The 72,089-nt window shown below is 29.2% G+C and overlaps 5 protein-coding genes and 1 long non-coding RNA gene across 15 annotated transcripts; all 6 read right to left on the reverse strand.

Annotated features, from left to right (window-relative positions):
- Positions 1-2,992: 2,992 nt before the first annotated feature.
- Positions 2,993-7,873, reverse strand: LOC149890661 (uncharacterized). 3 transcript variants are annotated; one of them, XR_016450504.1, is made up of 3 exons: positions 7,855-7,873; positions 3,990-4,100; positions 2,993-3,206 (listed from the first exon to the last, which is right to left on the reverse strand). It is a non-coding gene; the product is annotated as an uncharacterized LOC149890661 (long non-coding RNA). The 3 variants fall into 3 exon arrangements; XR_016450503.1 differs by lacking the exon at positions 7,855-7,873 and adding an exon at positions 7,390-7,522; XR_016450502.1 differs by lacking the exon at positions 7,855-7,873 and adding an exon at positions 4,213-4,343.
- A 715-nt stretch (positions 7,874-8,588) lies between these two features.
- Positions 8,589-12,353, reverse strand: LOC145180770 (uncharacterized). Of its 6 annotated transcripts, none has more exons than XR_016450500.1 (4): positions 12,213-12,353; positions 11,965-12,131; positions 9,883-11,681; positions 8,589-9,786 (listed from the first exon to the last, which is right to left on the reverse strand). XR_016450500.1 is itself a non-coding variant. In XM_090080985.1 (3 exons), exons 1-3 carry the CDS (start codon positions 12,350-12,352, stop codon positions 9,988-9,990), a joined length of 2,001 nt encoding a protein of 666 aa, XP_089937111.1. In that variant the 5' UTR covers position 12,353; the 3' UTR covers positions 8,589-9,987. The 6 variants fall into 6 exon arrangements, 2 of the variants coding, with proteins under 2 accessions (XP_089937111.1, XP_089937110.1); XR_016450498.1 differs by having other exon boundaries at positions 9,883-11,684; XR_016450501.1 differs by having other exon boundaries at positions 9,669-9,803; positions 12,213-12,352.
- Positions 12,231-25,896, reverse strand: LOC145202085 (WD repeat-containing protein 11-like). 3 transcript variants are annotated; one of them, XM_090080983.1, is made up of 27 exons: positions 25,769-25,896; positions 25,346-25,415; positions 25,181-25,222; positions 24,538-24,865; positions 24,020-24,224; positions 23,192-23,931; positions 22,706-22,888; positions 22,518-22,593; positions 21,911-22,019; positions 19,807-19,989; positions 19,541-19,645; positions 19,335-19,441; positions 19,033-19,147; positions 18,225-18,393; positions 17,896-17,995; positions 15,989-16,045; positions 15,725-15,790; positions 15,472-15,565; positions 15,040-15,231; positions 14,802-14,897; positions 14,524-14,594; positions 14,328-14,422; positions 14,058-14,155; positions 13,822-13,902; positions 13,126-13,273; positions 12,846-12,997; positions 12,231-12,359 (listed from the first exon to the last, which is right to left on the reverse strand). In XM_090080983.1, exons 1-27 carry the CDS (start codon positions 25,840-25,842, stop codon positions 12,354-12,356), a joined length of 3,762 nt encoding a protein of 1,253 aa, XP_089937109.1. In that variant the 5' UTR covers positions 25,843-25,896; the 3' UTR covers positions 12,231-12,353. The 3 variants fall into 3 exon arrangements, 2 of the variants coding, with proteins under 2 accessions (XP_089937109.1, XP_089937108.1); XM_090080982.1 differs by lacking the exon at positions 12,231-12,359 and having other exon boundaries at positions 12,705-12,997; XR_016450497.1 differs by lacking the exons at positions 12,231-12,359; positions 12,846-12,997; positions 13,126-13,273; positions 17,896-17,995.
- A 397-nt stretch (positions 25,897-26,293) lies between these two features.
- On the reverse strand, positions 26,294-32,147 carry LOC149890662 (trafficking protein particle complex subunit 3-like). Its single transcript, XM_090080987.1, has 5 exons — positions 31,972-32,147; positions 31,748-31,845; positions 31,468-31,567; positions 30,898-31,080; positions 26,294-26,621 (listed from the first exon to the last, which is right to left on the reverse strand). Exons 1-5 carry the CDS (start codon positions 32,008-32,010, stop codon positions 26,502-26,504), a joined length of 540 nt encoding a protein of 179 aa, XP_089937113.1. The 5' UTR covers positions 32,011-32,147; the 3' UTR covers positions 26,294-26,501.
- Positions 32,148-32,375: 228 nt separating this feature from the next.
- On the reverse strand, positions 32,376-33,454 carry LOC149890663 (transmembrane protein 230-like). The gene is made up of 3 exons (XM_090080988.1): positions 33,285-33,454; positions 32,999-33,121; positions 32,376-32,685 (listed from the first exon to the last, which is right to left on the reverse strand). Exons 1-3 carry the CDS (start codon positions 33,360-33,362, stop codon positions 32,548-32,550), a joined length of 339 nt encoding a protein of 112 aa, XP_089937114.1. The 5' UTR covers positions 33,363-33,454; the 3' UTR covers positions 32,376-32,547.
- A 15,983-nt stretch (positions 33,455-49,437) lies between these two features.
- LOC149890664 (uncharacterized) lies at positions 49,438-62,885 on the reverse strand. Its single transcript, XM_090081186.1, has 10 exons — positions 62,749-62,885; positions 57,744-59,078; positions 57,384-57,583; positions 54,085-54,292; positions 53,505-53,864; positions 53,205-53,361; positions 52,762-52,901; positions 50,736-51,112; positions 50,039-50,092; positions 49,438-49,894 (listed from the first exon to the last, which is right to left on the reverse strand). The coding sequence occupies exons 1-10, from the start codon at positions 62,855-62,857 to the stop codon at positions 49,589-49,591; spliced, it is 3,246 nt and encodes a 1,081-aa protein (XP_089937312.1). The 5' UTR covers positions 62,858-62,885; the 3' UTR covers positions 49,438-49,588.
- Between the last annotated feature and the right edge of the window lie 9,204 nt (positions 62,886-72,089).

Here is a 72,089-nt window from a genome sequence, read left to right on the forward strand (position 1 = left end):
TAGTTTTTTATTTTTGAAAAACATTTTAAATGGATTTCATCCAATTTCACTATTGCACAATATCTTGAAGGGTAGAAACAAAATAACTTAAAGAATGGAAGGTATCGCAATTATTTTTCTGGAAACTTATAACTTTGTTTGTCTAGATGTATAATTTTTTAAAAACTAGATTTATATCAAATGACCAATATAAAAATTTTAACTTTATTAACGAAAAATAGAATTCCGATGCTTGCAATAAAAGACAAAAACTTCCAAATTTCAGAAAATAAAAAGATAAAGTAAAAAAAATAAAAGAGATAAACTATTAAATTTGTTAACACATTGAGCTTTTTTTAAACTTATTTTAAAAAACCTTGGCATTTGTTAGATAAAATTTTGGTGAGTATCCAACAAACCACTGCTCTCTCAATAGCTACGCTCCGAGCGTACAAACCTCTACTCTCTCAACAGCAACGCTTTGAACTTGTCGTCAAAGAGAGAGCCTTTTTTTTAAACAATCAAATAGTTTTTTATTCACCAATTGTCACTTTAAGAGAAAATACAACCATTTTTATTCCATGCTCACATACCTAAATGGTAGTATGTAATTAGTATTTCTATTTTGAGATCTTTTGTAAGCATCATTAAAAATATTTCAGCATAAGATGCATGTTATTTGCTTTAGTTTCTTCTATTAATGGTGACGATGAACGCAATGTGCAAATAAAAATACTTTTAGAACATGAAACCGTTTTGTTCACTTTTAAACTATTTTTAAACTGTTCACTGTTTGTTGCTCAACGAAACCGTTAGCTTGAACTTGAGAGGAAAAAGTCATTTTTTTGCTCAATCCCTTTCATAGCAAGCAATAGATTTGAAACACCATTAACAAATTTACCCCCTCAGTCATTAATTTGAACAGAAAAACAATGTGACGATATTTTTATGTAAAAAAAAAGTTAAATACAGAATACGCACCCCCGTCTTTAAGAGGGTTTTTCATCTTTGAGAGGATTTTTCATTTTTGAGCTTTTTATAACTTAGAAAATATTTAAACAATAATTTAAAAATTGATATTTTTATACAATTTGATGTTTCAGTTACATGATAACTGAAAATTATCAAACTTGTTTCATGATGCTAGTTGGAGCGTCTACTGGTGTTTTTGTGATTAAAAGTGTCCATTTCTGGGATTGCAGTTCACCTCGTTACATTCTGGCATTGATTTATCTTTAGTTGAAAACGTTTCGTTCAAACTTTAAAATGAAAAAAATATCCCTGAAGTAAATGTTTTGAATATATTAAATAATTGAAAAAATAATTTCTGCATACCAATAAAAATGTAAAAAAAATCAGATGAACGCGTTTTCAAGCTTAGTCAAGCATATACCTTTACCCTATCAACCTATTTCCTTCTTTTCACGGTGATTTGGTATTTTTGTACAATATTATGACTTATCTGAATATATATCCAGAATTTTCAAATATTGTTTGCAAATTTTTAAATCAAGTTTTAAGATTCTGTTAGAACGATTGTAGAATTCTATTATAAAATCAATTAAACTCAATCTTGATCCGACCTCATTTGATTATAGAAATTAAAGATTGTTGAAGAAGAAAAACAACATCTTTTAACATCTTCATCTGGAATCTTTATTTATTAATATCTTCAATTGATATATAAAGTTATTTGAAGATTACTTTTTAATTGTTATTGCAGGTCAATCTTAAAACCCTTTTGATTGAATTGCTTTTTAGTGTTCCCCCGTCTATTTTTAATAATCTTATAAGTTGTTGCATTCCGTTTAATTGAAAACTTCCACGTGATCACCATTTACGCTTGTCAGCAACTTTAGCAGCAAAAATTAACTTTACTTCGCGGGGAGGTATTTTTAGAGCATTTAAAAATTGACTATCGTGGCAAAACATATCTGGGGAATTCATTTGACGCGAGTCTTTCAAATTATATTTGACGTCATCTTCCATGCATCTTTAACGAAAGCAAACAAGAACAAACCAAGGAGAAAAAGTATGGTGAAAAAAACTCATTTTAACATTTTACACAAATTGATGTAACTGTTAGCAATTACTCTCAATTACCATATCGATGCATAAGTCGAGATTTTAATTTTTATCGATGCTTAAGTCGAGATTTTAAACTGCTTAAGATGGAACAGAAATATTCTTTAATAGTGTAAAGAGACGAGAATAATAATTTATGGAAAATTCACCATGACATTAATTTTTTATAAAACATTAAACCACTCTTTTGAGTTAAAAATAGCAACTCAATTTAGAGAACGGGCCGACTAATACACCGATATATTTTTTTGAAGCTTTTTGTAACGGAGTTACTGCTCCAGACCTTTTTTTTTTTTTATAGACAAACAGAAGTGAAACTATTTTACAAAAAAAAACATTCTTTGCGTAGAAAAAAAATCATAAAACTTTTACAAAAACGTTTTTCACAAAAACTTCAAGAAGACATTTAAAGTTACATTTTGTAATCAATTTATTTCACATATTTATTTGACATATTTATTTGACATACTTATTTGACATATTTGTTTCAAATATTCAATCCAATAAAGCTAATAAGGAAACTTGAGCAATTTCTTATTTTTATATTAAAAGTTGAGTAACGATTTCTGACTTTATATTTTTTCCCTCTTGCCATTATTGATTTAACGTGCGAATCAAAAGCTCCAGAGTTAGAGGGAAGAAAAAAAAAAACAACAAAATAAAAAAAACAACAAAACATTGGCTTCAGTTTACGCCCCCTTATTAACGAACTAATCGAATTGTAATTTTGTGACGAAATTCACATCTTATTTTACATTATAGCAAGGTCTTTTTAAACCAAATCGGCTTATAAACTGTAATCAGCATCCGTTGATTACTGTAACTTCTATAAATTGATCACACCTCATATGGACAATTGAATATTCTTTATCTTCGAATGAAACATTCGCTGCATTTTAAGCATTTTTCTTTTGTTGTTTAAGTTTTTTTCACAAAAATTAGTAACGCAATCCTCGTATTGTTGCATACATCGGTTTAAAACTTGAAACAGTTTCCACGTAAGAGGTTCGATAACTGACGGTTGACATGTATTATAATGAGCACTACACGAGTGGCAGAGAAGTAATTTTTGCATCCTCTCTGACGAAACATAACCCATGATAACGATTAACAGAACAAGCTTCATTTTCTATCACTTTTATCTAAATTATAATTGACAAAATTATTTTTATAGATATACAAAACATTTAGACCGCAACTACGCATTTATGCTTTAGAGCGCATCAAAACTAAAAATTTTTTCAACATCTATGTATCCACATGTTAATTTTCGTTCAGCTTTTTGTCCACCTTCTACAGTTTTGAACTCAGTTTGCTTTGAAAAATAAAAAATCTTCATTCAAAATTCAAACAATTATATAACCTGTGTGGCATTCAAGCTATTTTTGGCGAATTTTTTATGTATAGCTTAGTATACTTCTCCCATTTTAAATACTTTCAAAAGCGATTCGCCGCTCTATAAATCGAAAGTCTCAAAATCCACCAATCGAAAATCTCAAAGAGCTTTTAAATGATTTAATAAAACAGACCGTAAATATATCCCACTTTGCTTAACGAGATATTTCTTCTAAATAACGTGATTAAGTTAAAGTAGCCTCGCCACACAAAATTAGTTGTTTTTTTAAATAATCGTCTGGGATTTTTTATTTTTTTATTTATCTTTTTTTCCATTTTGTAACTTATTCCTTCATTTCGCTTAAAAACTTAGAAACATCGTCAACAGCAGTCATTTTTTATCAAATTTTTTCGTTGCATAAGAATTCAAAGAATTTGTTTACAGAGAAAATAAGAAAAAAACATTCCAAAAATGTGTAGGAAGAACAATAACATTCATGCAAGTTTTACTCGGAAACTAAATCGCTAGATATTTTTTTACTATTATCAAGAAATAGTAGAAAGGTAAAGTTAAAAATCTGCAAAAATACCTTCAGCCGATTTGTAATTCTCTCTCCTTCAGCTGTATATACCTTCTCGATTTATAATTCTATGGCTCAGTTTCTGGACAGCTCTGTAAGTTAAACGAATATGTTCCCTATCTAGCAATAAAAACGCAACTTAAAGTATTCGCCCATTAATCCAATCTACACGGAAAAAGCATTGCTGTCATGGTTTGCCGTTAATTGGTATTTTGGTAAAGTAAATTGCTACCTAATATTGGGTCACTACGTGGATAGCTTCATTAAAATCCGTTCAATTGCAATGGAAATTTTACTGCCGCCAATTTTAATAATGACAAATCAATTAACACAATTATGAATCTCTAAACAAATTAGGAAAGCATTTTTATTTTGGTAAAGCTCGAAGTAAACATCCCTTTTTTTTATATTAAAAGGTTGTTATTTGGTAATTTTACAAAAATCTTCAATTATAAACTAAGAGCTATTTTAATAGCAGTTTGAATGCATCCCTGGTACTTATAAATATAACAAAAACAATAGAGTGAATGAGGAAAGATCCGTTCTTTACCAAATTATGACACGTATTTTGTATGTTTACGCACATCGTCCGTAGTGGATTACCGTAAATCCAGGATTTACCTTATTTCAACAAAAACCTCAAGAAAATTATGAAGTACGAAATAAGACAATAATAAAACATTCAAATGTTTTAAGAAATATGCAAATAAAAGTGTCTCTGTAAACAATACTAACTTAAAAACATCTTTGGAAGCGCATTTAGTTTTTCACCACACTTATTTTTTATTGATTTGAATTTTGATTTAAATTGGATTATTTTTCAATCATTTTGATTTCAAATTACTTGTATCGATATCAAATTTTATTGATTTCGAATTGAAATTGCATATAACATTCGCTGTATCGTGCAAAGCTTAATTTTTTGTCTTGTTTTTAAAACGTTAGCCGAACGTCTCAAACTCGCAAGTTCATAGAACGTTTACGCACGCGTGCATACGTTTCAACTTTTCTGTACTAAGTGCCGCCGTATGGCGTTGCGTACTTGCAAACCTTTTGCGTCAAAAATTGCTATTTATAGAACTTTAAATCGGATTAAGAATAACATTATTCCATTTTAAATTCACTTGGGAGATCAAATGAGTTGTCAGTGACCGTTGTTTTGATAAACTACCCCTTAAAAGAAAACAATTTGTGAATACAGTAATAGGATTTTATCTGATTATGAATCTTGAGCGATGCTATCTCATTCGACGTCAAGTGAAGTTTAAGTTGAATGGAATACTAAAAAAATCTATTCTTATGAAAAATGATATGAAGTGCTTCAAAAATGGCCAGTAAATTATGTCATAAAAGTGAAATGCATTCTCAGCTTAATTTTTAAATAGGTTTCTGTAAAATTCGCATGCGAATTAGCTAGTGAGTTATCTTTAATTGTGTCTGCAACAACCAACTCTTTTGCAATTCCGATTTTCAAAATAATTGCAGACGGTAAATACACTGTAATTAGAGAAATTGTAATGTTCATAGAAATTAATAACAACATCAATTATTATTAAAAAGATAAAGAAAAGAGCACGTGGACTTGAGCAATCTTTTATGTCAGAACTCTTTAAATTCTACCTACCGCATGCGCAATAAAATCAACGATCTATAAATCCTCGAACACAAGCGTAATGGATCAATACACTGTAATACTCACCTGCATGCTGATAAAAAAGACATTTTTATTTGTGGTTTAAGTAAATTCTTTAAGTCATTTTTTAAATGAAAACGTGACCTGTTTCATAGATACTGAAAATTCTTTAAAGACGACAAGAAAAACAGGAATTTAACTTAAAAAAGAGTTCCGCGACTTTTTTTTAGCAAATAGTTTTTGTTAAATATCTACATTAATGTAACATGAAAACCTGTTTTTATTATTAGCTTTCAAAATATTCAATATATTTAAGCAGTTGTAAGTGATCGCAAATCCGGTATAAACCATAAAAACGATTTCTACATCTGCAAAAACAGGAAAAAGGATTTACAACCATTTCGAATAAAGGTGCTAATATCATTCTTAATCAAAACGTTCTCAGTGAAAACACCCCGAAAAAAAAAAAAAAAGTGATAATTTAAATAAAAACGAATCAACAAAACCAAAGTCAAGATTTTATTGAGAGAAATAACTTCAAACTACACAGGCTAAATACAATAAAGTTATACACAGGCTAAATACAATAAAGTTATGCAATAAGAGTAAAATTAGTTTTATTGTAAGAGTGTAGCAAAAGGTCCGAACTTAAGATTGGATTCGATGTAAAGATTCTAACTTGTTTCTTGTTTTAACTTGTTTCATCGGAGACCCTTAGAAATTCTTTAAAAAATCTTTAAAAAATTATCGTTTTGTGTTTGTATTTATATATGTTTTAATATGCCTGAGGCTCGACATACAATTAAGCGTGTTTTACGAAAAACTTTTTGGACCATTTTGAAGTTGAATTGTGTTTCTATTTAAAATATCGTTCTTTTTATAGTGGTATTTATGACATCACCGTGACGACTAAGTAAACTGTTCACACTCAATGTTTATTACTAAAGAGATTCTTTATATTGTGAAGCATTTTAATTTTCAAGTGTGAAATGCTTTAGTGAAATTTATTTCATTTGTTTTTATGCCCTAAAATTTATTCAAAACTTTTAAGGGTTTTCTGACACCCGGGCATTACATTTTTCGCAACCTGGGTATTACATTTTCTCTAAAGTTATGTGAACATGCACTGTCCACCAAAACTAAAGGAACACATACTGAAATTTATAGAAACATAGCACGCCGCCTACTTATTTGATTTAAAAAAAAAAAATATTTATGTAGATAAAATGTAGTCCTTAAAGGGTGTTGCATATTTGGGCATTTTGTTATTTTCTTGAAGGCACCAGTCAATTATGTTGATATGCATGCAAAAACAAATACATGAAAACTTTAAACAAGTTCTTTAACATTTAGGGTTTGTTACCTAAAAAAAACGTTTTAGATTGTATGGCATTATAATGTATGTCACAAAAATAGTAATATTTCAAAACTAAGGGAACTTTAATCTTAATGTAATTAAATTTAAAAACAGCGTTGCAAATTAATTATAAATTGTTCATTTATATCAAATATCATCTATGTCGCTCACATGCTTAAAGAACATCACACACGAACAATGTCTATCACACAGTAATGGTCAAATATTTTTATAGATTCCTATTTTAAAAGCATGTAAAATAGTTTTTAAATCTGTAAAAAGTGTTGAATTAATCATAAAGTTAGACTGCGTGATAGATGCTCTTGCATCTAGCGATCCTCAAAAAGTTAGAAATTAAAATTTTAATCCTCTATGGGCTCTTGTTGCCATATGGCAACAAAAGAGAAATGAAAGTGTACCTCAAAACCTGGTCTTTAATAATTCCCCATGTAAGACTAATGCTGCCAGATGACAACAATTATTTTTACGAAATAATTGATTTTATGAATAAAAAAAGTTTAAACTCTTTTTCTTAGATCTTTAAGTTTTCTGAAAATATTAACAAGTCTTTTTTTTTTTTAAAAAAAGTGTATTTTTTAATTCCGCCAATAAAGGATTAAAGTTAGCAAGTGCAAGCAAATATTGATGACAGTTCACTGGAGCTTAGTTGAGATTTTTGATTTAACATGTAACACAACATCAACCATTTGATACATTTTAAAACCAATGGGAACACTATTATTAATTTTCTATTAACAAATTTTGACAAGCTGTGTAAATGACGAATTCATTTTATCATTCTGAAGCCAAATTAACAATCTCATCTTTTAAGATACTCCAAGATCAAGATCAAGATGCTTGGAAAGTAGAATAAAACGAATTACCTTAAGAGAAGTATCAAAGATGAACTCTATGCCCAAAAAAGCTGCCAAACTAATACGATGATGTGTTTGGATTCCATATACAAGACTTCGTAATATTTGTTATCATTGATTTTCTTGGATAACCAATGTTGACTATCAAACTGTAGCAACTTTTGTGAGCAAAAGTAGAACTATTTACTTTTGTGAGCAAAAGTAAAACTATTTAATCAACTTGATAAAGTCTTGAAGTAAAGACACACAACCTCTATATTTTACGACTGATTACTGTTAGGAAAAACATGCTTCTAACACCATTTTTGCTTAATAAACTTATAAGGTATAAATTTTCAAAAAATTTCTACCGAGATTTTTATTCTAAACAGGATAAAAAATTTCACTTAATATTGGAAAGCAAAACATATCAGCATGAGTATCAAATATGAAGTACATAATTGCAATTCCAAATTCTTTTTAAGGTTTTTTAATAATATTTAAAAATTCGCTTTCAAGGCTTTAAAGAACGTCAACATGCAGCATCGTTTTATTTCATTTCTATTGAATTTTTTTATTTATCGTTCGTTTCTACTGAGCTCTCAGTTTGTTTAATCAAACTATTTTACATTACCATTTTATGTTCAGAAAAGAAACGATCAAACCTTTTACCTGGATTTATCTAATTCCCGTATTGCAACAGAGTTCCTGTTAAAATTATGATAGAAAAATATTTTATTGATCTTCGAAAAAAAAGAAGCTCGGATGGGAAAAAATCTTTTTCCGCATATGCAACTCTAAATACACTACATAATCCATTGCTGCTCACTCGAGGTTTGCATCAAAGCGCACAAGACACCTCTGTAACAGAAATTTTCTGACATATGCCTTTAGGTCGAAACAGTAAAGCGCGTGACATGTTCCCTTTTACTTTTTTGTACTCAATGTACATTATGCGTGTATTTTTTCGCTGCAAATCCTTAAGTATGAACTGAGCTTTAAGGATTATACAGGTTTAAAGGTATGACTTGATTTCCTACTATTGGCTTGAAGCAAATTAATAATCTAGCAAGATTTCTTTGTAACTTGTAACCAATAATTTTTGGGCGAACCATATTTTCATTTATAAAGTTCTGGTAGGGGGTTGTATAAGATGAATTATACTTTTAGTTGTCATATTTTCGTAGTTCATAAAAAAATCATCCACCACTTGCCACGGCAATTTGCTGCTCCACTTTAAAATTGGTTTCGACAGACTTGAGTCAGAAGAACTTCGTGCTCGACCAGGACTCCTTCTTATAAAACTTACGCCTGCGTAACACAACGAAGTTCGTGAAAATGTAACTATTGCCATTCTTACAAAAATCTCTTCGTGATTTTAAAAGAAAATCATTAATTCTTAAAAGCGTGCGCACTTTTGGTTTTTAAACAACAAAAAGGTTTAACAACTTTACCATCAATGTTGACACTTTTTTTCTTGAAGTAGGAGAAAGTTTGCGTGAAAACTTTTTGTTTTATAACACCAATCTCAGGTGAACTGTAGATAAAAATTTAGGAGCTTCACTGTTAGATTTATCGATTTCAGCGATTTTAATCACCCGAACGACAACTAAATTTTTTTCAAAACATTTTTAGTAGCGATTAATCTCTGATGACATGCAAAGTTTTGTTTTGTTTTTTTCTTTTCACATTTACTATAATCCATTTATATAATGATCATAAGTCATAAGTGTATAATAGATTTATTATTAGCAGAGAATGTAACTTAGAAGTATTTAATCCACGCTAATAAAACTTTGAGGATCTTAAAAGTGCAGGATTCAGTTTGACGTAAAAGGAAGATGTGAGATTCCAACGGATTCTGACGAACAACTTAATTACATTAAAACTCATATTTTCATATTTTCATGTTAATTTTAATGCCGACTTTCTTCTTGCTAGATAAGTAGAATCTTTTTCTTGCTAAATTTTTAAACACACTATATCATTATATTAGATTCTAGTTTAAGTATTTTTTTATACTAGAAAATATTTAATGCGATTTTTAATACAACTTACAAATCGAATAACGCTGAGGAATCTAGCACTAGGATGGGACAGATTTCTAGCAGCTTCTGCTTGAGTCCATTAAATTAAGTTCATATTTACAAAAAAAAATAATTCTCATTTTTCATCAATCTTTTTAAATCGATCCCTCGCTTTGTTCCAACGTTCAGTTTTTTTATCTGTGTAAACCTGGTCTATGCTAGTCTTTGTTCCAGCTCCAATGCCTTTATTTTTCTCCTGAAGACTTACAAGGATTGGTTGAACAATACCTTTCCCATTTTTTCCCAGTCCATCCCCTGATTTCCAACCCATTTTGGCCAATAATTTATGACCGACATTTTCTTCCGATATCTGCTCATGTACAGAGGCTGATTTGACCGGTATATCAGAATTTTCATACGCTTCGATTCCATGTTCTTTTCGACGTTTTTCAGCTCGATCCGTGGAATTTATTAACTCTTTTGGAAGGTAACCAGGAGATATACCATACTTTTTGCGCAGCACCTTGTTCTGTAGCTTTCTTTGCGCGTCAAGCTCTTCTCTACTTACAAAGTTATTTGTTTTGGTTTGTGCGACAAGAGCTTGAATATTTCCAGGCTCACATTCTGTGCAAGTGTCATAGCCTGGGTGAACGTGAAAACATAAAGTTGTCTCCCCGATTTTAACATAGTCTTTGTGAGTCAACTCTACGGGATCAGAATCACATTTTGATTGTGCAACCCTTTCGTTATTTATAAATGTTCCGATATCAGTGCATAAGTCTTGTAAATAAAACAGTCTTTCAACCTCATGGTATATGATCTTTGCGTGAAATCGATCAACATTATCTTCTTCTATACAGACAGTATTATCAGCATCACTACCTATACGACCACCTTGTCGAGTTATGACAAACAATGAACCTATGTCCAGGCAACTAGATCGGACAACAATTATACGAATACAAGAATCAACCTGATTTTCAAATTCACATTCTTCGTCTGAGAGAATTTCCCCCTCTTCTTCTTCTTCACTGTCATTTTCGAGCTTTTGTTCGGCTACTTCTGCTTTTACGGCCACTTGCGAGTGAAACATAAAGCAGTTCTTATCTGTATCGAAGTAATAATATACTCCGTTCTCATGGTCATAATAGAGTTTTGTTGAAGAATCGTAATACATCTTCGAATTCCAGTCATAATAAAGACCAGACGCATCGTCATACATGTAACCAGATTTTGACACTACAGATTCAGCGGCATTTCGAAGCGTCTCTTCTATATTTTTCGCATTTAACTCTTGCTCTTCGGGGATTTTCTCTGCTTCAAGCAGCTGTTCATTCTCTTGATTTATTAAACATACACTAAGATTTCCAGCCAACTCGCTAGACTTTTTAAACTTCTCGTCAGGAATTTTATACGATACACCTACAGGTTCATTGCAGTTTATCTCATCCAAAACATTTTCTTTCTGTTCTTTCCTTAGCCGCCGTCTTTCAGACAATTTCTTCGAGAATGCCGAATCAACGTAGGTCACCGGTTGGGGTTCTCTAACGCAGGTTCTTTTGTTTTTCTTACGTTTTTTATTCTCGCTGTCGTAACTTTTCTGAATACCATAATAAGCAAGTTTATGGATTTCATTGTAAAGTGCTTGTTGCCACTGTTTAGCATAATGAACTTCAAGCGTAAGTTGAGACACGTTAGATTTAAGTTCAAGTATTTCAGCCTGATTTTGAGAATTAGTTTTTATCTGCTGATCAAGACTTTTTGCTAATAGACTTACAGTTTGCTGCAGAACACAAACAACTTCGTGCCAAGCAGACGGTGCTGAATCATCTGCTAATAAAATATAACAGTTAAATAAACAAAAGAAAAAATAGCAACTGCCAAACAGTTTTATAAAAACATAAGAACGAGATTTATAAAAGCATGAGAAAAAGAATAAGAGCATGGAAACGAGAATAAAAGCATGGAAACGAGAATAAAAGCAAGGAACTGAGAATAAAAATTACTCATAATAAAGTTTCAACAAAATATCAAAACAGAACTGTTGAAATATAATCTAAAAAAAAAAATTTAAAAAAGGAACAGGCATTAATTTAAAAAATTCATAATTTACCAGTCATTTTTTTAAATGCAGCAGCTACTGACTCCAGAATTGAAGAATCACTTTCTAACTGATTTGTTGAACTTGAGGTATCAAACGGCTCACTTTGCTGGGAACGAAAATTACATTCGTTTTTTCCAGTTGATAAGCACTGATTTCCGACATCTGTAGTTGAATGCCTTGAAAGAAAACAAAAAGTGATTAAAATTGAACGATAAAATGTCATTTATAATATCTAAAGGCATCAGAGAGTAACTAACCTCGTAAATTCTCTTTTATGACCTCGTTGTTTTTTCAGTGTAAACTTTATTTTTTCTTTATTATCGTTTACGTAGACGTCATCTTTTGAAGCGTGCTTCTTTGTACCATCGGTAACCGAGTCATCGTTTTGTGTTGACATTTTAAAGCTAGATAAAAATAGGACATCTTCTACTGTTATCAAATCTTATAACAATGGTTATTTTAGTGGGGAGCTTTTAAAAATCGGGACTGGGGGTATTAAATTACATTATGAAAGACAACCAAACTTGTTTGCAGTAGAAAAATATTACAATTTATGTACTTGTACTATTTTTTGTCCATTGAATTATAAACAACTATATTGCATTATATAATATAAATAATAGTATTACCTATTATAAAATATTTACAATAATGGGTTTAGGTACGTAGTATAAAAATTATATTGTATGAGTTATTCCCATTCTTCTCAACGTTACCTCGTCAATGTAAACATTTAAACTAAGGGTTTAAATTCCGGAAAGTTCTTTTTTTTTTTTTTTTTATATAATTTAATTACGAAAAGATAAATTTATGAAGGTGTAATTCCATTTCTAACAAAATAATTAAAAATTTTTTTTTTGAAAAAATAAAATTTGTAAATTTCAAACTACGCCTGGATTGCTTAAGAGTTCGTTCTGAAATTCCTCCCATAGCTTTCTTCCACGGCCGCCGGCCTTCAAGCAATAATACTTCCCTGCTTCATAGTTTTTTAACTTAACTTGTAGCCTGGCATAGTCCAAGAAAATGTTCTCAAACAGAGCACCTACCACAATGTTAAGTGCAATACATTAGAAACTCTTCAAAATTTAAATTTTGCATTTAACTCAAAATACAAACAAACTTTTCCTTCAGGACTTGTTAGGGACGTAAAAATATTGTGCGAAAAGATACAGTTAACTTCATCGCTATCTGAAATAAGGTCAAATTCAAAACATGCTTCAAGAAATAAAACTGCACGATCAATGCGACCAACACTAAACATTAGCTCTAAAGCCCGAACAAACTTTCCGACAGATAACAAAATTAATATTGCTTTGTTCTAAATAAAGAATAAGAGGTTTTTCAAAAAACAATCCAAAAAATAAAACCAGAGAGTAAATGCTTTTATTTCAAGAAATTTAACAATAAAGATAAAAACAAATAATAATGATGATAAAAATAAATAAATAAATAATAATAATAATAATAATAATAATAATAATAATAATAATAATAATAATAATAATAATAATAATAATAATAATAATAATAATAATAATAATAATAATATTAATAATAATAATAACAATAATAATAACAATAATAGTAATTAAAATAATAATAATAATAATAATAAAAATGTTAATAATAATAAAAATAATAATAATAATAATAATAATATTAATAATAATATTAGTGATGATAATAATGATAATGATAATAATTATAATAACAATAACAATAACAACAATACCAAAGATAAACACTTTAGTGATAAAAAGGCTAATAGGCTAAAAATAGAAAACAGCGACAAGCAAAAGGTAATGTGCATTTTATTAAATCCAAAAATTTCCACAAACTAAAATGTTTAATTTTAAAACATCTCACTTTACAGTTAACATGCGGCAACATTAGATTATCACACCATCTCATAATAACTTCGGTACTCTCACAATGATTCAGTCGAACCTGCAAAAAAAACAAATGTTTTTTCAAAAACTGAATTCTTTTCTCTTCTTGATAACAGGTTTATTTAAGTTGAATTTAAGTTTAAGTTGAAGCATTTTATGTGCTTGAATATTTTTGAAGGACATTACTTTAAAGTACTGAGTGAAAAATAATACCTTTGCTAACCAAGCAGCTAACTCCCATTCTCCATATGTTTGCAAGTACCTGCAGGCATCAATCCCCTTATCAACCAAACACAACAACTCTGCACCTTCTATTTATCAAATGTAATAATATATATTTCTATAAACAAATTAAATTTTTTCAAAATATAAGATTATTACTTATTACAAAACTACAAGAAAAATTATATTTAAAACTAGATCAATATTTCAAAATGTTACAAAAAAAAATCATTGAAAAAAATTTACATAAATATAAAATACCTTTAAGTTTTCCACTAGCAATTAAATTGGTAGCAACAAGTTTTATCGTACTTTGAGACACACCTGACAAACCAACGGTTGCAATTAAACATGCCCTAAAGCAAGAAAAACATTTTGATGACTGCAGCTAAAAAGAGCAAGAAGCTTTAAAAAATATCTAAAACTTCAAAGTATGCAGATGATGTATATCACTCACCTAAGTGCATCTGTGTAATAATTTGCTTCAGAAGGTTCACCTTCCAATAAAACATGTACAGCTCTGTCACTCTGCAAATATATATTATTAAAAAAATTAAATATAAATTTTTATTTTTAACTTAAAAATTTTTATTTCTAGTTTATTTGTGGAATCTTTCATGCAATTTAAGTTTTCATTTTTTTTACATTAAAGTCTCTAATTAAGCTATATATTAACTTAAGTATTCAGACTTAAAAATTAAGTGAACTGAGTTTTTTTAAATAATTTTATGTTACCTTTCCTGCAAGAATAAGCTTTTCTGCACACAATCTAGTATGTTCATAAGTTGCTCGATGGCTGTCAAAAAGAGCTATTCTATACAACTGAAGCTTCTGAAAAGGTAAACATATCTAGAAAACTATTGCGCCATAAATATGGGAGAGTTGCTTAGAAAAAGCTTAGAAAAGTGAAGGGAGACAAGATTATGGAATTTTCTTGCTAAAAAATTAACTAAACCATACATAATAATCTAACCTTGTAAAATGCACAATCACAAAGAACATCAAAATTTGTATCGAGAGAGATGTTAGAACATGTGCAAACATCTAGGGGGACAGGAGGATTATTAGGTGCTTCCTCAAGGTCACTATCTAGTAGAAAATCATTCAAGCTAACTGAAGATGACACTGGAGATGCCAGTGAAGATTTTTTAACAGGCTCATCTTTCTAAACAAAGCAAATGAAAATTTAAACTAACAGGCTCTCAACAACTGAACTTAAGCTTTAACTTAGATTTTAAAATTATTATTAAAAATTATTATTAAAATATTAATGTTAATATTAGGAACTGTAAAACTCATTATGCATAAAACTGTTCATTTTACCCATCTCAATTTTTTGTGATTTTTAAATTGAATGCAAATAATTTAAAATATTGAGTTATAAAAACAACAGTCAAAATTCTACTTGATGGAAAAGACAGAGTTTTTTTTGTCTTTCAGCCTTTAAGTAGTGCAAAGCTACCATCCAAAAGAACCAATCTGACTCATCACCAAATAATCTAGATAAAAAATTTGAAATATTTACATGATTTGTAAAAGAGAAGGAAAAATATTTGTAAAATATTTACAAAAAAGAAAAACTTTTGTTCATTAAAGAAAAAAAATTTAAAAAGTATAGATAACAATTTAATGCATTTTGTATGAAAATCTTTACTTACTGTGCTATATAAATGCATCTCTCTGCTGTGCCAAATTGACAGTTGTACAGTTTGCTCAGAACAGAACTGCATATAAAAATATATATAAAACTTTAAACAACATATTTAAAAAAACATATAATGTATAAAAAACTATATAAATCTAACAAAAAAATAATTGATAAAAACTACAAAAATGATACATGCTCAGTCATTCTGTCAAAATTACCTTAAAAGACATTAAACTTCAGTGACTTAAAATAATAGAACTTTTAAAAAACATACCTAGGAATATTTAGCAATTGTTCTTGAACTGCATTATCATCTTTTTCATTAGAAATGCTAAAAATATAAATTTGTGAATCTATATTTACATATGAAAATCTTTTTCTTTTCATAATATCAAAATCTTATTTTGTGAATAGCACATTGATTGTGAGTGATTGATGTTTTTCTAGTCTTCCTTCAATTTTTATTGGAGAAACCACTCACACTTGAATACATCTGCCCTTCTCTCAACTTTTCTTCTTATACAATCAAAATCTCTACTTTAAAGGAGACCCCTTGTCATAGAACCAAATTAATTAAAAATTATAAATTATAAAATATATTTAATTTACTTTAACTTGTTATAAAGTGCAAGTGTTATCTTTTCTTCTATATAAATTATATATATAAAAGTGTGGAGGGAAAAAAAAAAAATTACAAATCTAATTTTTAACTTTTACTTGACTCAAACATTCAACCGAATAAAAGCACAAGAAAGCTGAAACACCAAGTGAACTCATGTACAATTGCATGAAAAATAAATCAGCCACACCATTAAAGTCTAAAACTGTCTTTGCGATAATGACCAGAAGTTCAATTGTATCTACACTGATACAATCAAAATAGTTTGATAAGTAAGGTTTGCAACAACACTGCAACTATTTTATGATTTTACGAACAATTTGAGACCAAGGAAAAATATTAAAAAAAAGATAACTGGTAAAACCTGAACTATAACTAAAAGGTTGAAACAAAACACTAAAAAAACTTGAAGATAAAATCTATTGTCTATACTAGAACAACATGATTTAAGAAACATCATATGATTTAAGAACAACATATGATTTAAGAACAACATGATTTAAGAAACATCTGTTGACACAGGAAAAAAATGTTTGAGAAAATCTAGTAGGATTTTATGAGAGAATTTATAGGAGAATTTACAGGAGAATTAATAGAAGGATTTTATGGGAGAATTTTAGAGAAGAGTTTTGGGAATACTTGAATTTTGTTTGGAGAAAAGAAAAATAGGAGAGAAAAAGTAAAGAGAAAAAGAAGAAAAAAAAAAAAAAGAAAAGAAAAGAAAAGAAAAGAAGAAAAGATTTTATTTTAAGAATAGTAATAATATATGTAGACACTTTGGCCATGAGTTTTGAAGGTGGTAGGAGAATACTTTTGAGTGATGTTTGATTACATATTATTATCTGTATTTGTAAATATCAAAAGAATATATTTGAGCTAAATATTTGAGAGCATTTATCAAATACATTGTTATAAGAACCATACACGAATGTCACACACCCACACAACACTAAGGGCAAGTCAACAACCCAATCATAAACAACAAAACACCCTAAAAAAACCAAATGAAACAAACACATTCTCTTAAAAGTAAATAAATTGCCACCCTCACAATAGTAACAATAATGAGAATACAATAATATAATAATTGATGATGATGATGATGATGATGATGATGATGATGATGATGATGATGATGATGATGATGATGATGATCATGATGATGATGATCATGATGACCATGATAATAAAATGTAATAGACAACAATACTCTGTTTATAATTAATGGAAAAAAAAGTTAGCATTTCTCACTTTCACATGCACACTTTCGCAACTTTTTTATTACAAAATTTCACTTTTCCCAACTTTTACAACTTTGGAAAGAGTAATTTGGCATATACATACTAATTTGTAAAGCGTAATTAAGCATATGCATACAAATTAGGAAAGTGTAATTTAGCACATACATACAAATCTGCAAAGTAAGTATTTTAAAATCTCTCTGATTTCTCTACGACCATAAATTTAAAAATGAAAAGAAATATAAAAAAAAAAAAATTTATGAAACAAACAGCAACAAAATCATCCCAAAAATAAATAATTCAAGAAAAAAACATTCCTACAAAGTACTGCAATATTTAGCTCTCCATTTTTGGTGTTGCAATAGATACTTCATTTTTAATGCAGTAATAGGATCACTCATGCGAGGATTAAAAATAGGTACTATAAATTTTAAAATATCAAAATGATAAAAACAAAAATAAGCTAAAAAGCTTAAATAAATCAACAAAACTTTCAATCAACTTCAAGTTAAATAAAGCTGACCTTGAAAAACAGTCGCTAAATATCATAGGAAATTATCTTTATCAAAGCAAACAAACAAAAAAACTGCATTTAGATAATTTTTAAAAAGAATGAATAGTAAAAATATTTAAAAAGTTCTGACTATTACCTTCGTACTTTTTTTGCGAAACAGGACAATTGGTAGATTTTAAAATAGGATCATAGATTCTCACCGAACCATCAGAAAAAAGAAGAAGCGGTAGAGTTGATGACAACCAATCAGCATCAATTACTGATACCTGATCTTTAGAAGTTTTAATAGTTGCTTGAATGGAGGCCTAAAAGTAAAAGCTTAAAAAAGATTCCAAATCATAATTAAATATTAGTTAGAGATATGTAGATATGAAGACAAATATAATATATTAAAGTTGAAATATGTTGACATTAAGACAAATATATTAAAGTTGAAATATGTAGACATTAAGACAAATATATTAAAGTTGAAATATGTTGACATTAAGACAAATACATTTAAGTTGAAATATGTAGACATTAAGACAAATATATTAAAGTCGAAATATGTAGACATTAAGACAAATATATTAAAATTGGAATAAATTTTTTTTTATTAGAACAAGAATATTTAGAATAAAGTTAAAATTTTTAAGACCACATTTTCAATCTACCAATTTATATACAGATACATGAATATATAAACAGATATAAAAATATATAGAAATATAAATATGTAGATAAAAAATAAATACACACAAACATATAGAATACTTTTAACTTAATACCTTCTAATTTAACTAATTAACTAAATACTTTCTAGTTAAATTGCAATAATTGCAACTTCAACTGTGATTGCAGAAACTTTTTTTCTAAGATAATTTTTTTTAACAAATATTTACAAAACTTTTAAATAAAGCATGATAAACTCTGATAGGACATAACCATAACAGTATACAGCAAACCTCTATTGCATCCCAGACTTGAACACCATCATTAAATAAAACAATAAACTTCATATTTCCTTTACCAGGAGCATATTTCAATCTTCGTATTGGTCCTCGATGTGTTGGATAGACCCTAATAAAAAGTATAAACCTCTATTTAAAACTTAAAAAAAAAACTTTACAATTTTCAATGGTTTATTTTATAAAACTTTTATTAATGAAATTATTTTATAAAACTTTTATTAATGAAATTATTTTATAAAACTTTTATCAATGAAATTATTGTATAAAACTTTTATTAATGAAATTATTGGTGTCACTTTGAAATTTTTGCTTTAATATCCCACAAGTTGATGTTGCCATCAACATCACCAAGTACTAACATTCCACTCTTCCATACAATATATGAAATGGCGCTCATTCCGGCCTTAAAGAAGGAAAAAAAAAAAAAAAAAAAAGCTTTTTTTCAAATTTCATCAAAAAAAAAAAAAAAAGATTTTAAGGAAACTCAAATTTGATAACTAACTTCAGGTGGAACTTTTGATCCATCTTTAAGAGTTGTTCCTTCAATTAAGTAATGATAAATGGTGCCATCATTATCAGAAAACACTAAGTGTTCTTTCTGGTGTCCCTAATAGAATAAAAAAAGAGCTCTCAAACCTTTAAAAGCATCACAAAAACACTAACACAATTTTCACCAAAAATATATTTTCAAAACTTTTATATTAAAAAGCAACTTAATTGTTAAATAAATTCTGAGAATAGGTAAAAAAACAAAAAAAAAAAAAACACCTGCTGGCCCTTTGCTGAATCATGAACTTCTAGAACACTTGAGGTTGATTCTTGAAGTGTTGGTGATAAACTTTCATGATTTTCTACACTGTCTTGATTAACAGAATGACTTGTTTTCAAATTACTATCAGCATTTTTTATGGACTTCTTTTTTCCAAATCTACTGTTGAATGGTAACCATTCCTAAATTATTATGATAAAATAGAAATATCAGAGAATCTGTTTATTTTATTTCTTACATTTCAAAGCAGCAAGCAAATTTTTTTAAAATCAAAAACAATTTCATGACAGTTTCTCTCCCTTTATATTAAAATTTGAAACACATTTCACTCAATTTCAATGCAAAAGTATTTTATTGTAATTATACTCTACTTGTAAAAACAAGAATACTCAAACATATTAATAATAAAACATATTAATAATATAACAATTAATAATATAACAATTAATAATAAAACAATTAATAATATAATAAATTTATTTGCAATTAGATAAGAAGTAGACTTCTTCCTTTTAAAAAAATTGATTGACTTTTTATCCCAAAATAAGGCTTTAAAATAGAGACTCGATGAAAAGCCTACAAAGATACTTTTTACAAAAGGTTGATATAAACTTTTTTTTTCTTCTGCTGACTTATGTTTGAGTGTTGATTTAAGGTAATTTGAGGTTGCTGATTTAAATAACACCATATATTATTGTCTATAATGTTAAGTTTTTTTTAGGTGGGCCTGCATTTGACAGAACTAAAAAGTATCTAATACAGATAATATTATTCTAATGTGAGATTTGTAAATAGTTAATTTCATCAACAAAAGAAAAATCAACAAAAAAAAACTTTAAATGATCACAAATGAAGTTTGGATCATTTAAAGTTGGAACATGGAGTTTTTTAAAACTTTTAACTATCTGCCATTTTATTGAAGCACTTTTCATTAATTACCTGACTTTAAGTGAACATATATGGGTATGCTTTGTTAGAAACCATATTTCCCTTGTTTGCCTATTAGACTATTAGTATAGAATTAATACAGATGTAAGATATCTAGTCCTTGTTTTTCAGATTGATCTATGCAAACCCATTTTTTATCTATAAAAAGTAATCTAATTATAATTTCCTTCTGCAATCTGGAAAATGTGAAATAATATATTCAACAACCATTTCTATTGACAAAGCCACTATTTTTGTGTTAGATGCCATATAAAAGTAAATATTGAAAAGTACTTATAAATTCCAATTCAAATAAACACATTTCAAATTTAATTAGAATGATAGAGTAATAGAATGGCAGAAACCAAGAATTGGAATGCAGCAGATAACTGACATGAATTTACATATAAGAAATTTTTGAGAAACTTTCCAATTAGACCTCAAAAAAAAATGTTTTCTAAAAAAAAACAAACATCTTTTACTGCTGATTTTAACCTACACCTGTGTAGGTGAAGCTGAAATTAAAAAATATTTAAAAAAGAATATTGTTTTTAATGGTCTGCAAATTTACGAATTAATCAAAGAATTAGGTAAATAAAATCAATATTTGAAGAATAAGAAAAATTCTTTATGGGTGTCAAAAAACTTTTCCACTACTTGCAAATATTAAGGCTTATAAAACACACAGATTGTATACAACTGTTTACACACAATGTAGACTGCTGTTGGAGAATTGTACAGACATAAAACACTTCAGATGTTCAAAAAAAAAAAAAATTTGATTTCTTAATTATCTATTTATTTCTTCCTTTTTTAAATTTTACATTTCTCAAGTTCAGACATTAGGGTTTTAAACAAAATAATTAACAGTCTCTCAACTAGCCAATTTATTTACACTATATCATATAATAGGGTAAGTCATAGAATAAAAATTTGCCAAGATAGGAAAAAAAAATCAAGCAGTCATTTTTGAAATAAGCAACCAAAAACTACAAACAACTCTCAAACCTTAGTCACCAAAGAGTGCTGTCTAGTGTTGTAAAAACAATTGTTTTTTTTTTTCTATTTTCTGCCTTTAATTAATCATAGATTCTGCTAAGTATATAATAACTGATGACATAAAACTTAACAATAGAAGCTATCTAAGTTAAAAACAAGGATATAAAGATAACTTACAAATGCAGTAATACGGGGGAACTTATTTGGAAATTCTCTCAATTGACACAAATTGACAACATCCCATAACTCAGCAGAGTGATTTTTGTAAAGAACCAAAAAGTAATGCCTTTATGAAAAGTAATGCTTTCATAAAAAAACAATGCCTTCATGAAAAACTATGCCTTCTTAAAATATAATGGCTTCATAAAAAGGAAGTTGCTTTTTACATTATGTATCGTCATAAAATCAGCTATCATTATCACCGTAATTATTATCATTATAATCATCCTCTTGCAACCATTAAAGTGCAGCAAAAGATTAAAGATTATGAAATAAAATAAACATTTACAAATCATGTTTATTATGAATAAATGTATTAAGAAAAGGAAGATACAAGTACATCTAGCTGCTTTTGAGTAAAATTACTGAAAATTAAATTATATAAACTCCATGCTGATAGTGTTGATCAATTAGAGTAACCAAACAATAGATTCCTAATAGCTATATATATATATATATATATATATATATATATATATATATATATATATATATATATATATATATATATATATATATATATATATATATATATTCTCTGAAATGGTTAACCAGTAAAAATTACTTTAAATGAGAGACTTTCAAAGATGCAATGGCTGATTGTTTAAGACCGCTTGTACTTGGTAATACTTTTGTTTGACCTGAAAATCGAATGTAAAAATTGAAGAAAAACTCACTACATTACAGTTTAAATAAAGATAAAATTTTATCTTTTCTAATTTTATATATTTTAAATCAATTTTCATTATTTACCAGACACAATGTCTACATGCACTATTTCACTTTTGTTTGATCCAGAACTACCATTAAAATACACTAACAAAGATGATAGATTTATCCATTCGATCCCTTTTATATTATGACATAAAAGAGAGTAGCTTTTTATCAAACATCCAGAAGATGCATTATAAATTTGCAAAATTCCATTACCACAGCCTATAAAATTGATAGTCAATATATTATAATTGACAGCCTATAAAATTGATAGCCTATAAAATTGATAAACTATATATTATAATTGACAGTCTATACATTATAATTGACAGGCTATAAAATTGATACCCTATATATTATAATTGACAGGCTATAAAATTGATAGAACAAATAAAATTGATATTCAACATTGAAAGTGAGCCGTATATTTAATATAATTTTATGAATGTTTTTTTTTGCAGAGTAATTCAAACTGAAATATTTTTAAAACAGTCAAAAAGCATGAAAAAATTTTAAATTGTTTACCTAAAGCTAAATGAGCTTTGTAAAACTCCATGTTTTTCATAGTCATAGGAGGGCACATACTGGCACAAACAGGATTTGCAGCAACACCTTCAAATATTCTTTCTAACAAAAATTTTGGTTTTTGATAGACCTTTTTTGTACTAACTTCATCAAAATTGAGCAATAATGGAAATATCTTTGATAATACTAAGTCCTCAGCAGATTGTTTTAAGTATTCAGTTTCTTGTAATATTGGAAGTCCAATGCCTGAGTCTTGCACATTGTCTTCTGTTTTTAGAAGTGTCCAGAATAAAATTTTACCATCACTTAAAACAAGGGCAGTCTGAGATTCAAGAACTGGATTTAAACAAAAACCCATTATACGAGAAGCTCGACTTAATCGAAAAACATCAGAGTGACATTTCATGTCATAAACAACATCTAATGATATACGATTGGTCAAAACCTGATCAGGATCATCTTCACTTTGATATGGAACACTAGTAGGAGTACGAATAACTCTAATTGAAATTGTTCCATTATCATGAAGTAAATATAGTATGTCTCTTTGATAACATGGTATAACTGCATAAAATGAGGGACTGTTTGATTCTATAGAAAAACTTCCTATAGCTTGGCCTATTTCCATATCGAGGATCAGAATTTCATATGGAAAAAGAAGAAGTGCATGATGGCGATTAGCAGGAAGGTAAGTTACTTGGATGCAGTCACAAGATGATGATGTTTCTTCATCTTCAACCCTATAAAGGAAAAGACAATCTAGAAATTTAACAGAAACACTTTTTGTTAAATGATTATATAAATGAAATTTGCAACAAGATTTCTTACCTGCCTCTCAAGTCTTCAGCCCATGATTTTACTTTTTGGAAAGTTGACTTGGTTGGTGAAAATGTTTTAGATAAAGTTGAAGTACTTGCAGAATTACTGGAGGATGGACTTGAACTGTTATGTATGTAAAACTTTCTACCTTTTTCTAATGGTGGTTTTCGAATATCTAATTCTGTAATCAACATTATCCATTCACTGCACATAACTAATAAAAAAAAGTAACACAAAAATCAATAAGAGTATTAACATAAGTAATCAGTCTTAACAAAATTGTTAAAATAAAGAATATTTAAAAGTAAATGCAAAATAAGTGTAACTTTTTAAAGCTGATTACAAAAGATTTAGGAACCAGAAGAAGAAATAGATTAACAGTTAAAGATTAAATGAAACTATAGAAATAAATAAATTAATTTCTGACAAAGAATGAACAAGAATTAGTTAAATAATCATCATTAAAATTAGAATTTTGTAATATATGTAACTAAACAAACTAAATCTTTCATAAAAACAACACATACTGATCATATTTGAATTGTTAAAAGGATCTACTGCAACTTTCACAATATTTTCCTGAAATGTCTTTTTCCATAGTTTCACACCTGTATCTGCATTCCATAACACCATGACATTTTGACTATATAAAGCTAGTAAGAGATCATGAGATACATCATAACCTTTAAGCCACTCCATGCAAGTAGGTGATCGACTTGTCTCAATGAGCTCATTGATCATTGTACCCATACGAACATCCCATATGGTTATAAGACCAGATATGTCTCCAGCAGCTAATTGCAGACGATACGGTGAATGAAGATCATGATAATAACTCTCTTGACACCATTTTACCTTAAAGTAATAAGATTTTGAAACTTTTGTAAAATGATTTGAAACACTAACCTAACAATATAAATTGCAAGGTTATGATAATAGTTTTACAAGCTAGTTTTTCATTATCAAAGTTACAAACATACAAACATAAAATGAAAAGATTTGATTGGGATAAAGTACTAAATACAGCCTTTGGATAACTTGAAGTAAAATATATATACCACTCAGTAGTTTTTTTTTAATTACCTGCAAGATTTGTTTCAATATCTGGCAGATATATTTTAATTACCTGGTATATTCCTTTTAATTACCTAACAGATTCATATAAATTACCTGGGTGATTATTGAAAGATGATGCTGCAAAGTTTGTACAACCTAAAGATATAATTTTCTAAAACTCAAAAGGGATCAAAAAGTCAAAAAAATATAACTAATCATAAATATCTGAAAGAAATATTAAATGCATGTTAGTTTTAAAATTCATGTTTTAATACTAACTTGAGAGGTTTTAGGGTCAATAACAACAATATAATTTTGACAGCCATATGCAAAAAACCCTTGCCAGCCCCTAAATATCAGAAATTTTTGGATTGTAAAAAAAAAATGAAAAATTATACTAAAATAATTAATGTAACATGCAATTTATAACATCACCATCACAAAATACATAATAAAATAAAAAAATTTTATTAGTCAAGTACAACATCAAGTTAAGAAATGTATAAAAAAAACTTTTACTAATCCAATTTAATTTTTGAAAAAATGTATAACACACCGTGATACAAAACACTATAAATATTAATCTCATAGACCAATCACCTCATTTTGATGCTTAACTAGTTTTATGTTAAAATTAAAGAACTTGAATTAAAAGTAAACCATAACAAAAATCACCAAAACTATTTTATATTGAAAACATACCAATCGCAGGCATCTTTATTAGTAGAATGTAAAACACCAGGTATGATTTTAGGAGTCAAAGAAATACTCATCATTAACGTTAAATTAAACACCCTGAAAAAGTTCAGAATGTTAACATATATATATATATATATATATATATATATATATATATATATATATATATATATATATATATATATATATAACTTATCAAATCTTTACAAACAAATTTACAGAAATAATAAAAATATTTCTTTTTATCAAAGTTTCATTAAATTATTTGCATTGAACATTGAAAAAAAAAAAAAAAAAAAAAAAAAAAAAAAAACGCTGATGATGGTCAAAATGAAGCATAAAACAAATCAGAAATAAACTTGAGTAAAAAAAACTTCAGTAAAAACAAAACCATATAAAAAATACACCAAGCCACAATAACTTAACTTCAAACAAAGTTGAAAAGAAAAAACATTTTTGCAACCATTATAATAACAATTGTAATAGTAATTATAATAGTAATTACAATTCTATTATTATTTTATATTTATACATATAAATTTCTAAAACCTGATCATGAGGTCTTTAGTAAACAATTTTATCATTTTATCAAAGTAACTTCATAGAGCAACGTATAGAATAGAAGATACAAAATTTAGAAAAGTTTTTCCATCTATTGTCATAGAAAGCATTTAATCATCATCAATTTATTAAGACTAAAATTTATTCTGCTTTTATTTGAATGAAAAATATCATGTTAATCTTCGCCAACAGGGACGGCATCTTCGAGTTTCCTAATGAACTTTACTCTCATTTCAGTAATACTGTCCCCCCGAAGCACATCTTGTACAAAAGCAGCTTCAACCTCCATTTGAACCTGAAAAAAAAAGAAGTCAAAACAAAAAATCAATCAAAAAATCAATCAAAAAGACTTCTTTTTCAAATGGGAAACAGCCCCCCCCCACCTTTCCTAAAAAAAAAAATCTCACCATGTGTCTCAGAATTTGTTGATTTTGGTAACTCTGAAAGAAAAAATTATGCTCTGGCACATTAGCCATTTTGATTGAGGCATTTTAAAGCAAAGATTAATTCTGTAATAGTTGATACTTTAGGCTGAAACTTGGTGCCATATTGAATTTAAGGTTGAGGAAATACTCTTTCAATTCACATTTCACTGTATTAAGAATATCAGTAAATTAGAGCAAATCCTAATACAGTCAAGCTCAAAATTTTAGGAAATTTATTACTGGCCCAGTAATAATTCAGGAAACAGTCATAAGGCCTTGGTGGCACAGCACCAACATCTAGCTTGCTATTTAAAACCAGGCTTCCAGAAGAAGTTTTGTTTACTCCAAGTTCTGAAGTTTAAAATTTAAAAGGTGTGTGAAAAAATATTAACATTTGTTTAAAATCAAATTCAAAGCTATCACTTAAAGTTTCATCTTAAATGCAAAAGTCAATGCACCTCACATATCATGGCCTTAAATGTATTGTTAAATGAGAAAAATCAGCTAAAGAAGATCATTTTGCATTACATCAGAGGACAATTAGCAAGATGCTTGTGTACAAATTTTAAAAACTACTGCACAGTATAAAAATCACAAGGATTTTATTAATTCATGTAGAGGTGAGTAGAAATGCGTTACATTTACTCTGATGTATTAACTCAAGTAGCTTTTTGGGAAAATTGCACTTGTGAGAATTTAAATGTGAAATACTTCTACTTTTACTTGAAGGAAAGAAAAATGCAACTTTTACTCTGTTACTATGGATTTCGGTCACTAACCATTACTTTTATTTTAAGTATATAAAAACATTTGCAGCAAAATGATTGCATAACTAATGTTGATGTAGCCAATCAAGTGAAGTCAGTCAGTCACATGACCACTCACAACAAACTCTGTGTAGGTTGAGTTGGAGATTCTGAACCTGGTTGATGAATGGCAGACAGTATCTAAAAGAATGGAGACAGAAGAAGCTGGTGAAGAGAAGTCAGAGTACCCTTGGCCTCACATACTAAAATGTTCGTCTTGGAATTTTCTAAAAAGAATAGTCACATCATGTGCTATCAGTTGTGTCTTCCAAAGCTTGTAGACATTTCAGCCTACAAGAACTCAATACCAATTTTGAGAAAAGATGCAGTAAGTTTGCCATTACTTTTACTTTATTGTGTAATAATGTCAGCTATGACAGTATAAGTAGCTATAATTTTTTGTGTATGTGACTGTTAAATGGTATGCCGTGTATTACTAAAAATGTGTTATACATGCATACATACATATGTGAACACACATTAGCAATATGTTAATTTAGATAAAAAAATTAGTTAACTACAAATTGAGATGTTTGGTGGCAAGATATAGATACACATACAGTCCCCTCATTTTAAAGTTACCAACCTCCATTAAGTCTGTGTTTGTAATGTAACAATATGGATTCATATAGGTCTATTGGGAAACTAACAAAAACACATAAATGTCATAGCTTTATACTACTCTTACAGGCCCTTTTACATTGTAAAGACAATGTGGTATTCTAAAATCTCTGAGTTAGAGATGGACTATAGCTGCCATTCTGGATGATCACACCAGCCTTGATTACCAATTTCCAAAACATCAAAAATGTGCATGCCATCTGCTGAATCTTGTATCAACAGTTGATGCTACTTGTGCAGAAGTGGATCATGAAACCTATAGAAGACTTCAATCTACTTTTCTAAATGTACTGCTCAGTGGAATAAAGCAAGCAAGTCAAGCATGGGGTTTGAAACTGTTGAATGTGAACACAAATTGCAGTTCCTCCAACTTAATCAAACCCATTGGAACTCTGTGTTCCTAGCTGTTGAAAGAGTGATGTGCATTTACAAAAAACAGGGTGAACCTGCATATAAGCATGATGCTGCATATCAAGATGCAAGTTGGCAAAGTTTATGTTAATAAGATATAAAAACTAATATCAAAATATTTATCAACTTTTACATTGGATGTATATGTTAGAAAAATATTCACTGTACACAAATACTACAACTCAGTTTTCATTTAAAGGTTGAATCCAGCTAAAATAGGATTTTTGGTTGAGTATGTTGCTGTGTGAAACCTGTTGCCATGGCCCTCAACATTCTTTAAGGGGAACCATCTCTAAACATGGGGTTCCTCCTACCAACAATACAGCAGTTGCAAGAAAAGCTAAAAATGCTGGTATCATCTTACAAAGTGTGTGTACCTCTCATTGATGCAGGTTGGGGTTCTGAAACAATTTGCTTAGATAAGAAAGATCCTGAGCTCAATGCTGCAGCTATACTCCTACCTAAATTTAAAATAAACTGGAAAACAGATAAGAAAATCATAAATCTTGTAAATATAAAATCATCTTTATGTTTGCATATATGTATATGCTCACAAAAGAAAAGATACATGTATTATAAGTAATGCATAAGTGTACAGAAACCATTTTTGTCAAAAATTATTTTTACAGGCCTTGATACATCAAGGATCACTTGGGCACCAACACTGATGATGACAACACTACAAAGAACAGCCATTCTGATGAAGAAGACTTTTTCAGATCCATTAAAACTGGAAAATCCCAAACAAGAGAATTGGAAGGGTTTTTTTCATGCCCACCTATTGGAGACATGGATCTGTTATACTCTGTTCCTCAAATCAATTGGTTATCACTCAAATTCAACACAAGTCTTCCAGCATCTGCTGCTTGTGAGAGATTCTTAAGTCATGCAGGACTCCCTTTTAATGCCAAGAGATCACAACTTCACTGTAAAAACCTCAAAACCTATCTTTCTTAAAGCTTAACAGTCACATTATTGAGTAATGTTTGTAAACTGTTCCACCGATTAAGTTCAGGAATCATTTGCTTGATTTATTGGATTGCATTTCAGTTTTTATTTAAACAGTGCTGTTTATAAGATGTCATAATATTTGGTACCAGAAGATTTCCATTATTTTAACCCAGAATTTAAGATGCCATCAGCTTAAACAAACAAGTGAGATTTTTTTTATATAAAGTTGTTAAATATTCACTGATTGTAAATATATTAGGTAGTTGTATATTCACTGGTTATAAACATATTAGTAGTTGGAAGAAATTTGTAATTTAGAAAATAATGTTGAAGCACAATTTATGCAGCCACACAGACCATTTGAGCTACTAACTTGAACTGATGACTGTTGGTCTAAATTTAACAATACTTTAAGCTACATTAAAGCACCTATTACAGCATGCAGATACCTTAAAACATACATTAATACTTGAACTCTTTTAATATATGCTGAATGCAGAGTTATATTTCTTTATAAAACAAGATTTAACAAAGAAGTTTTTCAATTTTTATGCAGTTTCACATTGTAAGGATTTCGAGGAAAATGATTTTGAAGTATAGCACAATTCTTAGGAGTTATAATACAAGTTTTCTTAGAATTTCTTTATAAAACAAGATTTAACAAAGAAGTTTTTCAATTTTTATGCAGTTTCACATTGTAAGGATTTCGAGGAAAATGATTTTGAAGTATAGCACAATTCTTAGGAGTTATAATACAAGTTTTCTTAGAATTTCTTTATAAAACAAGATTTAACAAAGAAGTTTTTCAATTTTTATGTAGTTTCACATTGTAAGGATTTTGAGGAAAATGATTTTGAAGCACAATTCTTAGGAGTTATAATACAAGTTTTCTTAGAACAATGATAAGCTAATGCAAATAAATGATACTAAAAATAAGTTGTATTTTTTAAATTAATAAATCATTACAAGTCAATCAATATCTCTAAAACAGCTTATTTTTGGTTTTTAAATTTTCTAAGGCTATCTAACTAAGAGAGTTAATCAACATTTTCTGAGATACATGGTGATTTCAAAGGATCAAAATCCTTCATTTGGAGCTATTTTGAATAATGTAAAAGATTACAAATAGGATGAATAAAAATAATCCTACAAGTTCTTTTACAAAATTAAAAACGCAGAACAATAAAAGACAAGCAGAACAATAAAAGATCACATAGAAAAATAAAAGAACAATAAAAAGTGAAAATAAATTAAGAGAATAATGCCAGAACAGAATCTGAAAGATAATAGAAGATAATTCAAATGGAATATATAAAGAAAAACTTACAACTTTAGAAAAAGCTATTAATTAACTGACCATTTCAAGAGCGCCTTTTATAACACCAGCTAAAATACTAGAATACCAAAGATTAGAATGTCCTTCTGGAAGTTCAACAAATTCAGCTAATGGATTAGAATCAAATATAAGGGAAAATTCATCACCCATAGCATTCCAACTTGTTACTTGAGGTGTTATTCCAAGAAATGTCTTAAAGCCATTCTAAAAACACACAGACACATATATAAATGATAAGAGTTATTCAAATATATATATATATATATATATATATATATATATATATATATATATATATATATATATATATATATATATATATATATATATATATATATATATACATATATATATATATATATATACACACACACACACACACACACACACACACACACACACACACACACACATAATAAAACCATGCTACCATTAATTCCATGTGGCTTATTCTACTTTAAAAAAAAAAAATGTCTGTTTCTATTATAACTTGTTTTTAGAAACAATAGGTTAAGAATGCACAGAGCATCACTCTTGTCAAAATTTTATTTCAAAATGCCACAATACAAATGAACTAGCCTTATTTTACACCTTTGCAATAACGTCAGCTGTCTCCTTTAAATCATGACATCTACCAACATTAGAACGTGCTAAGAAATCTTCAATTAACCGCACACCGATGTTGTAACCCCTACATAAATGAATTCCAAACAACATAAAAATTAATGTATTTCAATGAAAGCTCCAATATGTTTTAGGCAATACAAATTGCATTTTTATATAAAAACTTTAATGATCATATAACAAATGAACCAATAAAGAGAACTAATAGTCACTCTAAGTTAAACCTAATACATAGAAATAAAATTACATTCTTTCTAGCTGTTTATTTACTTCTTCATCACTCTCATAATCTTTAAGTAACTGTGAAACCAAAGCACCATAGGTAAGAGTAAACAACTCTCCGCTCTGAAAATTATTGAATATGAATGAAAGAATTATTTAAATAACTTTGTTATTTTTAATTCTAAAGGTTCATTTTATTTATTAGTTAAAAATAAGTAAATTTAAGTTTAGAAAATATCTGAGACTTACTACTTTTTTGTTATCTCGAACGCTACCTTGCTTAGACATTTTATAATTGTTTCTAAAAGTGAGGTTAAACAATCAAAATTGAAAGTACTATAAGAAATATTTAAATACTAACTGTAATTTTAATTTAATATCTTTAATCACAAAACCACCTTAAAATGTTAAAAAACTTCCTGTCAATAAATATAAGAAGGATAAGAAAATAGCAAAACAAGGATGAAGTAAAAATAGATGAGAAAAAAACTAATGCAAAAATAAGTTAATCTTTCTTTTAGAAATATATACACTCAAGATTACAAGCAAAAAAAAAAATAAATAATAATAATAATAAAACAAAAAAAAACTAGAAGTAAAATAACTTCTATTCAAATTTAAGAAATTAAAAAAAAAAAAAAAATCTAGTTAAAACATTTCACAGCAATTGTTTAAAAGCTACAAATAATAAAAAAAAATTGTTTAAAAGCTAGTCATGAGAAGATTGCAATAAAACACATTTTTTTACATAGTTGCAGTTTTTTTGCATAGTTGCTGTATCATAAAGCATAAAAAAAAAGCCTACTGCTCAAAGTCAGCTAATTGTTAATTAAAATCAGGAATGTCATTATATGAGTAACCATTATAACCTCTCCATGCATAAAATGCTATTCGTACATGATAGAAACCCGGAATAAATAGTAAAATACCCAATATCAACACTGGCCATGTTCTGTCAGAATACTAAAAAAATATATTTATATTTATAAACTTTAGAAATAATTTAACTTTAGAACCCGAAAGCATTTACTAAACACTTATTTAAAAAAAAAAAGTCTGAAATAGTAAGAATAAATACTTTTAAAAGTTGCAATCAAATTTAAAACTTTAGGGTTTAGCAACACATACTACAAAATCATAATAACAATTAATTAAATTTAATCCAGTAAAAATAATTAATTAGTAAACTGAATTTTAATTTGCATTCAGTACAAATATAAAATTAATCATGATTAGTTAAAAATCAAGTTTGTTAGTTTTTTAAATAGTTTCTCACCTTAACATCAATGTTCCCAGTAACTAACATGCAACCAACAATTAGCAATATTGATCCAAGTGTAAATAAAAATACAGCTAATGCAATAGCTTTGGTTGGGAAACTTGTTGGTAAGCTTTGGAACTAGTTTAAAACAGATTTTTAATATACTTATTCTAAAATTTTGTCAGTATAAAATTCTGTATGTCAGTATAAAACATAGAACTGATTGAAATATTTTTTAACAAGTAACTTTTTGTCCTCTTAAACAGAACTCATGCAACTTTTAAAATAGCAGCATACTCACCTGAGTATCATCGAAATCGTCCTCTGTATTATTGAGTTTGTGGTATCTCACATTTGAAGTACTTCTTCTTACGCTCATATTCTTCTTTGATTTTTAGCTTTAAATTTAGATTAGAAAAACCAAACATGGATTAAATTTTTATATTTTTATTTAGTTATACTACATAAATAACTCTTATCAAAACCTATATGCTACCTAATTTATACACTTATACATATTGTAAAAAAATATCAAATAAAACTACAAGCGTTTTGTTTTCACTTCTGCAATCTTACGGACGTCGGTGTAGTGTAAATTTGATGAAAAGTATCTTCAAACAAATTTGCTACCAAAAGCGGGTCTTATATCAAACCGTTCGTTCACAGTACATAGGAACATGGTCTAAAACCTAGCAACATCCCATGGAAATTTTTTTTTTATCACCAGAAAACATTTCCTCTTTCAAAAAATGTGAATAACAACTTTTTTTAGTGGGGTCTAAGGAGAAATCATATATTTTAGGAGAGTGCCCAGGAAATTTGTTGTTCATAAGGTAATTGCATCAAAAAATCTCTTTTCGTATAAGATTTATAACCATCTAAAGCTTAAAACTACCTCCAATTACCCCCATAAATAACTTTAAATGGTCTTAATTTTTAAACGAAAATTTTTTTTTTTTTGATGTAATTTGAAATCTGTCGATGAATTTTGGTTTAATATAAAAAAAGTAAAAAATTGAAAATGGTTTTTAGGAACCATACTCTAGGGGAGGGCTGTTAGGGGTCGAGTAGGGTTTGCTACAATTATTTTATTACATTAAAAAATAAAATTTCTGGTCTTTATGGTTAGATTATGATTGATATTTTACATTTCAAAATCATACTAAACGTTTGCTCATAGGAGGTTTAATATTTTACTTTTTACAAGCTACATTCCTGCAAATAGAAAGCTACTTTAAAAGTGCCTGTAGTTGTAAGCAACAATCGCATTTTTTAGCGCCTCTGTATAGTTTGGAGTGTGCTCTTCAACTTTTCTCATTCGCCAAAACTGATTGAAATCCTGATGAATAGGTTAGAGAGCTTATTCGGTCTAGTAACCTATGCCTGTAATGTAAGAATGTAAGAAGTAGAAAAGAAATACAAGTTTATTTAATAAATATTCGTTGTAATTTATGCAAATTTTAAGATTCAACTGTTGAAATAGAGTATTCAATTACTAAGAATATAAATTATTTTTTATCAAATTTAAAAATACTGAAGACTCTACCTTTCATGTCGATGAGTTTAATAATATGTTGCTCAACTATGTGTACCTTAAAAGAAATTGTAGCGCTTAGATTTCTATAGCTCGTAGAGAACTCCTCAAAATCTTTAACATATGCTGAGCTTAATGATTTTCCAAAACAACCATGGACTATTTTTTTATAAACATAGGCAGCTTTGAACTATTTTTTATAGACTAAAAAAATAGTTCAAAGCTGTCTTTAATTTTAAGCAATTTATTGCAAGCATTGCCTTCCAAAAAATTCTGCCCTTGGTAGGACACTCTGCTGATGTCAAGATAATGACATATATTGGTTAACAAACTGTAACCCACACTCCTTGTTTTTAAATAAACTCAATAAATCTTCTTTATAATTTTGTCTACAACACCTAGCAGTATATGTAGACCAGGAATATTTAAGTTCTAGTATTTTTTTTTGTTTGTCACCTGCTAATAATGGGCGATTAATAACATTTGTGTACTTTTTTGCTTTTTTTAAATTTGCACCATCAGCTATCTGTTGGTCGTACAATCTACACAAAGTTTCTAAAGTATAATGATCAGCTTTTTGAAAGTCAGGAGATGACGTTATGCAAAACAGACAAGGGTGCTTTGATGTTGCAGTTTGTTTTCCAACCATTTGAAGAAAAACCTTTAAATCTTCAGATACTGTGTAATCTAAGAAAGTAATGTTCAATTTATACAAAATTAACTGCAAATTATGGTATTTTTTGTTCAATGAAGGCAAATCCGTCACTTTTACTCAGTTTTTAGACTTTTTATTACTTTTAAAATCTGGATTTAGGATTATTGAAAGTGTAACTTTAACCCTTTCATGAACCAATTATTTTTCCATAACTAACATAACCCATAAAAATCATCTACAAAATGACAGCGGAACTATGAAATGTTAAAGTAGACTTTTTCTACAGCCTTTTTCAACTTTCCTTTATAAAATAATATTGTTTTCAACCGATTAGAATGCACCATTTGAATTGGGGAAGCTTAGTTTAATTTGTTGTTATAAAACAATCCAGCGCATGAAAGGGTTAAGGAATCCCTGCCTCATCGAAGTATCTTTTTCTACCAACTATACATCCATAAAAAATCAAAATGAATGATACAAATTGCAATCTATTTATCAAAAAATATATTTTTTGGTAATAGCTTACTTACCTCTTTGCTTTCATTTAATTCCACACTTTTCCGTCCTGCCTCACTTCTCAGAAATTGTGCAACTTCAATCATGTTGCAATTACTTAGAAATCATAATGAAATTATTAAAAAATTAGCTTTATTGTAGTTTATTCAATTTATCTAAAGAAAAGAAAGGTGTCTTAACCTCATTCTTTCCGAAAGAGACAGTGAGTTGCTTTGGACCAAAAGTTTTCAAAGCCAAGGTGTTCTCTGAGTCATTTGTGCTTAAAACTTTGATAGAACTGAACAGAATTTTTCTTTGCGTTGTTGATAATGTTGATTTTCAATGGCAGTCAAATCCTTTTGTCTTTCTATTTTTGTACAGGGATGCGGAATTCCTTGCCCCACTTGGGCATAGCAATCTTGACAAATTGGTCTTTCTGCAGGTTTATTTGAAACATCTTCAGCGCCTTAGAAGTTATTATACAACTATTAACAATTAGCAACTGCAAGCTTTTACTAATTGTTAACAACTAAAGGTTGCTTTGCATCGTTTGTACTTCAATAAAATTTAAAAAGAAAGCCATGAAAACTACATGTCCACCTATAAGTTTCAATGTTAAACAAACATTTTAAAATACTTTAAAAGAAAAATTGATAAACCTATCACAAACATTTCTGAAAATCTAAATACAGGGGCATGGGCATGATTTTGTGGTGTTCGAAGCGATCCCCCGAAGCCCCCGTAGGGTATGGTTCCTAAAAATCCTTTTCAATTTTTTGCTTGTTTTATATTAAACTAGATCAAATTTCATCGACAGATTTCAAATTACATCAAAAAAAATTTCCGTTTAAAAATTAATACCATTTAAAGTTATTTCATGGTTATAAATCTTAAACGAAAAGAGATTTTTTTGATGCAATTTGAAATCTGTCGATAAATTTTGATCTAGTTTATGATAGAACAAAATAAGAATTATTATGATTAAAGGAGACGTAGTTTTAGGAAGGGGTCCGTTAGGGGTCGGGGTGGGGTTGGTTTAGCTCCAATTACCCTAATTTTTTGTAAGTCATTCTAATTCGAAATCACTATCAATTTACTAGAAATTTGAGTATGCTACATGCCTATTAGTTACCTATTTTGAACAACAAAATTCCTGGGCATTCCTCTAAAAAATGTGATTTCTCCTTAAGGCCCCCACTAAAAAAAGTTGTTGTACACATTTTTTGAAAGAGGAAATGTTTTCTGATGATAATCAAAAAAAATTTTCTGGGGATGTGTTGCATGGTCTTATAGAATGTACCGAGCAAAGCGTTTTCTGATAAACATGCGTACTGGATAATAAAAACATGAACTGAATTTAAACATCAATCGAATGCTATTCATATGATAAGGTTGGTGAGCCACCTTAGGATTAGGGTGAGTGTTACTTAAAACGTTTATTCATTCTTAGCAAATGCAACTCTTATTTTGTCCTCCCATAGCAAATGAAGAAAGTCCAACTGGACTTTGTTGACTTGTTTCCTGCTTTTAACTCAAAAGTTAAAGGAACTTTTAAAAGTAAATTACCAAAATTCAATTTATGGCATGTCAGATTTTCACTTCACTAAACCGCTGTCAGTGTAATTTATGGGATGTCAATTGTTTTTAACAACCTCAGTACATCTATGACGCATAGACTCGATAAGTTTTTTAATTTAAATCTATTTTTATTTGTGCAGATCATAAGTTAGAAAGTTCCTGATACATTTCTTCAGCATTTCTAAACCATAAAAACGTATTTTACCATTAAGTTATTTCCATAAATTCTCTATTGATGAATTGTTTTAGATTTCTTCATTTCCCAGGAAATATTGGACGTCCTTAGATGTCCGGCGGATGAACAAAACTGGTCCAATCGTCCAAATTTAGACAATTAAGCCAGTTTTTTTCATCCACTGGACGTCTAAGGACGTCCAGTGTTTACTGGGTTTCTCATTGGTACGTATGTTAAGTGTTAAAGAAGGATGGCAACAATGGCTAGGTGTTGTACCGTGTACCCGTTATTCTCTAAGGATTAACAAAGGCACGCAACCGCATCAAAATGCTAATCCGCTTTAAATAATAACAACGTGAGTAATAGTCTAGTCATAAGTTAGTAGTTGACAAACAAGCCAAGAGTAAAAGCGAAGGTAACTTTGTTTACGTGTTGAGTATTTTTTAGTAAAAAGTCTTGCGCTTTTTCCTTTTTGTAGCATGAAGATGTATTTAATTGTGTGCTATTATATTTAATTTATATTTATTATATTTATTTATTGTGTGCTATTATATTTAAGAAACTTTGGGACATGTTTACTATTTTTATTGTGTCAACTATACCTTGACACAATCGTGTTAATATATTATAAATACAAATAGTACATATTTGGACGTTAGTGCAGTTAGTGTAATAGTTGTATAGTTGTGAAAACATGAAAAATAACAATTAAGCTTCAGTGGTAAAAAGTTTATTTGGTTGGTGTATAATAAACACTTTAGAATTGACAATTCGAGTAACGCTTTTACTGCTATGCTATCCATCACTGTGCCCGTAATTGTAACTTTCTCAGGTAAATGAAAAGCAATTTCTCCATTTGCAAACAAAACACTGCAAAACAGGCGACTCGTAAAACATCATCATAAGTTCTGATCAAACGGTTCGCCAAACTTTCATTTAGAATGTAAAAATAATACTTTTCTTTATGGGCGCTCACTTCACTCTGTCCATTTACAAACAACTTAACAAATTTATATAATCATTTCATAAACGCAAATCCACCTTCCAGCATTGCGCGAGCGTTTTTGCTACTCGTGCTCCATAAAAACAAACACTCTAAGTGGATCTTCATTTTTGTTCAAATTTAGACAACACATAATTGTTGTCCTCCTTGTCATTTTTTTCCCTTTTTTTTTTCACGTTGCTCAACATCGTCGTTCCTTTTCCAACATTTTAAAATACCTTCCTCGGTTAATAAAATCGTAACAAGTTCCTCGGTTGATAAAATGTCGGCGTTAATTAAAAATCGCAACAAGTTATTTTTCCTTCTAAACGGTATGTATTAATCACTGAACAATCGAAATTTTTGAATGGTGTTTAAATATCGGTTGTATTAAAATTTTAATGAATAAATGGGTTTTTTGTTTTGGCTCAGACTCCTCAAAAACAAGAGAATGGATATCGATATTATTCGTTTTCGAATATCCGAATTCAGATTATTTGGTTTACACTAGCTCGAGAATAGGAACACTTGAAAATAGTAATGTTTCAGATCACTGGTCAACAGGAATCAGTTTTAACAAATAAACTTGTCTGACTAAGAGCTTTTTATTTCTAAGTAAAAATGCTGTTAAAAAATAAGATTTCTGATAAGCATTTATTTCCACTTTAAAAATGAGTTAAAGAAAAAAGCGAGCATGTGAAAAAATTAAAGTATGACACAAAAATATTGTTTCAAACCCCATGCTTGGCTTGCTTGCTTTATTCCACTGAGCAGTACATTTAGAAAAGTAGATTGAAGTCTTCTAAAAGTTTCATGATCCACTTCTGCACAAGTAGCATCAACTGTTGATACAAGATTCAGCAGATGGCATGCACATTTTTGATGTTTTGGAAATTGGTAATCAAGGCTGGTGTCATCATCCAGAATGGCAGCTATAGTCCATCTCTAACTCAGAGATTTTAGAATACCACATTGTCTTCACAATGTAAAAGGGCCTGTAAGAGTAGTATAAAGCTGTGACATTTATGTGTTTTTGTTAGTTTCCCAATAGACCTATATGAATCCATATTGTTACATTACAAACACAGACTTAATGGAGGTTGGTAACTTTAAAATATGAGGGGACTGTATGTGTAGCTATATCTTGCCACCAAACATCCCAATTCGTAGTTAACTATTTGTTTTTATCTAAGTTAACATATTGATGTGCTCACATATGTATGTTTATGTATCCTGTACCAATTTACAAACTTGGTTAAGTAAAGGTAATGCTGTATGTTTTTCGATGTTAGGCTGCAGCTAATCAACTGATTTAATTTCCGTAATATTCATTTAATCAACTACATCAATTAAATTGAATATGCTGTTGCGTTAATTAAGTATTCAATATCAAATCTAATTATCCGATGCTAATAGGCTAATTCATATTATTAAATTGATTAAAAAATGGAATTGTATTCAAAATATCCGTGCATTAATCTTTATACCAAACAGTACTCAAAAAATCCTTTTGGATGAGTTGAGGCAACAACTCGATTGTTTAACGTTTAGTATATATCTCGAAGCATACATTTTAGGGATTAAAATGTAAACGGTTCTTTCCAACCTTTCTTTGAAAAAAGATCACCGAAAAATGATTCTTTACCGCGCTTTTCTACGTATAGTTCTCTAATACTCTAATGAATTACCTAGCCTTCTTCTTTCGCGCCTTTTTTTACGCATTTATAACAAATGAAACTAATTCTATATATTTGAAAACATACGCATATTATCAATAGCATCTGTTTTATTATCATAATTTTAATATATATTTCAGCATTAATGGTCACGCGCATATCATGCGTCCTACCTGTTAATTTACGCAATTAGCATTAGTTAATTTCAAGTGATTAGCGTTACATTTATTTTCCACCTGCGACTTTATTCTGCTTGGTGCTCTGGACAACTTCAAGTTTTGTCTTCGAATGAACTACCAACTTCTAACCCTTTTATATATCTCTCATGACTCATCTAATCCTACCACTAAACTCACAGAAGGTACTCTGCTTACGTAACAAAACACATCATGCAACCTAACCGACCACGTTCTCCAAGGCACACTCTGGGTTACCTAGGACCACTCAATACCCCACCTTCAATGGTTAATACAGTAGTGGTCAGGCCAGGTCATTTAAAGCCTCCGGGGACGCGGCGGGCAAGGGCCAAAGCATAAACATAAGCACAAGAAAAAGGTACAGGGCAAAAGTTCAACGCCAAGCCATTGTCGCCATCTTTCTTTTATACTTAACATACAAACCAACGGGAATTTATTTACTTTATTTTATTTAAGTTTATTTAAGGAATTTAAGTTAGAAGATTGCGCAGGCCATTGTATTACAGTGATTTTGTTTGTTTTGATCCATTTTTTTAATGAACTTTGATCTGTGTTTAAGATAATTTCTCTGTTGGAACGTCCACTATATTGGCGTACTTTCATCTACAAAGGTAATATTTGATTCATCAAATTGAATTACATATATATTTGTCCATTATACCTTCTATGCGATGGTGGTCCTAATCCAAAAAATCCTGAAAGGCACCCCGATCCTAAGCTCACGTCACTGGTAATTTAGTAGTTATTCAACACTTATTGTTGTTAGCCGTTGAGTACTTATTCACTGGTGTATCTGTCAAATTTTGACAACCAAAGATTGAGAATTGACTTGTCACTAGTGGATGTGATATTGACTTGTCACTAGTGGATGTGATATTGAGCATTGATAATCACCATTGATTTAGTACCAGTTCACTAGTGATTTAGCTGTAAATTATCAATTGTAATTGATTACTTTCATTGATTGGTTATCTGTAAATCTTACTCAATCATTTCTAATTACATTTTCATCATCTTGTTCTTCTTCTTCATCTTCTTTAAAATATTTAAAATTACCCATACCCTTAGATGGTGGTATGTATTTTAGTTATACTTTCAACTAAATCCTTTTTTGTCTTTTTGTATAATAGTAAATAACACGAGGCGCTTTCAACAGAACAATATTTTTAATATACTTTTACAAGCAAGGTAAAATGAAAAACGGTGCGGACTTATCCGCTAACAATGTTTTTATATAAATCACAAAAACAAGAAGCACTGTCCGCGCTAATGAGCGCGACATTCCCGCCCCCACTTAATTCATCACTAATTGCTCAATGTTATTTTCGTCACAGAATTTAATTTTTATTATTTCTTTGATTGGTAAGTTAGATGCTTCTAGTGGGTAAAGCTTATTCACTGGTCTTTTCACATAGGTTATTTTTCCATCAACAACGTACTTAATACTTGCGGCGCGGACAAATCCGTCTGTTGACTTAATAAGGCTTTGAACAATGCCTGTCTTCCAATAACCGCGCTTGATGTCTGGGTCATGAATTAACACAACATCGTTGACAGCTATTTTGTGTGTCCCTTTATTTTTCTTATATTTGTGGAATTCTCTAAGTTCGGTCACGTATTCTTTTTTCCATCTTTTCCAATAATGGTTTAATGTTTTTTCTATATACGAACTTCTGGTGCTTAAGTTTGTTTCGTATGTTTTGTCGATAATGGCTTTAAAATTTATTGATCTTCCATATATCAAATGGTTCGGAGTAAGCGGTGCATCTCCAGGAGACTCGTACATGAAAGTGATTGGTCGATTATTTAATATCGCTTCGACTTCAGTAATAAATGTTAGTAGTTCTTCATATGAAAGTTGGGCATTATGTATTATTTTGCGGAGACAACGTTTAGTAGATCTAACTAGCCTTTCAAAGAACCCTCCCCACCACGGAGCAGCGGGGACGTTAAAATGCCAAGTGATACCACGCGAAGAAGCGTAATTTTGTGTAAGATTAGAAGTGAATTGAGATCCGTTGTCCGAGATGATTTCTGAAGGTGTGCCCCTTTTCGCGATAAATCGACGTAAACTTCTTATACATGATTCGGCCGAAGAATCAGGAACAAGATCTAAAAATAAAGCACATGTAGTAGCACATGTAAATAAAAATATCCACACCTTGTATAAATTATTTCCTTCATATATGTTCTTGACATATAGTGGACCTGCATAATCTACACCCGTAAATTTGAATGCATGGTCATTATTAAGACGACTTAAGGGTAAAGGAGGAGGAGAAGGATAGGAATAAGGCAGTCCTTCAAATCGTTTACAAATATAACACTTTCTGATCAGTTTTTTAATATAATTTCTGGCTTTTGGTATCCAGAACTGAGTTCGAATTTGATTTAATGTCTCTTTAACACCATTGTGCATAACTATAGAATGAAAATAAATAATAAGTAGGTTCGTGAAGTCGGTATCTCGCGGTATGAAAATAGGATTTTTTGTGTCATAGGTAACCGGTGCGTTTTGTATTCGACCAATGCATCGTATAATTCCATCTACTATTTGTAAGTTAAGATCAAGTTGAAGTTGTTTATAATTTTTATCAGTCGTTACTGATCTTTGTGTATATTTTATCCAGCTTTTTAATGCTTCTTCTATCTCAACAGAATCTAAGTAAGATAATATTAAACGTTCTTTATTTCTTTTAAGCTTTAAATTCTTAATAAATCGCATGACTAATGCTGTGACTCGTATTAGACGCATATAGCTGTTAAATCGAGTAATACCAATCACATTCAAGTTTATATAATTCTCATTTAAAATTACACTAGTCATTGCTTCTTCTACTTTATTCGTTATGTTTTTTAAATCAAATTTTGGCCATTCTTTCGGATCGTTGTATAGAAGTGGTGGTCCATTGAACCATACCTTATTATCGAATAAATTTGCTAAGCTTGTGCCTCTGGATACTATGTCAGCTGGGTTATTGTGGGATTCAATATATCTCCAAAACGAAATGGGAAATGTATCTCTAATTTTTTGAATTCGTTTTTGTAAAATAGGTTGTTTTACTTTATCAACGTTATTAATCCAGTGTAAAACTATTGTTGAATCACACCAACAAATTACTTCTTTGAACTTGATTACTGGAAATAATTCATTTTTGATAGTTGTCATTGTTTCAGTTAATAATAAAGCTGCCTTTAATTCTAGTTTGGGAATAGAGGTATTTTTAATTTGGGCAATCCTGGACTTAGCAGTTATAAGTGAACACCCCCTGTGATTATCATCAAAGGAACACAATAAGTATATACAACAACCATAAGCATTATTACTAGCATCGCTGAACCCATGTAATGATAAGTCAACAATATGATTTGGATAATGACTATGGTACCATCTGGGAATGACAATAGGTTTAGATAATTTAACATCGTTGATTATGGTCTGCCACATCACCAACGATTTACCCTCAAGAGGTTTGTCCCAGGGAAGTTTATCAATACAAAGTTTTTGAAAAAATATTTTACATTTTACTATAAACGGATTAATGATGCCCAGTGGGTCAAAAATGCTTGCAATAAATTGAAGAACTCTGCGTTTTGTTGAATCTATGTTGACATTGTGTAGTAAGTTTTTAAAGTTAAATATTATTTCATCTTCTTTTTTGTTCCATGTCAAACCTAATACTTTAGTTAAGTTAAGAGAGGTAAAGTTTTGTTCATCAACTAAAGTTTCGAGTTCTTTGCTGTTTGATTCAAATTTTCTAAGTGTAAAGCCAGCTTCTTTAAGTCGACTTTGGCATTTTCGATAAAATTCAATAGCTGTGTCAATCGAATCTGCTCCTGAGTTAAGATCATCAACATGTAAAGAATTTATTAATTTATAGACAAATATTGGATCTTCCAGAATGTATTTTTCTGCATGTGTAATAAGAGTAGCGGAAAGAAGAAAGGAAGAAGATGTAACACCAAAGAGGATCCTGCATATTCTATATGAAATAACTTGTTCTGTAAATATGTTGTCTTTGTTCAGGGTATTAATATTCTTGAACCATAAAAATCTCACATAGTCAAGATCTTCAGGAGACAAAGCTATTTGCAAGAATGCCTTTTCAATGTCTGCTACAAAGGCAATTCTTTGGGCGCAAAAGTGTAATAAAATTCCATATAGCGATGTAGTTAATGACGGTCCTTGGTATAGACAGTCATTTAATGAAGGACCTTCGACAGAACTGCTTGCATCGAAAACAATCCTAATTTTACTAGTAACTTTATCATCTCTTAATACTGGTTGGTGTGGTAGATAGTGGACTGTTCCATTAATTCCATTTTCTTCAAGTAATGGTTCTATAACGCCTTGTTGTATTTGGTCTTTAAAAATATTGTTGTACGATTCAAGGAGTGAATCATCTTTACTCAACTTTTTTTGGAGACTTTTGAAACGTTTGATACATAAATCATAATTATCACTAAGTGGTGAGTGATCTTCTTTAAAAGGCAACTTGACATTATATTGTTTGAGGGTATTATCATATTTAATGGTGTGACGAAACCTATCAACAACCTCTAAGTTACATTCATCAATTTCTCTTATACCCCAAATCGATGTCATGGATTGTTTTAATAATGATTTAAGAGATGGATCTGATCCAACAAACATGACATGAGCAGTGTTTACGCTACAGTGCTGATTCTTACTTTTAATGTTCATGGGACCACTTAACAAAAAGCCTAATTTAAATTTTATTGCGATGGGATCAAAATGATTTACCCTAATAATAGTATTTTCAATAAAGGACCAATAGAAATCAGCCCCAATCAGGACATCAATTCTTAAGTCCCTGTTTTGCATATTGCTATCAGCAAGCCTTAAATTATGTAAATGTCTATATTTACCTTGTGCAAGATTCATAAATTGTCCATTAAGAGGTGCACAAATGTCTTTCACATAACAAGTAATTTTCACAACTCTTTCAAATAAACATTTAATTTTTAGCTTAATTTTTAGCTTAATTTTTTCTAGTTTTTCTCTAGTGTTGTTGTTGCCGAAGGTTTTGATAGTAATGTTTTCTGTACCTATAGATTCAAGTTTTAATTTACTGTATAAATCAGGTGATATGTAACTAAGTTGAGAACAGTTATCAAAAAGTATTCTGCACTTATGTAGTCTGTCATTTTTGTCAAAGACATCTGTGGAAGCAGTTTAAAGTAAATAGATTGATTGTTACTACCTGAAATTGCTGTTAGTTCGCCTTGAGTTTGCAGTTCAAGATTTTGTTGTTCTTGACAAAGTGCTATGTGATGGTTGTTACCACATTTAAAACATTTAATACGAGATGTACAGTTTTTTAATATGTGTCCACTTCCTAAGCATTTAAAACAGAGATGTTTGTCAATAATAATCTTTTTTCTATTTTGGATATTTGTTATCAATTTACAATATTGTGATTTATGTGGTTTATCGCAAAAAATGCATTTGACAAAATGTTGTAAATTATTTGGATTATTACGTTCAAAATAAGAGTTATTTTTATTCTTTTTATTGAAATTAAACTGATGAGACTTTTTGCTACTATTTGGTTCTTTATAATTATTGTTACTGGTAAAGAATGTTTCTGCTGTATAACTTCTATCAATATTGTTATTCAAAGTTAATGATACTTGCTCTCTGGCACGTAGTTCTGTTTTCAAAATATTAATGACTGTTATTACATCCCAAGTATTATTGTTATTGAGTTGTCTGTTAATAATGAGATTAAGTTCGTCTGGTATTTTCTGTAATATAATTGGAATAAGGAGTGGCTCATACATTTCATTGTTAATTCTAAGATTTTCTAGGCTCCTGATTTGTATTTCAATTTTATCTAATAGGCCTCTTAATTTTTCTATTCTATTCAAATTTTGCACTTTTTCTAGGGATAAAAGTTTTCTCATGAGAAGATACCATGTTCTGCTTGTTATCATAACGCTCTTTAAGAATGTCTAGGGCTATCTTGTAGTTTTCATTAGTCAGGCTAAGTCCTGATATAGATGATAAGGCTGGACCTTTGAGTAAATTACGAAGGTAAGTCATTGGTTGAATCGTATTTTATGTACGTAAACTAAAACAGTAAAAAGCGCAACTTTTTCATTGCATAATAAAAAGTAATTAAAAAGTTCTTTTGTTTTCGGATTATTTTTAAACAAAAGAGCTTGCATAATTAAGAATTTCTCAAAATTTTAAATTTTATTTTAAAGAAAAGTTTTAAATTGAAAATATTTGTAAAATGGAAATAAGTGTCTTTTATTTAAAAAACTGTAAAATGCCAAGACCTCAAGCATCTCGTATTATTGTTCCAGATAATGAGTTAGGTTCATTTTCTTTTTAAGATACAATCTTACCACATTAGATCGTCTTTTATCAGACCTAATGGCTAAGGTCAAATGTGGCTGGCCTAGACCGATGTGGTTGTATCAAACTAATGCTTTTCTTTTTTTTCTCGGCCGCTCTTCAAAAGGGAGGCAAACTCAGGATCAACGTTCTTCTGGGTTTTCCCTGGAGAGGAGTGAGCAGTTTGCAAGGCAGTTGCTGGAGGACTTAAAACACTACAATACCTCGTCTTTTATCAGATGAAAGTTCGGTCGCAAACAAGGCTTTAACTTTTAATGAACTCCTTAAACTAATCACATTAACTTATCTAGTTTGAATAAATTAAAAAAAAAAGAAAAAAAAAAGATAAAATTTAAGAAAATGATAATAACGAACTTTTATCTTAGAAGTACTCAAAGAACGTGATTTAAAAACATATTTTAGGTCTTATGAATTGTTGCATAATTATTGCATAATTATGCGCTTTTCCATTAATACGCAAAGTTGCGCTTTTTACTGTTTTAGTTTACGTACATAAAATACGATTCAACCTAAGTCATTTTCTGGATTCCTGATAGGTCATTGTTTTGATTAATGGCACAGTCAAAGTTTTCTATAAATGTTGTCCAACTATCAGGTTCACCATCAAAACTATCTAATTTTAAAATAGGTAATTTCATTGTTTTGTTTTTAAAGCTACTTGAGCTACAGTCATTTTTGAGGCCAATTAATTTCAAATGTTTGTTAATTTTAGAAATTTCATGTTTAAATGTAAGGTTAAATTCAGTTGAAGATTCTACTTCATTTTGTAACTCTTCTTCATCCTCTATAAGTAAGGATATTTCTTCATCCAATTGTATGATTTTATTAAATTTTTCGTTTAATGTATCTTTTAAATCATTTAAATTTTGATATTGATTGTCATCAGTATTTTCTATAATATCCAAAGATTTTTCAAATAGTTTATTTAAAAGTTTTATGTTAACAGTTCTAATTCTTCGTTTAGCCTGAATGTTAGACATTTTTATGAGAGTAAAACATACAAATATATCTATTTGCAAAACAGTAACTATCGTATATCCCTCCTGATTGGGTAATGAATATTTGACCTCGTGACAAGTGTTAAGAATGTTATAACTGACTTAAGTAAATAATCTCAATGAATGCTTATGCAATAATCTAAGTGCTCAATTCAATGACAAACTGGATTAATGTTCACCCAATAACTGCCAAGTAATTTAATTTTAATTACGACAAAATATATAAATATAATTTAGTAAACTTAACTTTCTTTAGTCTTTAAATCTGTTTATATTTCTTGCATCAAAGATTATTCAGGCGTTATCTTCAGTTTTCCGTGGACTCCATTATTTTAGTTATACTTTCAACTAAATCCTTTTTTGTCTTTTTGTATAATAGTAAATAACACGAAGCGCTTTCAACAGAACAATATTTTTAATGTACTTTTACAAGCAAGGTAAAATGAAAAACGGTAAGGACTTATCCGCTAACAATGTTTTTATATAAATCACAAAAACAAGAAGCACTGTCCGCGCTAATGAGCGCGACAGTATGCAAGACACAAAAGAAACGGAGCCGGTATTTCAACCTTCTATAATGCCATATTTAATTCAAATTTTGTGTTATTAATCCAATGAAACAATCACCATTAAATGTGCATTGAATCAAAATCTTATCTAAATGTTTGAACTTTACGTATTCGCGGCGATCGAGTGGTGATTGAGTGGCAATGATCAGTGATCTTCACTAAATCACTACTGAGCAGTACTAAATCACCAATAATATAATCACAGGCCACCAACCCATCGCCAACCCATGCTTCAAGGTTCCAATAGTGTATAATTGTTTGTTAAAACTGCTTTTTTCGCATTTCGTTTACTTTCTGAACCTTTCAGGTTAAATTTCGACTCATTCAACCATAATATTCGTTTTCATTATTCTAGTTTCAAACTTATGTAAGCCTTTTTTGGTTAAAGCCCAGATTCGAAATGGACAATTTATAATTAAATTGCAGTGCTGTTATACAATTTAACGGTATTAAGATAAAAGTTCCCTTTGTTTTGAATCATTACTATTTTTATATTGTTCTATATTCATAAAAAAAACAAACAGTTAAGAGACATACCGTTGATAATAAAACAAGAATAAATAAAACATTTATAAGCAAATAGTATAAACTGTTTTTAAATTAATTTAAAAGTTTTTCTTTCATGGAAAAGCATTTTATTTCAAAGTTCCCTTGGTTTTGGAGGATGGTGTTGTTATGTTTCAAAATCAAACGATCGCTTTTTTTTTATAGCGGGATTTCGTAAAGTTTAAAAAAATCAGCGCGATAAAACTATTTTCCAATGCAAATAATTTTTTTTTTAAGTATATAAATTGTATTCTTGCTAAAATACCGTGGTAATTAAAGAAAAAATTACATTGCTTCCTGGAAGCAAATACTTGAATTTATTACCAAAGTTAAAGTTGAGCTTTATTTTATGGCGTTGCAAAAATAACTACAACATCGTGAAATCTTTAAAGAACTGGGCGTTCATAAAATAGCATACAATATTTTAAAAGAATAAAATACATTTTCACAAGTTTACTTAAGAGCTTAAAATACAAAATATAGTTAAGTATTAAAAAAATTATATATATATATATATATATATATATATATATATATATATATATATATATATATAAAAATTAAAAAATTTTAACTTAAACATAAAAAAAGGATATCTTTCAAACAAATTTGCAATCGTTAATGTTGGAATCGTAATTTTAATTTATGTTAATTTGTGTTAATTTCGGCTTATAAAATTCTAAGTATAAAGAAAGCCGGATCTGAACTTGTAACTGCTGAAAAGAAACTAAAAAATAAGTCAATGGCAAAAAAGTAAAAATAAATAAAAAAAAAAGAAAAAAAAAAATCAGCAAGTGATCCAGTTAAACTGAAGTTTAACTTATAGTTTTTTTGTGACTTAATTTGTCACAGTCTTCATTTTTTGAAACGAACTCATTTCCAAAAGACTTTTTTACTGGTTCAATGTAATTGTAGAAACCTTTAGTTACATCAGAATAAAGAACATTTTCTTTACACTCGCGTCTATTGGTAGTGCTGTATGTATGATCTATCTTTTGATCAGACGAATAAAAATTATCTTTCATCGTTTCGATGTTGCTATTCTTGCATTCACTCGGCTGACAATTGTCTGCAGTATTTTTTTTCATGTAAACTTCTTTAGACATTTTGTTATCAAATATCTAAGAAGAAGTAAAACTTTACAAACATTTAAGGAATGAAGATTTAATAAACGTAGACGATGAATTAAAAAAATTTTAGAAACAATCCAAAAATAGAACCAATAAAATCTCAGATGAAACTGTTAAACCAGATTGCCAACTTACCCTGCTTTCACGTGAACCATCAATATGGTTATTGAAAATAATAGGAGCCGAATTCTTTAAAAAAAATATTAATAAAAATGACAAGTATAAGCATTAAAAATTTAAAAAAAATATTCTCAATCAAAATACTCAATTGCCTACTGCTTGTAAATGTGATAAAAAAATTTCATTTTTTAAGTATTGAATTAATTACCCTCTACTATTTGTAGTATTTCATTGAATGACAAAATAAATAGTTCTTTAAATTATTAATAGAAACGAAAATCTGACAACACTTATAAATATCTGATTACACTTATAAATATCTTATTACACTTATAATAACTTCCTTTTAAAGTCTGACTGCAGTGTTATAAACTGTCAAATGATAAACAAACTTTTAGAAAATTACCCTACAATGTGAACAATCATTTTCAATGTTGTTTTCTACTTCAAGTGAGAAATACCTGTCAGGTTTTGGAGGTTAATCTAATTTAATAATAAAAATGTGCTCCAAAACAATAAAACTCTAAACGTCTACTCCTTTCTGAAAAGCCTAAATAAAATTACTAGAACAGATTTTTGCAGATTACCTTGGTTACTAAACTTCAAACTGGTGTTACTTAAGTCTTTTCTGGATAAAGTTCAAAGTCTGACAGTAACATGCACAACAACATAAATTCCATGTAAAAAAAAGGAACATAAAGTAACTTTAAACCTTGTCAGAGGAATTCTGTTTTCTTCTTCTGTAAACAAAAAATGCAACAACCAAGATAGCTAATACAATAATGGCAACAATCAGTCCAATAATCCATGAATAGTTGCTTGATTTCTTGTCTTCAATGCTGCTAACGGATTTCCCAGCAATTACTGTGGGTGTACAAGGAAAGCCATACCTTTTCATGATTTCACAGTCAGCATCATTTATGCAATGAAGCTGTTCATTACTGTTTAACATTTTACATAGAGGCATACTGCTAACTAAATTATAGTCGAGATCCATAAGGATAAATTTGACATACATATAATTTGAACCTATTGGCTGTTCTGATGCTGCTTCAACAAAAAACACAATGGAATTGCGGCGTTTTCTGGCTGAAAAATAAACCATAAATTTTTAAGATTTGTAGCCTGGATAAAAGTAGACTTAAGACATAAAGATACATTTGTCATAAAGATACATTTGTGATAAAGATCCATTTGTCACTTTAAAAAGTAGAAATTTTTTGGAAACAAAAAGTTTTTCGCTCAAAATCTTAAAAGTTTTAATTTTCATTAAAACTATTTCAGTAAAAATAAACATTTTATTTTTGTCTTATAAATTTCTAACTTTAGTGATCAAGGGTACCATCAGCTTTTACACAACATGTTCTAAGGATTAAAGAAAACCCTGTCTATTTTCATTACACAAAGCAAAAATCATATTTTGGATATTAAGCTTTACAACATTTTTCACTGCATAAACTGTGAATTAGAAGAACTAAAACCTGTTTTATACATCATTCGGGCTAGAGCTCATGATGACGAACAATCTTCTTATAAATAAGATACTGGTACTCTCTTCTTCCACCTATATTGGCTAAAATGTATTAGTTTGTATTCTTAACACTTATTATTTTATGTCATCTCTAGCACAGTATGTTTACATGCACAGTATATATGTTTACATGCACTGTATATTTTTTAATACAGTGTTTATGCTTAAATGTCTCAATTTTAAGTTGAGTCGAAATCTCTGGGTGCATTTGGTTTTGTTAAGTATGTTTTTAAAGGCCTTTGACCTTTTTTTGTTGCATTTATTTGCATCAAAAAAAAAAATTTTAATTTTTTATTGTTTGTGACAAATTTGAATGTGGAATGAGACACCTCTAATCTATGGTGATACAGATTAGACATGCATTAAGACAGAGTTTCATACACACAGAGCTTTCTTCACGCATGTAGACAGAGTTCCTCACATTTTGGAGTTTCATACACTTAACAACTTCATGACTATCAATTTAAAATTGCAAAATTCAATATAAGAATTATTTAAAATCAGTAGAAGTAAAACATTTTGGTGGAGGTAAGTGAACAATTTTGGGGAGGCAAACTCTATGTATGATAGCATATTTAATGCAGCCGATCATCTTCACTTTGTTCTAGCTAAAACAACATTTTTTTTAAACATTCTTTTTTTGTTTAGTGCTCTGAAAATTAAGCATTTCAAACTTATTAAAATGAGTTGTTTAAATAAGTGTTTCAATGATGGGGATAATTATGCATAATTATGTGATTTAATAGGTATAACTATGTGGTTTTTGTTTGATCTCTAAAAACCTTTTTTGAAGAAATTTTTTAAAGCATTTAAAGTGGTGATAGGTGCTGAACATTACTTTTGATAACTCTGTGTTTTAAGACCTCAAAAGGATGATTATTCTAAATTAAAATTACTTGTACAAGAGATAAGCTGTGGACAGATCTACCCCCTTCCTGTGCTAGGTCCAGATAGTATTTTTCTAAGCCCTGTGCAGATAAGATTATGAGAAATGTTGGTTTTGTAAAACTTGCAATTCAAACATTTTCAATATCCATATCAATATTGAAAATGAATAACCTTTTTCTCAATAAATATTTTTTATTAATAATGATTTATAAAATTGACACTGGAACAATATCAATTCTAAACCTCTCTTGGTAAGGGATACTGTCAGTATAAGAATTCACTAAACATTTAGTTATAAAGAAACAATAGAAATACCTACAAGAAATAGGATAGGAGGTTGAGTTTCCTTCTAAGGTTTTTTTGACAAAGAGCTCTATTTTATAACGAAAATCTCCAGAATAGAATGTCTTAAAATCAGTATTAAGCAACACAGGAAGCACATACTCTCCACTAACACATCTGAAATAAAAAATAAAGCTTGAAAAAGTATTAAATTCATTGAATTTGAATAAAAATCTAGAAATCCAAACCTAATTTATTATCATTTAACATTAATACTAGTTGAAAGCAAAGATCAGTGTAAAATATAATTTATATGTAAAGTCTCCCTATAAAACATTAAAATATATTCTTTGCTACTTGCTTATATTTTTACACAGAATATAAACATAAAATATATATTACATATTTACATGTTTACACTTTATGAGCATTTAACAAGTTTGCATGAAATTATAAGCAGAATTAATTATATTTGTCTACCTTGTTTTTGACTTTATAAAAGTAGAACATGATGTTGTTGAAGAACATTGATCATTGATGCATAAAGACTTATTGCGGTCACAGTTTATTCCAGTGAGACCTTTAAGACATTCGCAGCCAGAACCATATTGCACAAGTGGTTCTGGACAAGGCGCTCCTGGAATAAATTCAAAACATTAAAACACGGGGAAGCAACACAATAGTTTATACACTAAAAACATTTTTTAGTTTTTAAGCAAAAACACCAATGCCAAATGATTCGCCATGATCACATACAAGAAAGAAAAAAAAAAAAAGTACCTTGAATGACAAAGGTATCTGAAGCTTCAATGACATTTGACGGAATTAACTTATCCCAACACTTGATATCAAGTTTAATGAATCCATTTGTGTTAACTGTCTTGAAACTCTCATTATTTCGAACAGTCAAGTCAATCCCAATAAACAAATTATAGCCTAGACTCCTATCATAACTGATAGAACAATTATACATGTCAATAAACAGTTTATTAGTTAACTCTTTGGAAAGACAGATTCCTTTGCTTTCATTTATATCAGGATCTTCAATTAATATCTGGCTTAATAAAGAATTAGCACTATGCATATCTGGAGTTATGAGAGTGTTGTTTAAGCATAATCTGGTCGGAGCTTCATTTAAATCTAAATTAAAATAAATTATGAAATTAAAGCCAAGTATGAAAAAAAAATTCAATCTGGTCGGAGCTTCATTTAAATCTAAATTAAAATAAATTATGAAATTAAAACCAAGTATGAAAAAAAAAGTTCAATCTGAGATTTTGAACATCAAAATAAATTATTTAAAAATTAACTGATGAAATTCATTTAACATGAATTAGAAAGAATTTACATAAAAAGTTACCTTTAACTTCAATAGTAATGTTGCTTGAAGTTGATAATGGAGGTTGACCATCATCAGTGCATAAAATTTTCATAGTAAAGTTCTTTTGTTCTTCATAATCAATTGATGCTCCATTTTTTACATACAAACACATGTCTTTAATCTCAAAAATTTTGTTTTCAACATCAAACCCACATGTAACTTTTGACTTAAAATCAGGATCAAACACCTATAAATTAAAAAAAAAAAAAAAGAAAAATAACATGTGGACAGGATTGTTGCATTGAGTTTATGTAGTTTATTATACTTTTAGTAGTATCTTTTTTAGGAATATCTTTTAGTAGGGATCAGAAATTTAAAATAGTACTGAAAATTTTGATCTGAAGATTTTACGTGGCAATCAAATATTCCACTTAGAATCTTTGGATATAGTTTGAAATAGGATTAATCTGAACAATAGTTATCATTTTCTTTTTGGTGCACTTTATCTGTTTTACTTAATGTCAAGAAAACTAATTTTATATCATTTCAGTTGTATATTGTATTGAACTATTTTGTTGGATTGTATTGAAAGATGCTTAGCATGGGAGTGGTTTTTAGATAAAAATATCATTTTTTAACATGGCGACAGATTTCAAGTTACTTGTGCAGTTTGCCTGAGGTATCAGGTACTCAAGGTATTAATGTTCCAACTCCAGAAGAGACTAGCTCATCCTAAAGAAAAGATCTCTCTCTCTCTCTCTCTCTCTCTCTCTCTCTCTCTATATATATATATATATATATATATATATATATATATATATATATATATATATATATATATATATATATATATATATATATATATATATATATATATATATATATATATATATATATATATATATTATATATATATATATATAGATATTTATGTATGTATGTATGTATGTATGTATGTATGTATGTATGTATGTATGTATGTATGTATGTATGTATGTATGTATGTATGTATGTATGTATGTATGTATGTATGTATGTATGTATGTATGTATGTATGTATATGTATATGTATATAGTAGCAAAAAACAATTTATGTATTTTGATGATAAAATTGTTGAAGCAAAAGGTTGTTTTAAAATCTTTTTTTTTAAGCTAGAGTAAGAGTTCCTGTGCAACGCTTCCCTTTATTATGTTAATGATAATACATCTATTGACAATAATTAATTTGTTACTATTTTTTTTACCTGGGAATAAATGGCCATTAGGTTAAAATTAAATGTGTTATTTTTGATTTATTTCATTTATCTGACTTGCATTTCCTCTGAAAATGATAATATTTGTTATTTATTAATTAGATAATATCCTACCAAAAATACTTTCATGAAATATTAAATAGTTTTTGAAAATAATCAATGCCAAATCTGATCTAGTAAAATTTAGATCGAATGGGTAAGAAAAGTATCTCTGGGAGCATTAAATGACAAAATGAAAAGTCAAAGATTTGATAGGTCTTTAAAGTTAGCTGAAAGAAACAAAAATATCATTTTTCACCAGACTTTATCAAATCTTAGGATAAGCATTTGTAATTTAACCAAAAAGTTCAATTCTTCTTTAAAGAATTCCAAAAAGTTCTTCCTTAAAGAATGTTATAATTGGCAAGAAAACAGTGAGAAAGGTGTTACTCACCAAAGGATCGCCATTTAAAAACCACTTTTGACTGCAAAAGACCACCTAAAACAATAGAAATGGGCCAAGAAAGAATCAACTGGTCTGTTGAAAAATGATCTTTAGTAATTTTTAGTGATGATGCTAGTTTTGAGGCACTAAATAGCAAAGGAAAAGTGTATGCTAAAAAATAGAAGCAGGAGAAGTATTCATCTAACTATGTTATATTAAGGTTACAATGAGGTGGAGGCTGAAATATTCAATAAGAAAGGCTACAAAGTTATTCCTTGGTGTGCTTGGCTGCTTGATTTCAATCCTATTGAGCATGTATGGAGCTGGATTTGGACAGAAAACTTGCCAAATATAAGATAACTTTAATAGAAAATCTTAAAAAACAGTCTTCAGAGATTTGGGCAGAATTGCCAAAGGATTATTGCATGAGATTGATTGAATCCATGCCTTGTTGCATCCAATTATGCATAAATGCAAAAAGAGGCTACTTTAAATATTAATTCATGTTAAATATAAATTCTATATTATACAGCATACTTGATATTATATAGTATATTCATATTATGTATAATATACTTTAGGTAGAATAGGTTCATAATAAAAATATCAATTATGAGTTTCAGATAAACAAAAGTACTATTAGACAAATCTCTTAGCTGCTATGTATCCAAGCAAATGTTTTTTTCTTTCCAGTTTATATTTGATTTAAAAGATTTTTACTTATGTCAAGAAGTTATCAAAGTTATAATTGATGAAAGAGGTATTAATAATCTTAATACAATTAATATCTTTAGATGGGGGTCAAAACTTCTTAAAAGTTTTCATGGAAAATACATGTTTTAATGTCGAATTTGCCCCTTTGTAGAACACAATAACATTAGCTTAAGTAACAACTCAGAACAATATGTTGAAGCTGTTCATCACAAATTTGAAAAAAACGGTGAATTATAAAAGAATGTACACCAAAAATATGGAAAAAAAACGAAAATCTGCTGTAGCAGATTTTAATTTAAACAAACAATAGATTTAATACAGGGTGCTCCAAAATTTACACATGGTTTGAATTGAACAGAAAACACATTTCTTTTTCTTTAAATTGAAGTTTTTTTTTTTATTGAATCATGAAGTTCATATGATATGGTTATGTATGGAATAGCACATCAGACAAATAGCCTCCAAGGCTTTGCTGGCACATATGTATTCTTTTGTTTAAATTTTCCTAGAACATTTTGCATAAATGTGGCTGGATTTTGTTGATGCAGTGCTGAATTTCCTCTTTCAATGTACAGATGGTTGGAGGCTTATTGGCATTTGACTTAAAATAATCTATATATTGTTTTGCTCTTAGCTTCTAGAAGAAAGACAGTTTTAAAACACCCAATATATATATATATATATATATATATATATATATATATATATATATATATATATATATATATATATATATATATATATATATATTATTATTATTGTTTTTTATAAAATCTTATACTCATATAAGAGTGCTATTATGTATAAATATATATACAATTATATGACTTGAATGTTGACATTATGTATAAGAGTGTGTGTTATATTAATGATAATACATCAAATGAAGTAAAAAGAAAAACTGTAAACCACAACAAAAGCTACACAGAAAATGGCAAAAAACTTGCCTCAATGCATGCACTCTTTGCTCCTGGAGAACTGTTTTCAGAAATATAAGCATCAATAGTTCTAATACCAAACGGCGCTTCATTTACATTTTCCACAGTTACTTGAAATTGAGCAGATGTTGATTCCCCATGAACATCTGTTGCTTGGATAAGAACCAAATACTCAGATTTTGTCTCATAGTCAAGAGGTTTTAAAAGAACTTTAAAATTGAATAAATAAATATAAATACCAGTTAAAATAATAATTTTTAAATTAAATTTTTTATCAATGATCATAAATAATAGACAATATTATAGCTAAATGAATTACCTACAAATTACTTTGGATTCACAAAAACCAACTTGAAAAAATTAACTTACTGATATCTGTTTCACATAACAGACTTTTTCCCAAAAAACTGCAATTTATTCCAGATATACCAAATGTTTGGTTATCATTTGAAATGAGAAAGTTAATTGGCTGACCTTCAAGGTCAATAGCAGAAAGTTTTCCAATGACCTCATTTACAGATTGGTTTTCAAAGAGAGTTCTAAGAGTAAGTGTAATATTTACAGGATGGTCGTTTATATTTGAGTGATATATATTGATATCTTTCTCTAGAAACTTTTCATCTGGATCTTTATCTCCACATCTTACACGGATTACTTTAACAGAGTCTGTAATGACATCAAGTTTCTTTTTCAGAACTACACTGCTTCCATTGAGAAAAAAATATGTCTGATCACCAACTAATGACCAGTTGTAGTCTTCTGATGTATAAGTAGGATTAAGAGTGTCATGGTCAATAGCAGAAAGAACTCCAATTACAGTATTTATTGGAGTGAGATTGTTAAATGTAATTTGAGTTATTTTTATATCAGTAGGGGGATCATTAATGTTCTTAACTTTTATTGCAAAAATTTTTTCTAAAAACATTCCAAGATTATCAGTAACACGAATATTTACCAAATAGATACTATCATTTGCATTAGGAAGACGAAAAACCATCATACTTTTAAGCATGTTATTATCTATATAAAACTGATCAACTTTTGGCTGTATTGAATATGAGAGTGATTGATTTAGTTTGTCTGTTGCAGATAAAATTCCTATTACAGTACCAATAGGAGCATGTTCTAATAGGATATTAGATGAAAGTGTAAGATTTTTGGGGGGGTCATTTGATCTTCGACAAAAGTAATCATTTAAATCTTCATTGTCCCATTTCATAACTCCAGACTGGTAAATGCATGATACAGAATCTTTTGCATCATCATAGTTTTCTCCAAAAGGCAAACCAATAAATTTTTTTAAAGAGTATTGTTTGGGATTGCTACAAGAAAGCTGACATTTTTCACCCAAAGACAAACCTTCATCACAAATAGAGATTGCTTGTTGACATAAACTTCCAAAACCATCTGAGGTTGTTTCTTGGCAAGGTCTTAGAACTATAGGAGCGCAAGTCTTTGGAGAACAAGTTTTATTATCTAGATTTAATTGGTATCCAGGATTAGTACATGTACAGCTTCCATCTTGAGAATTACAGTATTGCTCACAATTATTATTTTTAAAACCACACGAAACATTTTCATATCTCATATAACAAGAGAGACAAGCAAATATATCCCTATATGTACTGTTCCGCTGTTTAAAACCAGTCACACACAAATTGTTCTGACTGCATGAGCTCCACGGTGTCCACTCACCCCATTTATCTTAAATACAATGTAAAAGATAATCAGCAAAAAATATTCTGTGGAAGCAAAATATAACATAGATAATTACTCTAAGATTACAACTAACCATACTCTTCCTTACATTTTTTAACATATACAAATTACAAAACATATGTAAATTAAAAAACATATAATTTACAAAACTTATCTAAAATTAGATCTTTTCAAAAGAAAGTAATAAAACAAACTTTTTTGTTTCAGGAATTTTTTTCTTTTTGATAATCAAAATTGAAAGAGAGAAATAAACTTTAAATCTGTTAAAGACATTCTTGCTGTGATAGGTGAAGAAAAGAGCATCATCAACACAGTTAAGATATTACTAACCGTGCTAACTCTCTTTCTTATTTGTTTTATTTTTTAAAAGCAGACTATAATCCAACAGCTAATAAATGATTATGAAACTTTAAATCTTAATTTCAGTTTTAGATTCAATGTAATACAGAATCCTTCAAAAGTAATCATACTGTTAGCATGCATTCACTAGAGGCTCAATATTTTTGCAACTAAAAATGGACTAATTTTAAAACTGTCATTTTATGAGAAATCGTTGAACGAAAAGCATTTTTATCTATTATGAATTAAGTATCATAAATTATGTATATATTAATAGATATATAATAATAATAACAATAATTTCTTACAATAAAATCTTCATCATAATTTCATAAATAAACTTGAAATTACCAACCCCAGACCAGCAATAGAACCCTAGATTAAAACTGCTCTAGTAACATGTTTTTATGCTAGAGTTTAACTTTTTTTAGTTACAGAGTTTCTCCCTTATTTCTCCATACTAGATAACCATCAATTCCTAAGATATTTTATTTTGACTTGTCTAACCATAGAACATTTCTGTAAAAGAATTTAAGCTTTTGCTCATCATTTTGTGCAAAATCCAACCACTTTTTTTTTTTTATTATTATTATTATTATTACACTTTAGATTGTGCTTTTTTTAGCGCTCTTACAATTGTCGATTTACTGGCTAACAATTTAATTTCATCTTCAGTTTCTATTTGGATTTTTTGGTGCACTTAATGAGGGATCTGTGTGTATTTTCTTTAATATTTATCTTTTTTCATAAAAGATGTAGGGTGTTAATAATTAAGCATACATTAATTAATAAATACAAAATTTATCTGATTACATTTTTTCACACAAATTTAACTGTATAATTAATTTTTAATGTTGAATAATGTATTAAAAAAACTACTTATTCATATATATAAACTAAAAAACTTTTTTTAACCAAAATGCAAAGTACAGATGAAAAGCTATGGGGTACAAGCATAATAATTAATCTATAGTGCTTCAAAGAAGAAAACAGATGCAGTAAATTATTTAGGTTAAAATTTTGTAAAAAAAATAATAGGCGCACAAACTTCTTATTTGATCTCTGTTCTACTTTCTTCTCAACCCATTTTGTTATTTGTAATTATGTTGTTAATTAATCTATAAGTTTGACAATTTGCTATAGAGGGTTGCATAAAATTGCTTATGATGACTACATTTAAAGCCTTTTTAAATATTTTGTTTAGATCTAAAAGCTAAGTAACACAGAAAATGGATCGAAAAGCAATAAACAAAACAGCAAAGTAACAAATAATAGGTATGAAGGATAGCTCAAGATCAGTAACATAGAAATAACAAGTAGATTAAAAGTTTCAGAGAATTGCTTCAGAAATACCCTTAAAACATTTAAAATGATAATGGCATCCAGTTTCATGCAGGATTTGGAAGGTTAAAAAAAAACTACTGAGCTCAAAAACAGTCTTTAATTTCATCAAGTAAGAGCAAATCCAAGGCTTAGTTATCATGTATTAATCAACATTTTCAATAAAAATCATTAAAGCTTCTTTATTCAAATACAGTTAGATTTTATACAAGAAAAATATTGGTATTTATGCAACTGTTAGAAAACCCATGCTGATGGCCAGAGATTGGCTCACAAAATTAAGGTGATGTAAGGAGAGAACTGGGTAATTTTTGAAAAATTGGAATCAAGTAATTTTCAGTGATAAAATTAACTTTGAAGTCATGAATAGAGAAAGCAAATTCTTGTCAAAAACTTTAAATCTGAATAGTATAGTAATTGCTTTGTTAAACCGAGTTTGCAAGGTGACTGTGGAAGTGTTGGTATTTAGGGCTGCTTTAACTTTAATGAAGTAGATGTGGGTAACATTTGTACAGGCTAAATCAACCAAGAAACCTATATTGAGACACTAGAAAACTGCATGGTTCCATCAATAGACATGCTGATTGATCAAAATGAATGGTGACAGTTTCAGCAAAATATTGACATCTGCCCATATAGTTAAACCATAGATGAAAGAAAACGAAGTAGATTTATTGCCCAGGCCAGCTTGATCACCAGATTTAAATCCAATTGAACCCATTTGGGCTTGGATGGGCAAAGAAATGGTCAAGGTTCAAATAAGATCCATAAATAGTCTAAAGCAAGAACTCGATGTTAGGGTTAGGGTTAGATGTTATTTAAAAAAGAGTTCTAACCAAAATTTGCAACAATCTTGTTAAATCAGCTTGCAAAAAAGCACATGGTGGATATTTTAAATACTAGTTTAGATATTTATTTTTGCTGCACCAATTTAAATGTATTGCAGTATTTTACTTATAATTTTTGTTACTATGTTTGATAACATTTTTATATGCAATTTGTATGTTTTAGTGTGTCATCAAAGATGCAAGATTTGTTTAACAAAAATATTTCTTGCATTTAAAAAAAAAAATAGTTCAATATCTTCTTTAGTTTCTATTTTGTAATACTTAAAATAAGCTTTAAGCAAGAAAATCTTAATGCGGCTATTTTTATTGAAAGCACTGTATACCTTACAGATATTACTCAGAGAGCTTTAGAATCTCCAAATACTAATCTTTCCCAGTAGTCATAAGATAAAGTAAGTGTTAAACCTGATGGTAACAGATATCTTTATATGCTTGTGCTGCCACACAAATCCAATGTATTTGTACTTCATAAGGAAACAGAAGAAACTTTTTATTAGAAAATATTAGAGAAAGACAAAATGAAGTTGTAACATTTAGTAGAGAAAAAGTTGATTACAATATTTTGATAGTAAAAAACACCAATACTAATTTACCACAGAAACTAAAATATAACAAAATATTGAGGAGTATATTTGAACAAATACCCTGGATTTAGGAAGCAGGGATAAATTGCATCATTTATGTGGCCTAGCACAAAATCAAATGCCACAATAATAGCTAAAGTATTTTATGAAAGTTGTATATATATAAACCTATTTTTAAATCATTTTTCTACCTATTGTTTTTACTTTTGATTAAAAAGTTATTTGCAGTGGTATTCAATTATTAGTAATAACATTCAAAATGAAATGACCAACTATAAATACAGCCCCATCTTTCGGATAAACAAAAAGAAACTTAAGTTTTTTTACTTTTATAAACAAATTTGGACAAAACAATTATCAACTTTTAAAACCTTGTTTAAAACTTAGAAATAGGTTTTTAAAGCCAAAATAAATTCTTAAACGATCTTGTTTTTTAAAATAAATTAACAAATCAAAATTCTTTAGATTTCTATGAAATTTTTTAAAAACAAAATGAAAATATTTTCAAAAATATAAAGAATCTAACTAAAACATAGTATATACCACCATTATCACAAGGATTGCAGAGGCTTGTTACACAAGAAGCTAATTCTCCCAATGTAAAAAATGTTACAAAATATTTAAAGTTTGATTTTCTAACTTTTGTAAACATGTTTGTAGTTTATTATGCCATTTTCACTAGAAAAAAAAAAATTATAATAAATTTTATTATAGTAATAAATACAATTATAAATACATAAATATATATATTAGGGCGGGTCAAAACCATGCTTTTTTTTAAATTTTTACAAGCAGCACTATGGAGTTTTTTAATTAGTATAAAAAACTATGTAGACTAATTTTATTTTATTTTACACTCCCTAATTTTTGCCCCCCAATTTTTTTTTTTTTTTGGGTATACATTCTATTTACATAAAAACTTTAAGCAAAAAAAAGTTTTCAATTTCAAAATTTTTAACATTTTAACCTTTAAAAAATTTAACTTTTTAACCTTTAAAAAATTTTTAACCTTTTGTTTTCATCACCTTTCAAAATATGATATCATGTCAGCATAAGAACTTTTGCTATGCTACTATGTAAATTTTTGGTTTTTTCTATTTGTTGCATTTTAGTCTCTATACATAGTATATTTATTGTTTGTATATATATTTCCCTACTTTTTATTTTTAGTAATTGAAAATAAAATATAACTAATAATAAGCAACACATTGTATTATGGCAACATTTCATACTCGCAGTAAAACTGACAACTTAACATTTGGACAAGGTTCTAAATTTCCGACTGCAATGATTCCTACAAAAACAGAAGTTGTGAAATATTGCTATTATGTTCGTAGAAATGAAGATGCTAAATGCAAAGGATCAATTTCTGCTCATGAATGTTACAGATTAGTTACCACTGAAATTGAAAATATTTGGCATAAATTCAGTTTTCCAACAATCGAAACAGAGGGAGTATTCTCAAAAGTATGTAGATTAATGGAAAAGCATCCAATTTAAATAAAACTTCAAGACTTAGAAGAAACGCTAATTTTTATGACAAATTGAAAGCTTTTGACAAAATGTTTGACATGTTCATGCAACTGTTATGATTTAGGAGTAGAAAGAAAGAAATGCAGATGTACGTTTGTTGGGCAAAAGAAACGCACAAATCAAGTTGGATTACTTGATCGTACCTACACATCTACTTTAAAGAAAACTGAAAAAAGAAAAAAAAAACATTTAAATACACATACAAATGTTGAAAAAGACACTGATAGACAAATTACTGATGACAATTTTTATGAATCTGAGGATAATATCATATTAGATGAATCTAATAATGAATATGACAAGCTATACGAATCTAATGTCTTTAAAAAATGTAATCAAAATAGGTTTCATTACAATGAACTAGCAATCATAGCAGATTGTTATCGTGTCAGTTGCAGAGCAACTGCTGCTATTGTCAATGCTGCTCTAAAAGACATGGGTATACTAAATGAATCAAATATGCTTGATAGGAAAAAAATAGAAAGAGAAAGACTTCGTGTTGGACAAAAAAATGTAAATGTGAGAAAATGCGAAAATTTGAAATTACAATGTATTGGTTTTGATGGAAGAAAAGACAATACAACAACAACTGCAGGGATAATTGAAGAAGAACATATTACAATTTTAAGAGAACCAAGCAGCAGCTATATAAATCATCTAACACCTGATAATGGAACTTCTCGCTGCATTGCTAATAGGAGGAGTGATAAAAATAATTGAAACAGAACTCGATAGACCAATGCAGTGGCTCGTTTGTCAACTACATTTGAATGAACTTCCCTTTAAACATGTATTTGAGTTGATTGATGGAAAAACTTCTGGCCCTGGATCATTTAAAGGAGAAATTGGTAAAAAGATAACAGAAGACTTAACTAATTTAGAAGTAGTTCCTTTCAAAAAAATCAATGGTTCTTTTCATTTAATTCTAGATAATATCTTTAGTGAATTAAGTTCAGATAAAAAATATCTTTACAGTATCTGTTTATCTATTCAATCAGGAGATGTTTCAAATGAAATCTCTAAAAATTCTCCCGGAAACATTCATCATGCTCAGTGGCTCACGAGAGCAAATCGTATTCTACGCTTATACATTTTTACAGAAAAGCCATTAAAAGAACTTATTGACTTAGTTACAATAATTATGCAATGCTATGCACCAGGATGGTTCCAAATCAAATCAAATTATTTGGCAATCAATGGTGCTCAAAATTTTTGGTATATTGCTCAGCTAGTTAAAAATGCAATTATTGATGTAAAATATAAGGAGGTAATGGAGCAAATTTTGAAGCAAAAGTCATATTTCGCTAACCCAGAGAACATTTTATTGGCGATGATAAGTGATGAAAGAAAACAAGTTAGAACTTCAGCCATTCAAAGGATACTTAAATCCAGGTTTACTAGCGAATCCAATAGACATTTCAAACTTCCTACAACAATTAAATCTTGGAGCCATAGATTACTGTGAATTAATAAATTGGGACATCGAGGAAGTTCATTCACCACCTTTACTGAATGACTATTCAAATGAAGATATTTTGAAAGCCAATGACACTCCATTAAGTATCCCAAAGTATCCTTGTCATAGTCAGAATATGGAAAGAATAGTTGGAGTAGTCACAAAGGCTTCAGAAAATAGATATGGCTACGAAAAACGTCACAAATTGTAATAAACCTGTTGGAGTCCAGGGGAAAAATGCCTAAATTTGATTGGAAGCTGCAATGGAAATAAGAAATTTATAAAAATATACATTTTTTTGTAGCCTATAAAAAGTTTTCATTCTATTTTTTTTTATATTTCTAAAAGTTTTGTTTTTTTGCTTAGAAAAGGTAATATATATGAACAGAAAGCATTTTAAAGTTTATATCCTTTTTAAACATCTTGAATCCCCTATTCTAATGAAATACCTAAACAGTATTTTAGTAGAACATTTTTGTAGTATATCTAAATCATTACAATTATATAAAATAAAATAAAACAACTATAAAATAGTTATATATAAAGGTTTTTTATACCCCCTTTTTCTTTAAAATGCTTAAAAATCAGATTTTGTAAGCGACCCCTACGAGGCTAGCACAGACCTAAAAATTGGTATACATCCTATACATATATATATATATGAACCCCCCACAATATCCTGCTTCTTAAAAAAAATTTGACCCGTCCTAATATATATATTAAGAATCTTGTTAAAAATCTGTATAAATCGCTTTCACTTTCATTTTTCAATTTGTTCGATATAATAAACACAGTTTATTTATAATAATCACAACTTCCTTATAAAGAAAAAATATTTCAAAATACTTTTAACAAGATCGTATTTTCAAAAAATTATAGAAAAGTAACAGCAATGTAATGCGCAAGCATATTTTTACAAGCTAAAAAAAATATTTGGATTAAAAGTTTTTAATTAAAGATTCATAGTATTTTTCTATTTGAATATACGATGTGTAAATTTAGTTTAACCTGGTTTTTATTACTTCAACAAAGTGAACGTGAAAAACAGGCTAGAACTTAACTTCAAATTTAAAATTAGATGTATGCTGAAAATGAAACCATTCTGCTTCTTTATAGCAGAATCTTATCAGCTTAAATTTCTATATACAGTGCAGGCCAAAAGTTTCCGGACACTTGGATTTTGTTTAATTTTTTAATTCAAACTCCCATAATTATTTCAATAAAATTCAAATATCATATTTATTTTTTAAAAGATACATATAGTTACTAATTAAGAAAAAAAAAAGCCATAAAATGAAATAAAAAAAATACTAAGAACACTATTCTTATTACACTGTCTTTTCGTCAAAAAATAACCCTCGAGTTTTTATTACTTTTTTTGCGATCCGTGGCATCCTATTTATTAATTTATTTATTATTTCGGGTGTAATTGATAACCAGGATTCTTCTAATATTTGCCACAGGTGCTCTTTGGATGTTGGGCATTTTTGTTTGACCTTTCAGTCCAATTCTTCCCACAGTAACTCTATTGGGTTCAAATCTGGTGATTGGGCTGGCCAGGTCATGATTTTGAGGGCACCATTATCCTCTTGTTCCTTTATATAATTCTTACATAATTTTGAGGTGTGTTTAGGGTCATTGTCCTGCATAAAAACAAAACCACGACCAATAGTTCTTAAGCCAGAAGGTATAGCATTGTTTTCTAGAATCATTTTATATTGTTCTTTTTTCATAATACCCTCAATTTTAACTAGGTCACCTACACCAGCTGAAGAAAAACATCCCCATACCATAACTGACCCACCACCATGCTTGATTGTCGGCACTAAACACTCTGGGATCATTTTTTCTTTTGTTGTTCTTCTGATGTAAATTCTACGCCTTTGCCCAAACAGTTCAAATTTGGACTCGTCGGTCCATAGTACTTTTCCCCAGTCTTCTTCTGTCCAATATTGGTGGTCTATAGCCCATTGTAACCTTTTCTTTTTATTTTCAATCCGTAGAAACGGTTTCCTGACCGCTATACGGCCAGAAAGTCCTGCTTGTCTAAGACGTCGTTTCGTAGTGGTTAATGAAATAGATTTTGAACGACTCCTATTGTAGCCTGAAGTTATTTCCGGGGCCGTAAGTCTTCGATTTCTTTTACTCATCAATATTATACTATTATCTTCAGCTTTTGTTGTCTTCCGTGGTCTACCAGATCTTTTTTTGTCTTGAAAAATGCCTGTTTCTTTCCATCGTTTGATGGTATCTTGTACAGTACTTCTGGCAACTTGTACTTTTTTGCAAATTTCACGAACTGAATATCTTTCTTTATGTAATGTTATTATTTTAGAACGTTTTGCAACCGTTAAAGAAGGTTTTTTACCCATACTTTTAATTAAAAAGTCGAATTATAAAATTTTAAAATTTTTTTGAAGATTTTTTAATGCAACCGTCATTAATACCAAATGAAAACTAAACAAAACTAAATATTCTTAATCATTTTAGTCGGATATCATTATATTATAAATATTTCCTTCATGTTTCAACAAATAATTAACTTTAACAAGACCAAACTCTTAAGAGTAATGAAACGCTGTATATCAAGTTAAAATAAGCAATTAAAAAAACAAACTTATTTATGTAAGTTTGAGGCCAGTAATACCTAATTACTGACCTCAAACTTACATAAACACTTAAAATTAGTAAGTTTAAGTATTATAAATTAATATTATTGATTAATTTAATGATACAGGATAGATTTTAGCTTTTTATATAAAAAATATCAAGTGTCCGGAAATTTTTGGCCTGCAGTGTATATCGAAAGAGAAAGTGTATCCTAGAAACAATGTCATCCTTATCATTTATCTAAAGTTGGCATCAGAACATATTTAAAGTAATAACTCAAATTTTGATTACACTTAATCGAACTTATTATTTTTAATCGATATTAATGTAAATTGGGATTTGATAGTTATAATGCAAAATTTTTTAACTTAAATTATCGATCTTCTGAAGACTTTTTAACCCACCAATATTTACAAAGTTTAGCAATTAAAGTAGTAATCGTTTACATAAAACATGAAACAAGCTCATCTTGTGATTTTTTCATTTTTATTCAAAAAACAGGCCATATTTGTCTGTTTTAATCAGCAAATAGCAATCGTTATTTGCTGATTAAAATTGCTATTTGCTGATTAATTGAAATAAAAACCGATTGGATCGCTGTTGCTGATTAACTGAAGATATGTTACTAAAAGCTTTTTTGAGTGTAAGTGTAAAATGTAAGTGTAAAAGTTTGTGCTAAAAGTGTAAAATTAATTCATATAGTGGTTTCACAACTGAAATTTCGTTTTTCTTTAAATTGAGTAAAGTAAATAAAAATGAGTAATTTGGTTCTAGAATAAACTAAAATAATTCTACAATTAAATAAAAAAGTGTTGTTATCGACTTCCGAATCGGTATCCGAAAGTTATTGATCCTAGCCGAACCGAAACATTAGACTGGCTCATCTTGTGATTTTTTCATTTTTAATCAAAAAACAGGCCATTATCCATATTTGTCTGTTTTTATGCGAGTTCCTTATCCACCATTAGACGTGCCAATTGTCAAAAGTTACATCCAAAGCTGCTAATATAAATAAGTGCTACTAATGATCTTAAGTAATGCAGTTGCGAATTGCTAAAAGATATGAGAGGGGTTAGTTGAGAATAATTCCAAAAATGCAAATAGATGTAAATATTTAGACACAAACTCAGTAAAAATTGGTTTAAGTATGAAAAAGTCTGGCTATCTGCCCTTAAAGTCTTTTTGCCCATGAAAGTCTAACTTTTTAAATTCTCTTTTATATTTTTCAGACCAAAACATCAAGTTCTTGAAAGCCAGGCTGAAAGAAAAAAAAATCAGTCTCCAGAATCTGGCCAAATATCCTGTAGAAGCTGTCAAAGAGTTCTTGTCAAGTTTGTTTGACAAAAGTGGGGAAGAAGACTCCAAGATTGAACCAATTCTCGTCGATGACAGCCTTCGGCACTTACAATTTAAAAGCTTCTCTTTGAGCAAAGGCAGCCTTAGAATGAATTGGATAGATGTTCCGTTTTGTCACCCAGAGCTGCTTTGGTTTTCCCACCATGCAAAAACTGCCTCAACATGATTTTTTTAGGCAAAAAGCTCTCCTTTCAATCAAGTCACGCTTTTCTTCTGTTTCTTTAGCTGGATAAAGCTATCCTGAGCATTCCTGCAAATTCAGCATCCTCAGAGTGCTTGTTCAGCGCTGCCAGCCTGACAGTCAAGAAGGGAAGAAACCGTATGGATCCTCTGAAAGCTGAAAAACTGCTCTTCATCAAAAGCAACTACTCTCAGTTTGAGAGAAAATTGTTGCTCAAATTCTGCTCAGAAACCAAAAGCTCTTCATCAATTCCAAAAGAGGACCCGAATGATGACATCTAGGAATGTATGACATTGAAGAAGACAAAGAATTTTTCGAAAAGGTTCAGAATTCTTCCAACTTATTTCTTGCTAAAAAAACTCATGAAAACAGTCTCCGAATCAGTACATCTCCTAACTTCAAATCTTTAGTTGTAATCAGTGTTAGATAAAGATTCTAAGGTGAAATTGCTATACTTGCCAGTGTTATATTTCTATGATGATGAGGCAACTAGTGTGTTTAGAAAGTTAACTTTTGATATCAAAACTGCATATATTTTCACATCATTTAACCTCTTTTCATTTACTCATGTTGTTTAATTAACTATGGACTTTAATTAAATACTTTATTAATTCCCCTTTATTAAAACTCCCAGCTTAAGTATGTTTAATTTAGTACATTTTTTAAATTTTACATTATACATTTCACAGGCTCTTCCAAAGATGCTAAAATTACCGTAAGCAATAGCTCGTAGCAAAAATTGAGCGACTTTTAGCGAGTTTCGCAATTTTTAAAAATCTTTTGCTAAGTTTCGGGACCCGAACGGTGTTAAAGCCAAAAACCGAATGGGTTCGAATTTTTGGGTAAAAAAAAAAAGTTCAATACCCGAATGGGTACCCGATAATTTATCGGTTTCGGTTCCTTAGCTGTCGGTGCTTGATAACCCGTTCGATCATTACTTCGAGTTATCGGGATATCGGGTATTTAACGGGTTTATACCAGAACGGGTTCGGGACCCGAAAAAGTTTTTGAAATTACCCTTTCGATCGCCAAACGGGACCCAATGAAATTTCCTATTTCCTAATCGAATAAGTCGATTTAGTTGGGTAATCATCCTCACATCCTTATTTCTACTTTTTCACTTGATTTGACTTTATCAATTTTTAATATTGTTATGATGCTGACCAAGATAAGTTATTTATAGAGATTGAGCCATGCGTAAGAATATCATTCATAGCGGTATTTTTAAGTCAACCAAAATATCTGAACATTGAACCTAATATACTGTATCCCGTAAACTTAACTCTAAGCTTACTGTATGTACCACCACTTCATAAATATGTTTCCTTTTTCTCATCATAGTAACCAGTTGATGCTTTTTAAAACAAAATGTTAAGTGATATGTTAAGGTATTCAGTTAAGGATGTTAAAAAGTATTATAAATCTGCCACCCCAAAAAAGGTTTAGCTGTCTCATCTGCCCCCGCCTATCTACGCCACTGCTTTTTATAAATTAAACATTTTGTTAATTTTTTGCTGTAGCCCTTTCGAGACTCTTGGTACATGTATGTACCACTAAATTACATAGCTGATCTAGACGCCTTCTGTAGATAAATTCGCTTGACATGCATATATTCTTATTTGTTGATAATGTAGAATTGTGTACGTTGGCCTGCTGGTTTAAACTTTAGATATTTGTCACAATGTAGCGTTTTTGTCTAGCAAGTGCCCTGGCGACAATATAGTGAATATTGTCCGTTATTTTTGTAAAAATTTGACAATAAAAGACATTTTTTGTATAAACAGTAAGTACGATTATACAGGGTGGCCCATAATTAGTGTCCCATCTTAAAAAAGCAATTCCTTGAAAACTAGGGATGGAAAACTATTAATTTTGCTTTGGTTTTTGATATTATTATATATTTTGATCTATTTACTGCTGCCTTCACTCACTTTACTTGTTTTTTTAGCAATGACAAGACCATCACCATATCGGCAAAGTATTATTGATTTTCATGAGAAAGGAGTTTCAGCACGCGACATCCAGACTAGACTCAAAGTGCCGCGAAAGCTTGTTTATAAAACAATTCAACGCTTCAAAGCATTGAGAACAATGTCAGATCGTCCACGCAAAGGAAGAAAGCGCTCCGTGGTGACTGATGCAAAAATCAAGCAAGTTCGTGAACGGGTGCGCCGCAACCCAGAACGCAGTATGCGACAAATGGCCAAACAGCTCCAAATTTCTCGAAGTTCTCTTGGAAGAATTACCAAGGATTATCTAAATTTGACAGCTTACAAGAAAAATCCTGCACAGCTTTTGTCTCAGGCATCAAAGCAGAAGCGCAAGGATCGCTGCAAGGATCTCCTCGCCCGTTTCGCCAACAACGCTCATCTCAACATCGTTTTCACAGACGAGAAGATTTTTACAGTTCAACAACATCACAATGTGCAGAATGATCGTGTCTACGCTTCCTCAAAGCCTAATATCACAATACAAAAGGCAGCACATCCTCTTTCAGTAATGGTGTTCGCGGGTATCAGTGCCACCAAGAAGACACCATTGATTTTTGTTCAACAAGGCGTTAAAGTAAAAGCCCAAAACTATCTGAATGACGTTTTGATCAAAGAAATACTTCCATGGAGTCAAAAGGAGCTTCGTAGACATTGTTGGACATTCATGCAGGATAGTGCTCCAGCCCACAAAGCCAAAATTGTGCAAGATTGGCTCGGCCGAAACACCCCCGATTTCATCAAGCACAATGAGTGGCCT

This window comes from Hydra viridissima, unplaced genomic scaffold, assembly GCF_058129835.1.
Source record: "Hydra viridissima isolate aposymbiotic clone 2 unplaced genomic scaffold, HvirCarnegie_v1 scaffold_3, whole genome shotgun sequence".
Classification (NCBI taxonomy): Eukaryota; Metazoa; Cnidaria; class Hydrozoa; order Anthoathecata; family Hydridae; genus Hydra; species Hydra viridissima.

Excerpts from the sequence above, each read along its gene's own strand:
- LOC145180770 (XM_090080984.1), bottom strand. The coding sequence starts at position 12,352 with ATGTCAACACAAAACGATGACTCGGTTACCGATGGTACAAAGAAGCAC. Across the intron at positions 12,132-12,212 it reads CATAAAAGAGAATTTACGAG|GCATTCAACTACAGATGTCG; the intron begins GTTAGTTACTCT and ends TTTTCTTTCAAG. Across the intron at positions 11,685-11,964 it reads TGCATTTAAAAAAATGACTG|CAGATGATTCAGCACCGTCT; the intron begins GTAAATTATGAA and ends ATATTTTATTAG.
- LOC145202085 (XM_090080982.1), bottom strand. The coding sequence starts at position 25,842 with ATGATGAGTATTTCTTTGACTCCTAAAATCATACCTGGTGTTTTACAT. Across the intron at positions 25,416-25,768 it reads AATAAAGATGCCTGCGATTG|GGGCTGGCAAGGGTTTTTTG; the intron begins GTATGTTTTCAA and ends TCTGATATTTAG. Across the intron at positions 24,225-24,537 it reads TAACAATTCAAATATGATCA|TTATGTGCAGTGAATGGATA; the intron begins GTATGTGTTGTT and ends TTTTTTTATTAG.
- LOC149890662 (XM_090080987.1), bottom strand. The coding sequence starts at position 32,010 with ATGTCTAAGCAAGGTAGCGTTCGAGATAACAAAAAAGTA. Across the intron at positions 31,568-31,747 it reads AATAAACAGCTAGAAAGAAT|GGGTTACAACATCGGTGTGC; the intron begins GTAATTTTATTT and ends TCATTTATGTAG. Across the intron at positions 26,622-30,897 it reads TAAAAGGCGCTCTTGAAATG|GTTCAAATGGAGGTTGAAGC; the intron begins GTCAGTTAATTA and ends TTTTTTTTTCAG.
- LOC149890663 (XM_090080988.1), bottom strand. The coding sequence starts at position 33,362 with ATGAGCGTAAGAAGAAGTACTTCAAATGTGAGATACCACAAACTCAAT. Across the intron at positions 33,122-33,284 it reads ACGATTTCGATGATACTCAG|TTCCAAAGCTTACCAACAAG; the intron begins GTGAGTATGCTG and ends GTTTTAAACTAG. Across the intron at positions 32,686-32,998 it reads CTGGGAACATTGATGTTAAG|TATTCTGACAGAACATGGCC; the intron begins GTGAGAAACTAT and ends ATATTTTTTTAG.
- LOC149890664 (XM_090081186.1), bottom strand. The coding sequence starts at position 62,857 with ATGTTTACAAAAGTTAGAAAATCAAACTTTAAATATTTTGTAACATTT. Across the intron at positions 59,079-62,748 it reads CAATCCTTGTGATAATGGTG|ATAAATGGGGTGAGTGGACA; the intron begins GTATATACTATG and ends ATTGTATTTAAG. Across the intron at positions 54,293-57,383 it reads CAAAGAGTGCATGCATTGAG|GTGTTTGATCCTGATTTTAA; the intron begins GCAAGTTTTTTG and ends TTTAATTTATAG.